The sequence below is a fragment of the Sinohyriopsis cumingii genome, chromosome 17, assembly GCF_028554795.1.
Source record: "Sinohyriopsis cumingii isolate HCF-2022 chromosome 17, ASM2855479v2, whole genome shotgun sequence".
NCBI lineage: Eukaryota > Metazoa > Mollusca > Bivalvia > Unionida > Unionidae > Sinohyriopsis > Sinohyriopsis cumingii.
The window spans coordinates 27,501,474-27,573,562 of NC_142977.1; the positions used below are offsets into that span (position 1 = coordinate 27,501,474).

Here is a 72,089-nt window from a genome sequence, read left to right on the forward strand (position 1 = left end):
ACATTGATGGTAATGAGTACAAAACTATATGGGAATTGTGAAAGTTCGAACTTACTGCCATTTATAAGAATTTATTTTATTTTGAAACGTAATAAGTCTGTGTTTTAGACCCAACATTATTTTGACAAGAATTTATTGAATTTTGTTTCAGTAACAATGTCGACCAGCTATAATTAGAAACCTCTCAAAATTGGGATCGGTTTCATCCTTCTTATAATTTATTAGTTTTGGGTCGAGAAAACGCTTTAACAAGTTGGCTACTGATTTGGCTAAGCGTTTAGTAAACTATGACAAAGCAATGACAAAAATGCAAGCAATAATTGTGAGTGTACATTAAAGTAATAGCGTTGTGTTAAACAGTTTTATATAGCTAGTTGCCATATGGAGTCTCTGGAGAGAATGAAAGCAGTTTTGTTTCTTTTACTTTTACTTTTTGTGCAAGCCAAGAGGATTCAATGTGACAATGAGGATCCCAATCTAGGTGTGTATTTGAAACAGCTGCGTCTTTTGTTCCACTACATTTAAGAGGTGACGTTGATATTTATGTTTTGGGCGTCATATCACTAAAACAAAACCAACATGTGCTATGTCTTACATTGTAGGACTATTGTTCCACTGTGAAAGTGTGATCTACTGAATAACCCGTGTCTAGGCTAGACACAGGTAGTTATTTTGCTTAAGTATATTTTCACATGTCACCTTTTCCTCTCGATTTTTATGTTTTAGGGCTCTCTCCATGAAAATTCATAAAATCATGCATAATTTGGTTCTATCAGAATGACTTTTTATGGATTCTTCCAGTCTCTCTCTCTCTCCATGAAAATAAAGACATAAATTAAAACCCATCGGGCAGGTAGTTTTGCGTCTATGTACTTGTGATTCCTCATTAAACTGAGGTGAAAAACCTGGTCTTTATCTTGATGCATTCATCAAGTGTAGGACCTTTGTGGCAGTACTAACGGTACTTATGCACTTAAATAATGTTAAGATTGGAATTCTTGCATATTATATGAAAATGGTGAGCAAAGTTCCTATTTTCAGTTTTTAGTACCAGGTGCAATAGGAAACACATATTCTTTGTGTGTGTGTGTGTGTGTGTGTGTGTGTGTGTATGCCTTAATGTAATTAAAATAATAAGAATGTAACTGTTAATTAGTCATACTGACTTCTTGCCTGTTCACTTAGGTCTGGCCTGTAGCTTTTCTACAGACTGGCCATGGCTGACCAGAATATGCAAAGGGGGAGCATCCTGGTGGTAAATGAGGTTCATCTTGGGGACATGCTACAAGGAGAAACTGTGCACCATTTGAGAATTTCTCATATATTTGAGGGAAAAGTTTGGGTTCCTGAGAGCCCTGATATTGTCTTTAAGGATTTGACAATAGCAGTATTCATTTTGAAGACAGTATGAAATAAATGTAAAAGTACACATACTTTTCATTTTATGATGAATGAATATTTCAACAGCAGAGTCCAAGGAATGAATTTTTTTCAGCTACATTTTCTTTTATTAGATCCATTTCAACAAAACTAGTATCATTCATGTAGTGTTTGAGCTATCAAACCAAATTAAGTGATTTTAATGAGATCAGGTTAGACAGACAAGAGATAAGGACACCTGTTAATTGGTTGTTGGCTCCTAATGATTTTTTTAAATACATGTGTATGATCTGACACTTTTTTGATAAACATTACTTGCAGAGTTTTAGTCAATCATATTTTTAAATCGTTACACAGCATTGGAAACACTTGCATTTTATCATTTATAGTGGATCCTATCATGAAAGACCATCACTTCTGGCAAAACATAATGATCTCTTATGACAGGTGGCCTCATAACAGGTGTATGTGTGTTTTGGATTGTTAACATAACTTAAACAATATTTCAGTCATATCACTACGATGTCTACAGTGTGTCAATTTAGAGTGATGTCTAGCACTGGGGCATTATGTCCCACCCAGTCACATTATCCTGACACCAGGCCAACCAGTTTTAACACGAACCTCATAATGCTGAGTGCAAGCGAGGCAGCTGTTAGTACCATTTTTATAAGTCTTTGTGATGACTCATAATAGGTCATAGCACTATATAATCTATAAATCTGTACATGGAGAACCTAGTCTCTCAGGACAGTGGTCTCTCATAGCAGTGGTCTCTTAAGACATGTTTAACATTACTGTATTTATAAAAATAGTGCGAAGATTTTGAGGCTTATTTTATTTGGGGAATACAAAAGTCTATGCTAAGCATCATAAAATATTGTTTTTTGGTGTCATATACAGATAGACTTTAATTTTCAAGTTTTTATCATACAGTCAAACCCACTTATCTCGACCTCGGTTATCTCGACAACCCGCTTATGTCGAGTGTTTTGGTCCGGTCCCGGAAAAATTCTTCTTTGTTATGCTATTTTTTACCCGCTTATCTCGACCTCTGTTAAGTCGATAACCCGGTTATGTCGGGCATAAGTTTCGGTCCGAAGTAACATGTGGACCCGCTTAATTCGACGAAATGCAACTTTTTAACGTCAATCTCACAGAAATTGTACAAGAAATAGTCAGCAAAAGCGATCGATTTTCAGGCACAATTTTGGTCCGTTACGGCAGTAGTCACATGTTTATTTCATATTCTTTCTATTTTTGGTTCGTAAGAGTAGCTTAATCGATTAGTTTATTAAGAATATATCATGTTCAATAAAATAACTTTGTATTTGATATCCTGCCGGTAAGTTCAAAGAATTAGTTTACTGCTCGCTACCGGATGTGTTTATTCACCACCCGCGCATCTATTTATTTGCCATCTAGAATCATAATTGATACAAACTCGCATTGATGCCTGCGGGGTAAGTAGTCTACTCAACATTAACTTGCTTTAATAAATACTCTTTGTAACCCATGCTAGCGAAAGGAGTGTCATTTGCACTCACAGTCAATGTACATGTACATGTATTTTCAAAAACATTTATTGATCTTTATCTGCGAGATACTGTCATATATTAACCTGGATATAATACAATCTTGGTTATTTTGCACCTAACACCGCGTTATGCGTGAATGGCGGGTGCCTGAAAGCAATCGGTGGATGTTTCTCTCTCACTCTCTCGTTTGTGATTTTCTTTGATCCATTTTTCAATCTGATAACATATTCAAACCTCTGAGTACAACCAAACATGATTTGTTTTTCAATATTCACATCAATTATAAAAATGCGTCGTGTGTTATCTGACATAAGTGATGCACACTACAGTAATGGATGCATACGCTACATGTGATATAAGGAGTTCATAGATATATTTTTTCTTTAATAAATTACTTATGATGATAAAAAAGGAATAAATGATAACAACACCAGGTTAGTTCATTTCATTTTATTATCAATTAAGCGTTTTGTTTATTTTATTATAACATGCAGTGGGAGGGGATTCCAGTAAACACCAGCAAGAGACAGGAGTAATGCTCAAGGACATTTTTAAAATTACCGGTTTTTATGAACCCGGATATCTCGGGACCCGGTTATGTCGACGATTTTTTTACACCCCCGACGTAATCGAGATAACCGGGTTTGACTGTATATGTCCTACAGTGAAGCCTCTCTTGAAAGACCACTGCTATGTGAGACCACCTGTCTAGTGAGACCATATTTTCAATGCACAATTTTATTGATTATGTAGCAATGTAACCTGTTATGAGAAACCACCTGTCTTGAGAGACCATACTTTTTTGGTAGAAAGGGTGGTCTTTCAAGGCACGTTCTGCTATATTCAAATGGCAACATTACATAATTTCTGTGGTGTCAAGTGCAGAGATGAAGATGAGCATGATTTTTTCTTGTGAGATTGGCTGACAGAAATTAGTACATGCTTCAGTTTTTGTAAAAGAATACAGAACACCAAACAGGCTGAGAAATTACATGGAATAGGACATTCCCATGTGACTAAAGATTACAGTCACTTTTTTGTAAACAAATTTTCACAAATTTCTCCACAGCTGGTTTAGGATCAAAATCCTTAAGTTCTTGACCTTTGTTTCATAGGTTGCCATTGTATTTTTTACTTTAGCATGCAGTCATGACACCATGCCATTGTATTTGTTTCTTAAGTAGGCAGTCATGACACCATGCCATTGTATTTTTTTCTTAAGTAGGCAGTCATGACACCATGCCATTGTATTTTTTTCTTAAGTAGGGAGTCATGACACCATGCCATTGTATTTTTTTCTTAAGTAGGCAGTCATAACACCATGCCATTGTATTTTTTACTTCAGCAGACAGTCATAACACCATGCATTGTATTTTTTACTTCAGCAGGCAGTCATAACACCATGCATTGTATTTTTTACTTCAGCAGGCAGTCATAACACCATGCATTGTATTTTTTACTTCAGCAGGCAGTCATGACACCATGCATTGTATTTTTTACTTCAGCAGGCAGTCATGACACCATGTCATTGTATTTTTTTTTATTTCAATCAGACAGTCGTGACAGCATGCCATTGTAATTGTTTACTTCATCAGGCAGTCATGCCACCATACCATTGTATTTTTTACTTCAACAGGCAGCCATGATACCATGTCATTGTAATTTCTTACTTCAGCAGGCAGTCATGATACCATGTCATATTTTTTTTTTTAGGAGGCAGTCATGATACCATGTTGTTGTATTTTCTTACTTCAGCAGGCAGTCATGATACCATGTTGTTGTATTTTCTTACTTCAGCAGGCAGTCAGGACATCATGCCATTATATTGTTTTCTTCAGCAGGCAGTCATGACACCATGCCATTGTATTTTCTTATTTCAGCATGCGGTCATGACACCATGGAGAAATTGGTTATAGTTTGTTTAAAAAAAAGGTGAATGTAGTATGCTCTGTTGCTTAGAAATGAAATGAAAAAAATGTGAATGGAATATGGTCATTTGTTTCTTTTTCCAGTGACTTGGAAAATGTATGGATTTGAAATGGAATGGAATTAAGCTAATTAAATAAATTAATATAGAAAGGAAAGTATAACTGATCTTTTCCTTGGTTATTTTTAGTTGCACACAAAATTAAAGAATGACAAGATAAAGGCATTGAGAATTGTTTTGGTTGTAACGTCACTATCATAATTATCACAGTTATCAACTGCCTTATTCTTCATTTATTTACTATACTAATAAACATTTCACAATGAATGAGCATTAGCAGTCTGATGACATATAATAATATTGGTGACACAATAGTACATACACAATGTTTTGAATTATTGCATGGAGCAAAATGATTGCTATTAGGCAAAAAATAAATGTATTTCTTGTCAGCTGACCATCTGTTTTTTGGTGCTCACCCTAGTACTCTTTTCCCTTAGGGTAAAGAGAAAGAATAAAAATAGAATTCCAAATTTGATCATTTGTGGATCGAGATGAGCTGGTTTAGCACAGTACTTGAAGCATGTTGTACATTATTTATACTAAACAGTATAATATATATATTGTTGTGTTGTTTTTGTTTTTTTAAAGAACCTACCTACCCCAATTTTAAAACCATTGCAACAGGAAACAAATATTTGTACGACTCTAGTTTTAGGGTTGGGACTGCAGCTTTTTCCAGATATGGAATCCTTAACTGCAACTTTCAAAATCCTACAAAAAAACTTAACATGTAGATGTAATTTATAAGAATATGATATTTACGTAAGTTTGTATCACTATATTTGTAGAAAAGTTTAGTGGGTAGATGTTTTCTATGAGAAGGATTTTATTCTTAAAACATCTTTTATGTCTATTAAACTAACATTTTTTCTATTTTTATTTTTTCTTACAGATCGCCTGGTTAAACTTCATCCACCAATGAATGTGACAGTTGCCTTTCACAGTTCAACAGAAGCATTTTTGTTTTGGTATCCACCATTAAATTATGAGAACCATGAACCATTAGAAAATGAAACAGAGTGGAACCTGCTATTTGTCACACGACCTCCACCATATTTAACTCCGAGTGGTTTACCAGCCAATAAAACATATGCCCACATCAATTCAACAGATGTTAAAACACAGTCAAATAAAACTTCAGAAAATCAGACTAGTTCCAGTAATACTTCCAATCACCCGGGAGTATCTTATAATATTTCTAATTCAGAGATGGGGAATCAGACTATTTTGCTGACAACAAAAGCTATGGATAAAAATTATACTGCGTCAGTTAAGCCATCATTACCTACGATGACAAGAGAGTTGGGAATGAATGATGATATGGTTCCATTTCACACAGCTAAATTGAAGGAGTACAGGGTTGTCTACAAGCCAATAGAATCAGGTAATTGTCTAAAATTATTAATAATATTGGTCAAATATTGGTTGCATCTTTATGAATATTGCCATTTCTGTTTTAGAAAAAAAATGCGACACATATTGATTCTAATTCTCATAGTATTGGCGGCTTGGTTAAATCAGTGTCAAAGTGTTTGCAAGTCCAGTGCTCTAGAACCAGATGTATTAATGTGATGAAACTTTGCTGCACTTAAAGTTGAGGAAGTGGTTATTTCTTTTCTTCATCAAAGTGAATACCAACCACACTGGGGACGTGTTTGATGGGTGTGGGATGTCCAAAGTTGCCTTCTATTTTCTTATACAATAGAAATCTTATGCACATTTGCTATGATGCATGTGTTTTCTATAGTTTTTTATTTGAAATTTTGCATTTTAAAAAACAAACATTGCCCCAGTGTCTGCTCTTATGCTATAGGCCCATCCCTTGGGTCATAACTTGGAAACGGCCCATCCCTTGGGTCATAACTTGCAAATGGCCCATCCCTTGGGTCATGACTTGGAAACCACTGAGATTCTCTTTATATGACCATATATACTCTTGACATGTGTATGTTATAATATGAATTTGTAATAGTGTGGTCTGCTGATACTATTTTGCCAATGCCCTCACCCTTATCAAAAATGATCTGTTGTTACCAAACACATCTGAAATATTGAACCATCATTGTCATTATGAAATCTCCATGATCCCTGTGAAAATACTTGAGTTGGTGCATATTACTTGTTATAGATCCGTGAGCCCTATGAAAATGCTTGAGTTGTTGCATATTACTTGTGATAGATCCGTGAGCCCTATGAAAATGCTTGAGTTGGTGCATATTACTTGTGATAGATTCATGGGCCCTATGCAGATGCTTGAGTTGGTGCATATTACTTGTTATAGATCCGTGAGTCCTATGAAAATGCTTGAGTTGGTGCCAGAGGTCTCACTAGGATTTTAAAACTAGGAGTCCAGGACACCCATTTTGGTAAAAATAGGAGTCCCACCATCAAAAGTTGCAGTACCTTCTTTCCTACAGAATCAACACAGACGTGAGTGCATCTATTTTTTGATGGAGAGGTTTTCGTAATGTAATCACTCACTTTAACATAGCTTAATTACAACAGTCCATTGACAGGATTGCAAATTTATGGTTTATTTATTTGTCTACGTCCTTGTCGTAATTTTAGGCAATGGTTAAATAAGTATCTTATTTGCTGTTTTTCCTGTATTTTTGCAAATACGTGTCAGGTCGGAAAACAGATTAGACCTTAAAACGTATCTCGCGAATTCCACAACATAGCATTGTCCCATACGTTTCTGACCTACATAATTTGTATTTTAAAGTTAAATCTTTAATAAAATAATACCTTGGCTTTACTTTCAATGATCTGTATATTTTTCTGAAAATATTTGCCCGATGATTTACGAAAACAGACAATCTAATAAACTGGTACATCCCAGACTTAGTGAAGTCCACCATTATTTCCTCTTAGGCCTACTGGTTCACTTAGTTTCAAACTAATTTTATGACGAAATAGTGTACAAGAGGCAGTTAATAATCACCGATTCTGATCTTAAAACACATGTTTGTATGTTTTATCATTAAAGGGTATCATGCAGGAAATTGATAGTTGCTACCATACTCAGAAAAGAGTTAATGGTCAATCAGCAATCAAATCATATGCTTGTGAATGGGCAAGAATTTGTTTGTCAACGTAATTGATATCAAAACTATGCCTCGCTACTGACATATTGATGAATACATTTTGCTACAACACTAGAAATAACTGGGCTAAGGCGAGCTGCATTTAAAAATAGTAGGGTCAATGTACCTCTTAAATAGCTCTTGTTTGTCCATCAGAGTGATACTGAATTTTGTCAGTCCAAGTCAGGACTTATTCCAAACACTAAGCTAGGCATCACACACTTTCTTACACTTAACTACTGTCCTATCCGAACTATCAATTCTAGCATCTTTAGCACTCTTCTGAATCTCGTTACAATCTTCGTATGTTTGCCGTTTAACCCCAAAATACTTATCCAAATTTACGAATGGCATATTGTCTAAGTCTCAACCTGTCTTGAGTCTCGTGTACTACTTATTCCAATACATTCGGAAATGAACACAATAACGAAAGCTAAAGTTGTATATTTGATGTACTTTTATAAATGACCACATGTACATCTCTGGGTCTTTCTGACACTGAATTCAGTCACTGTAAATATCAGTACATTTTCGCATCCAGCCGCCAGTCAAAGCCTTTGATATTGCTGCCCAGCTATTGCATCATGTTCTGTTTGATGTACTTTTATAATGGCAACAGGTATGTACATTAAGGGGTCTTTCAGTCACTGAATTCTGTCATTGTGAATATCAGCACAGCTAATTGATCAACACATTTTCCCACAAAGCAGGTGGCTGAAGCAGAACTGGCAAAAGTCTTTGAAATTTGTTGTACACCTATAACATGCATACGGAGGACTCCCACCTCGGAAATTTTTTGCATCCCAGATCAAAAATTGGTGTCCAGATATGCGTAATTAAGCGTTTCCGAGATTTCTGAGTGTATATTACTTGTAACATTATAGATTCATGGGCCCTATGAAAATGCTTGAGTTGGTGCATATTACTTGTTATAGATCCGTGAGCCCTATGCAGATGGTTGAGTTGGTGCATTTTACTTGTTATAGATTCATGGGCCCTATGAAAATGCTTGAGTTGGTGCATATTACTTGTTATAGATCCGTGAGCCCTATGCAGATGGTTGAGTTGGTGCAGTTTACTTGTTATAGATTCATGGGCCCTATGAAAATGCTTGAGTTGGTGCATTTTACTTGTTATAGATCCGTGAGCCCTATGCAGATGGTTCAGTTGGTGCATTTTACTTGTTATAGATTCATGGGCCCTATGAAAATGCTTGAGTTGGTGCATATTACTTGTTATAGATCCGTGAGCCCTATGCAAATGGTTGAGTTGGTGCATATTACTTGTTATAGATCCGTGAGCCCTATGCAGATGGTTGAGTTTGTGCATTTTACTTGTTATAGATTCATGGGCCCTATGAAAATGCTTGAGTTGGTGCATATTACTTGTTACAGATCCGTGAGCCCTATGCAGATGGTTGAGTTGGTGCATATTACTTGTTATAGAACCATGGGCCCTATGAAAATGCTTGAGTTGGTGCATATTTTTTGTTATAGATCCATGAGCCCTATGAAAATGCTTGAGTTGGTACATATTACTTGTTATAGATCCATGAGCCCTATGCAGATGGTTGAGTTGGTGCATTTTACTTGTTATAGATTCATGGGCCCTATGAAAATGCTTGAGTTGTTGCATATTACTTGTTATAGATCCGTGAGCCCTATGCAAATGGTTGAGTTGGTGCATATTACTTGTTATAGATCCGTGAGCCCTATGCAGATGGTTGAATTGGTGCATATTACTTGTTATAGATCCATGTGCCCTATGAAAATGCTTGAGTTGGTGCATATTTCTTGTTATAGATCCATGAGCCCTATGAAAATGCTTGAGTTGGTACATATTACTTGTTATAGATCCGTGAGCCCTATGCAGATGGTTGAGTTGGTGCATTTTACTTGTTATAGATTCATGGGCCCTATGAAAATGCTTGAGTTGTTGCATATTATTTGTTATAGATCCGTGAGCCCTATGCAAATGGTTGAGTTGGTGCATATTACTTGTTATAGATTCATGTGCCCTATGAAAATGCTTGAGTTGGTACATATTACTTGTTATAGATCCGTGAGCCCTATGCAGATGGTTGAGTTGGTGCATTTTACTTGTTATAGATTCATGGGCCCTATGAAAATGCTTGAGTTGTTGCATATTACTTGTTATAGATCCGTGAGCCCTATGCAGATGGTTGAGTCGGTGCATATTACTTGTTATAGATCCATGTGCCCTATGAAAATGCTTGAGTTGGTGCATATTTCTTGTTATAGATCCATGAGCCCTATGAAAATGCTTGAGTTGGTACATATTACTTGTTATAGATCTGTGAGCCCTATGCAGATGGTTGAGTTGGTGCATTTTACTTGTTATAGATTCATGGGCCCTATGAAAATGCTTGAGTTGTTGCATATTACTTGTTATAGATCCGTGAGCCCTATGCAAATGGTTGAGTTGGTGCATATTACTTGTTATAGATCCGTGAGCCCTATGCAGATGGTTGAGTTGGTGCATATTACTTGTTATAGATTCATGGGCCCTATGAAAATTCTTGAGTTGTTGCATATTACTTGTTATAGATCCGTGAGCCCTATGCAAATGGTTGAGTTGGTGCATATTACTTGTTATAGATCCGTGAGCCCTATGCATATGGTTGAGTTGGTGCATTTTACTTGTTATAGATCCGTGAGCCCTATGCAGATGGTTGAGTTGGTGCATTTTACTTGTTATAGATTCATGGGCCCTATGAAAATGCTTGAGTTGTTGCATATTACTTGTTATAGATCTGTGAGCCCTATGCAGATGGTTGAGTCGGTGCATATTACTTGTTATAGATCCATGTGCCCTATGAAAATGCTTGAGTTGGTGCATATTTCTTGTTATAGATCCATGAGCCCTATGAAAATGCTTGAGTTGGTACATATTACTTGTTATAGATCTGTGAGCCCTATGCAGATGGTTGAGTTGGTGCATTTTACTTGTTATAGATTCATGGGCCCTATGAAAATGCTTGAGTTGTTGCATATTACTTGTTATAGATCCGTGAGCCCTATGCAAATGGTTGAGTTGGTGCATATTACTTGTTATAGATCCGTGAGCCCTATGCAGATGGTTGAGTTGGTGCATATTACTTGTTATAGATTCATGGGCCCTATGAAAATTCTTGAGTTGTTGCATATTACTTGTTATAGATCCGTGAGCCCTATGCAAATGGTTGAGTTGGTGCATATTACTTGTTATAGATCCGTGAGCCCTATGCATATGGTTGAGTTGGTGCATTTTACTTGTTATAGAACCATGTGCCCTATGAAAATGCTTGAGTTGTTGCATATTACTTGTTATAGTTCCGTGAGCCCTATGAAAATGGTTGAGTTGGTGCATATTACTTATTATAGATCCGTGAGCCCTATGCATATGGTTGAGTTGGTGCATATTACTTGTTATAGATCCGTGAGCCCTATGCAAATGGTTGAGTTGGTGCATATTACTTGTTATAGAACCATGGGCCTTATGAAAATGCTTGAGTTGTTGCATATTACTTGTTATAGATCCGTGAGCCCTATGCAGATGGTTGAGTTGGTGCATATTACTTGTTATAGATCCGTGAGCCCTATGAAAATGGTTGAGTTGGTGCATATTTCTTGTTATAGATCCGTGAGCCCTATGAAAATGGTTGAGTTGGTGCATAGTACTTGTTATAGATCTGTGAGCCCTATGAAAATGGTTGAGTTGGTGCATATTACTTGGTATAGATCTGTGAGCCTTATGAAAATGCTTGAGTTGGTGCATATTACTTGTTATAGATCCATGAGCCCTATGAAAATGCTTGAGTTGGTGCATATTACTTGTTATAGATCCATGAGCCCAACTTGAGGATTGGTCAGTATTTCATGCATTGTCAGAATCATTTCTAATGCATAAAGATGGCAGTCACAAATACTTAGTTTTAAAAGCGTAGACAGCGTCTTTAACTACAGTGAAGCAGAGAGAGTACAGATCCATGAACATTCGCTCAGCCTTGATGTGTTTGTGCAGGATGACATTTTGTTCCATACCCAAAATATTGACATAGCCAATAAGTATGTGCTACCTTTCATAAAATCGAAAAATGTGGACAATTGATATTTCAAAACCACAGATTTCATGACAAAGTTTTGGCAAAAATCAAGTTAACTTTACTGTTTGGTGCATGACCACCAGTTCTAGCATCAGTGTTTGCAACCTGTTGCCTGCTGAAAGAGATGGCTAGCAGATTTGATTGGTTCCATGTATACTACCAAGTGAGAAGGATTCTTACTCATATGCAGTGTGAATGTCTGGGTCAAACCAATCACGCTTTGAGTGACATGCTTTTGGGCAAACATACTTGATAAAAACTGTTTTTATTGTGGGAGAAAAACTCTGATTGGCAGCAGAAATAAAATGAAAGCAGAGGATTGTGTACAGTGTGCAACTATAGGGTCAACAGTGGCTACCAGCCAGTCTGTGGTAGGGTAGGGGCCCTGGATGGCTAAGTGGTTTAAGGTGCTTGGATTTATAGGTCACTCACATTTCACCTCAGTTCACATAGGTTTGGGTATGTGAGACAGCTTGCCAATAGTTTCCCCATGTTTTAATGGTTCTTCTTTGGTCTTACCATGTTCTTCCTCCACCAGATATACTGGCTGATATGTATAGCTTATCATGAACTGAAAAATGACGTTAAACCAATAAAACCACAAACCATTGTGGTGTTTGGGTCTAACGTGAATGTGTTTGATAATTCAAGGAAGCAGAATGTTGACTTCTTCACATGGCAGAAAAGCTAACAGTTTTGTGTATATTTTTTTTGCTGGAGAGGTTGAAAGGTTTTACTCAAGCTGGGGTAGAGTATCTCCATGAAAGTGATCTGTTGTATCAGGGGTCACGCTACCAGGTGAAGCTGGTGCTTAAGTCACCTAAAAATGTACACTTCACCTTTTTCTGTCAGGAAAGCAAAAATGACTTGGTCCTGTGATTTTTTTTAAGAGGTACATTGACTGACCTTACTTTATGAGATACCCCCTTGCCTTAGCCGGGGTAGTTCTGGTGTTGTCTTGTAGCAAAATGTATTCATCAAGCCATCAGTAACTAGGCCTAGTTTTGATATCAATTACACCAACAAACAAACTTTTGCACATTTCACAGACATGTGTTTTGATCACTGATTGACCATTAACCCTTTCCCGAGTAAGTTAGCAGCTATCAGTGCCCGATTTCTGCAGGATATCCGTCGATGATAAAACATACAACTTGTGTTTCAGAGCTTTTACAATAGTACATAAATAGCAATTTGTGTTTTAAGATCAAATTGCCTCTTGTGCACTACATCATCATGAAATTAGTTTGAAACTGCAAGTGAACCATTAGCTGGGAAATAATGGTGGACATCGCTATGTCTGGATAGCACCAGTTTATTAGATTTTCTGTTTTCTTAAATAATGGGGCAAATAAATGCAGAAATTATATACAATTCATTGAAAACAAAGCCTAGGTATTATGCTATTTAAGATTTAACTTTAAAATGCAATTATGTGGGTCCAAAATGTTTGGTCAGTGCTATGTCATGGAATTCACGAGAACTGAGAAGCATTGTAAGGTCAAAGTTGTTTTCTGACTTCACTCATATTTGTGAAAATGCAGAAAAAAGTAGTTTGCAGATACTATTTAACAAATGCCTAAAATTACTAGAGGTATGTAGACAAATATATAAATCATAAATGTGCAATCCTATCAATGAACTGTTGCAATGAATCAAAGTCATTTATTACACATTACGAAAACCCCTCCTAAAAATAGATGCACCCACGTCTTGTGTTGATTTGGTTGGAAAGATATGTTATGTATTAACAGTTATGGTAGTGTTTTATCCACAACAAAGAAATGAGGAAGAACGGTATGATTTGAAGACACATCTGCTTTGGCCCACTTGTACATGGTACATGGATTGTTTCAAAGTGCCATTATTGAGAAAATATTTTTAAAAAAATAAAGAAAATTTAAGAAAATTAATTAAGGGTAGTTCATTAAGCATTTTTACTAACTTGCAATTACAATAATGTAATCTGGTTATTCAGTTAAATTTGTTACAATGTAGTTTGTATTATTCTCTTTTAGAGTCATGTGACCAAAATAACTTCAAGTCAAAATAATTTTTGACTTGAAAATTAAGTATTGCTTAAATCCAATGATAAATGCAGATAATCATACTGGGAAATAGAGGGTGTACTTCAAATAAGAGAACACACATTATTTATAAGGATCTTGGGCTGACTGAAAAAGAGATGACCAATGCGGCATACCAGGGCATCCGGAACACTTCATCATTGCTGCCACTCAGCCTGCCCTGTTTGGGAATTAGAATAGACTGTATTGATCCACAACCATAACATGGTTGTTGGCAGAAAGCATTGAAGCAATGGTAATGTTCTTTGCATGTATATTAGTAGAAAAATACTGTATTGGATTCTTGTACTGGCAGCTATACTTATATGTACAGTACATTAGTAGTCAGGTATGTTATTTCTGTTGATATTGTGAGTGTAGAAAAATACCATATTTGGACAGATCTGAGTATTTCGTATTTAGACAGATTGAAGTATTTCATATTTAGACAGACTGGAGTATTTCATATTTAGACAGATCTGAGTATGAGTATTTCATTTGCATTTGAATTCCAAACATACTGTTCCTTTCATCCAGGATAGTGTCTTTCAATTTACTGAACTTCACTATCTGTTGACAACAGAAAAGTTTACTTCATTACAAACTTGACCTAAGTCAGCATATTTTTTTCTTGTAGCCTTGGAGAATAATATAACATTGGATGAAAATGTGACCGAAGTCCATCTAAAGAATTTAACCCCAAATACCAACTACTCTATAACAGTTTCCGCAATCTACATGACACTCAAGGAAGTATTCAGTGAGCCAGTTTACATAAGGACGGAGAGAGACCCCGTGCCAGGTACAGCATTGGAAAATGCACTATTTGTATGATTACATCATACAGGAAAAAATACTTGCACCTTTTGAGAGTACAAAATATTGAATTTTAGTAAGGTTAATGTGTACCATGTATAATCAGATTTATCTGTGGCATATTCATTGACACATCGGTCCAGTAAACAAGTGGTTCCCCTATGATTTTTGCACTAAAACCTAGTCTCAGGGATTGACTACTGTATGTTTTAAATGTTAAGTGGACAAGTTGCAATCCCACTTTAAGCTTATTTCCAATGCAACAGAATGTGATTTGTGTTCTGTAATTATGGACAAGTTGTAAATTGGATGTTAATGAAGGCATTTAGGAGTTACTGCTTGAATCAGGTCAGCAAAATTAGATATTATTCATGGATTGACAAATACACTTGCCCCACTCTTGGGGCAAGTTCAGTTTTAGCTTTGGCAAGTGCAAGTTTCCAAAGTATTTGCCTGTGGGCAAGTGCAAAACACAGAGAGAATGAGGGAATAAAGGGTTGATGTTCTGTTCATAATGGTATATGTTCTGCAAGTTTCATACCTTGCTCCCTCACTACAGTTCATATACTAGCACATTTATTTAGCGTTTATGTTTACTGCATTCTTCTATTGCACAACTGGCTACAGATTTTTTCATCATTTGCACGTCATTTCCATCTTGTAGTCAATATCAAGGTTGGTCTTGCATTTTTATATGCAGATGTGATAATGTGAATCATTACTGTTGAAAGCATATTTTGTCAAATAAGGAATAAATATTTACATTTTAACTTCTGAGTTGCATTTTAATTCTTTTATGTGTATGTATATGGATTTCTTTGACTTTTAGGTCCAAAACTAGCCATAGGCCTGCAGGTGGCTAGCTTCCTGACTCAGAACGGTTGTGTAGTCTTATCTAAGATCATGATAATGCAGGTGTGTAGGTGTTAATTGATAATAATAGAATTGTGAGATTTGTTTGACAGATGTTATAATTGGCACTCAAATGATCAATGACCAGGAGCATGTCATTCAGAGTGCTATTGGTGTACCCAAAATCTAGTACTCACACATGATGTTTATGATTTATTGCTTATGTGAAAATTGCAACAAATTGATACAAATGTTGTTGTTGTTGTAGGGTTTAACGCCATTTTTCAGCACACGATAGGCTATACATGGCAGCCAGTATTAATGGTGGAGGAAGAACCCAGGAAAACCCCGGAAAGAACCACTGACCCTCGAGAAGCTACTGGCAAGCTTTCTCACATACCCACATTGGCCAAATCCGAGACTCGAGCCTATGCAGACAGAGGTGAGATGGCAGTGATCCGTAACGGAGAGCGCTTTAGACCACTCGGCCACTCGGGGCCCTGATACAAATGTACTTCATTGCAAACAATTGAATGGATAAAAACAAATATTCTGAATCAAGCTTGCTCAGTATTTTAATGCTTGTTGCCTATTTTGAGGTGAGAAGATGATAATTGTTAAGTAAATGGACAAAATGGGTGTTTGCAAATTCCTTCAATTTTCAGTTTTAAAAAAAACATTACAGGCAGCTGAGCTTTAGTTATTATTGCTGAAGATGATAAGATAAGCCTGCTGTCTTGCCTAGGCAAATGAAGGAAAATTTATAATGGGCAAACTGACTTCTGTAAAATTTGTAAATCCCTTGTATTATCAAATATACTTGCTGATAAGTTGAATTGAACTGCAGACTACACAGACCTAGATCTGCCATTGCATAATGTGTTGACTCAGCAGATCCGGTCTATGCAGTTTGTTAGGAGTTATCAGTAGAACAAACAACATAGACCCAGATCTGCCAACAAATTATGTGACAGTACAACAGGGTCTATATTATTTGCAGTTGGACTTAACTTATGAGTTTGTAAATAATTATGCTGTTCATAATGAAGAGACAGTTTTGGTTTTTATTACATAGTAAAATGATTCAGGAAAGCTAGTGTGATATTGCAAAGTGTATACTTATGGTATATGGTTATTGCAAAGAATTAAACACTGAAAAAAATAACACCAAAATGTACTGTTTCCGATAATATTTTTTGCAGGATATACTTTTTTAACAGGGGAAATCACATATTATTTATTAACATAATCTGGGTTTTAATCAGATAAATTCTTTTTTATAATAGAACATAAACATTTTGTCATTCCAGTTTAGCTAATTTATGCATATTGTCCTCCATAGATGCAGCATCTCTCATGTAGCCATAGCTAATCCTCTCTGACATTTAATGAATCCCTTCTTAAAAATCAGTGAGCACCTAAAAATTTCACACTACCCAGCTTGAAAATTGAAAATCCCCTCTGTTAAAAACATGCTATGGGGGAATTCCTACTCTGTGGTAAGATCTTGGAGAAGTCACAGATTATTTGGTTATATAACATTATGCTGAGGAGATGGGAATTAAGTCCCTTTTCCAAGGACACGTGAAGCTGCCAGTTCTGGCTGGCCTTAGCTGCCAGGTATCATACCAAAAACCATCATCATAAATCATCATTATATCAGCTGTTTTTATGTGTCATGTACAGATAAACTTTAGTTTTCATGTGATTATCATATTTATGCTCTGCTGATGGCAACTTCACATAACATCTTTGGTGCCAAGTACGAGCATGATTCGTGCAAGACTGGCTGACAGTAGATGCATCTAATTATGATAAAGAAAACAGAATGCAGAAGAGACTAAGAGATTCATGGAATATGAGAAAACAAAGGAATATTATTAGCTTTATGCACATGGTGTCATACTGGAAGGAAATAATGCATTGACAACCCAAGGCACTCAGTGCCCAGAACTTTATGATTTTGATCCTAAACCTGCAGTGGAGAAATATGTTTTTAAGAAAATGAAAGTATTGCTTGAAGATGAAATATAAGAAAAGAGTGAATGGGATGTTTTTATTCAGGGATTTACAAATTTTTATAAATGTCAACTTGACCATGGAAAGCTGACTTGAAAATTTAACTTGTCATTTGGAAATTTGAGTGTTCCAAAAACATAATATCCCAAAATGAGTTTAAAAAAAGATAAGCAAATATATTGGATATTTTAAAGAAATCACATATAATTTCAAGTTTTGTTTTTATTTTTGTTGACACCCTAAAACCATATGGCTGGTATTAAATTTATCCAAAAATATATATGTTAATAATACAGGTAGATAATTACATGTATATATATGACAAATAGTTAGAATTTAGATATAATTAAAAGAAAATAACAGTTAAATTTTCCAGTCAGTAATTTGCCCTGGGCAAGCTGATTATAGAACTTGTAAATCTCTGCGTTACAGCTAGTAATTTCATCAAGTTTCCTTTTTTTTCCCTAGGTAAGATAGCTGACTCATTAACTATGCCAATACTAGTGAAAGCTAGACTATGTGTAAACTCACAGTTGTAGGATTTGTGAACACTTATTTTTATCCATTTACTTAACAATTAACATTTTGTCACCTTTATATTGGTGACATACATACAAATATTTGAGGGGCCCCGAGTGGCCAAGTAGTCTAAAGCGCTTACCGTTCCGGATCACTGCCATCTCACCTCTGTCTGCGTGGGTTCGAGTCCAAGGCTCGGCTAGCGTGGGTACATGGGAAAGCCTGCCAGTAGCTTCTCGTGGGTCGGTGGTTCTTCCCTGGGTTTTCCAGGGTTCTTCCTCCACCAGTTATATTGGCCGCCATGTATAGCCTATCTAGTGCTGAAAAATGGCGTTAAACCCTACAACAACAACAACAACAAATATTTGACACTGACTTTTGAATTTGAGAACACTTTCTTTTATATCCATTTAATTATTTGCCAGGCAGTAAGTATATATCAGTTCCCTGTAATTATCATTTAAGCAACAGATCATAAATACTTTTTTTTTGGCAGATGCCATATTTTGGATACATCAGGACCTCCTGGTAGTTGATTGTTAGAGACAAATGACTTTTATTTATAAACACACTTGCCAAAAGTCTCACCTCAAAATCAGTGACATGCAGCAAAACTATCTTTGACAAGGCCATGTTTAAGAGTTGGCAATCTTGCAAGCTGCCAGAGCCTTGGTTATTACCTGCAAGTTGGCGAATCATGGATAGATACAAATATTGTGATTAAAATGTAACTATTAACTAAAGTCAAAGTATAGATCTTGCTTTAAATATTAATTATTCCCATTATCATGTCTTCACAAGAAAATGCAAGATTGATATGGATACAAAATGGAAATGGTGTGATAGATGAAAGAAGCAGGCCAGTTATTTCAGTAGAAAATGCGGTTCATATAAACAGTAAATAAAGATGCTAATATGTACTTAGTGAAATCATAAACTTGCAAGACATAAAGCATTACAAACAGAATGTTACCTCTTTCTTCAACTCTCAATATTTGTTTATTTGCCTATGGGCAGGTACTGTGGAGATTTGAGCTTGCCCGAGGTGAATTTGAGCTCCCAGGAGTAGGGCCAGTGGATTTATAAATCCCAGTGGTAATTTGTTTATTTCTTCTAGTGTCTTGGAAAAATTGATTTCAAATGGAATTAAGCTAATTAAATAAATTACAGTAATATAGTAAAGAAAGTATAGTCTCTTTCTTGATTCCTTAAGTTTTATCTGCACACAAATTTAAAGAATGGTAGAGTCATTGAGAATTGTTACAGCTGTAACATCCTAAACAATCAAAATTATCATGATTATCAACTGCCCCATATTTCATTCATTTATTATAATACTAAATATTTCACAAAGAGTGAACATTTGTAATCTAAGGACATGTATATTGGTGACAAAACATACACACATTAATATTCTGAATTATTGCATAGAAAAAGAAGAAAAAAACAAGTATCATTATTGGTACTCCTAGTTTTAGGACAGGGACTGCAGTTGAAAGTGCTAAAATAGTTGAAATTCAAACTACCAACCTATTTTGTCAGCATCCAGTAGACTTTATTAAGACCACCCCCAAAAACTAAGGCTGATTGTTATATGCGTGTCGTGAAGTAGATTGTTTACTATGTCTGTTGACCCTATTTCATTCTTGCACAACTCCAGTTTTCCACCTTCTACCAAACTTTGTAAACACCATTCTGAAAGCCAAGATTTACTGCTGCACGTTCATTTTTGTTTCTTTTTCAAAAATGGTGATCGTGTGATTTAGTGGGTCAGTAACCCATTTATGTTTTGCAAATATATAGTTGGTGTGTGTGTGTGTGATTAGGATTTTTAATGTAGCTTTAACAATTTTTCAGTCATTTCGCTACGATGTCTGCAGTGTTGCAGTTTATAGTGATGTCTAGCACTGGGGCATCATGTCGCAAACACTTAACATGATGTCCCACCCAGTGACATTATCCTGACACCAGGCCGACCAGTCCTAACACTACCCTCTTAATGCTGAGTGCCAAGCGAGGCAGCTGTTAGTACCATTTTTGTAAGTTTTTTTTATGACTCGGCCGGGGTTCAAACCCATGACCTCCTGCTTCCGAAGCGGACGCTCTAACCACTAGGCTACTGGAGTGATACAAAATATAGTTGGTGAAATCAGGAATGCTAGATGATGGTAATGGTTAGAGAAGCATGTATATGATGCCAAATGAAAGACTGCACTTGATGGAATATATCTTTCTTGTATCTTTTTATTTTAGTGGTGAGCATATGATTCTGTTGAAGAAAAAAGTAATATTTAGTTTATACTTGGTACTCCATTTATTCAGTTGAAACATGTTGCATACTTTCTACTTACAAGATTAAATTTACTATTAAATGTTCATTAGTGTCAGAAGATTTTCATTTATGTCCACTTCTTGTATCTTTTGGGGAAAATTGTATTGGAAACAATCAGGAAATTAAATTTCATTTAGTTTAGAATGATTAAAATTCAAGTTTTGGTATTGCAGCTTTGACTTTCTGGGTTCCCTCCTGGGGCATTGTCTCGGAAACCTGGTGGAATCAAAGGCACCCACCAGAGAACCAACCTACTTCCAGCACTTTTTACACTCACATAACTGATATAGAGTTTTGTGTCTAAAGGTCATAGATCAAGGACGTGATGAATCTAATGAAAAAATAATTGTTTCTGTGCATTTAGATCACATGCTCTCAACTGAAATCCATTTGTCAATAATCTCATCAGCGATGTAAAGATGCCAATGGGTAACCAGGTACTCGGGGGACCAGGCTGTTAATAATAACATGTGTACTAAAATGAAACATTCAGTACCCTTATATCATATACAAGTTTTTTGCCAGCACTTGTAAAGGCAGCATTGACTTTGTTTTCAGGTTGGCAGTCTTTTTTATTGAGCTGCAAATAGATATATTTTACAGTGCCAAACAGAGGTCATCCAGCAAATGGTTGACCATAACCCACAGCTTTTTTCCCATATGAAAACTCTTTGAGCCACATATGTGGTACAATTTTCTAAATGAATGCCTACATATGTTCAGCTGTCAGCATAACAATTACTACTACTTTATATACTGTCTCACTCTTTGTTCTACTGATTACTCCTAACAAACAGCATTGACCTAGATCTGCTGGTGCATTATGCAATAGCAGATCTGGATCTGTGCAGTTTACAGTTGGACTTGATGATAAAACAAGTATATTTGTTATGTAAGTTGTATTGTGTGTTTATTCTTTTTCTTCCAGCATGTATTTGTGACATGTTAGGCTCAGAAGGTGAAGGAGACAGAATGTGTAATATGTCCTTGACAAACCATCCGTGGTGCAAATGTAAGCCTGGGTATGCAGGCTTGTTTTGTGAATCATGTGCATTTGGATTCTACCGACTGAACCCTTTCATGCCATGTCATGCTTGTCCCTGTAAGATGACAGCATCGTCAGGGTCCTGTCATTTTGGTATGTATGAAAAGAAGCAGTCACAGTATGGTTTAAAAAATATTTAATCAAAGATGGATACTGAAATTAAAACATATTGACCTCCAACATTGCTAATATGGCAAACTATACCATGTCAGTGTCTATCTTTGATGACATCAGATACATTTCCAGTAATGGTAGTGATGCTTTTACCAGTATTAAAGTTTTACCAGTATTCATTATTATTTGCCATGCAGTTACTTTAAGGATATTGATTTCAGCATTGACCAAGGTGATCATCATCTTAAAATGACAAAACATAAAAACAAATTTAGCTATTGAAATTCAATATAAAATGTTTATGTTATAAAACACCTCAGTGGTAGAAAAATGTTCATAAATCATGGTTGCCTGCCAAATTATAAAACTAGACACATGGTTGTAAGACTCAAAACCCTCTTCTTAAACATACTTAAGATAAATCATTAATGTATGAACAGTTTGGGCTTTGATTTTGAATCAGTTGCTTGCAGTTCTTTGATTTTGTTGTCCCAGGCAATGTGTAATCTTTTTTTCTACCACTGATTGTAAAACGACTAATAACCAGTGTTTGTGCAATTGGTACAACATTTACAAAAAGATAAATAGATGCCAATAGTTTGTTACATTTTTATTTTATTTTTACTTGTGCTATTATATTTAAACTTGAATGAAAGGTCTGTAGGATGCACTTATTATTTACGCTAATTTGAGGAAACAACTAAAAGGATGGAAGAACAAGAAAAAGGGATTGATCGTTTACTCCTTTGGGTTGCATTTTCTTTATCATTGCAGGAGAGAAATTATGCTTGCTTTTCTAAATAAAACAATATAGTCCCTCATTTGCTGGAATGTTTTTCCCAAACGTGACTATCGATAAATGCCTGCATTGTACAGTAAAAATATTTTCTGTCCTTGATAAAGAACAAATAAAATACTCGAACTTGAAAAAAAATCCTGTGGAATTTGCATCTCCCTATTGTCTCACAAAAATGAAAGACAATACTTTTGTGTATTATGTCATTGGGCAGATATGTATGTATAAATATACACTGTTATTTTAGAACATTTGCATGTCAAGGTCAAAGGTCAATGCCACAGTGATTGAAAAAAAAAATGGTTTCTGCACAATAACTTGAGTTATATACAGTTAACAAACATTCTGGATAGCAGGTGCTTATGGTAAGGAAGAAGCATATTGATTTGTGGTCAGAGGTATATTGGCAAGGTCACTGTGTCTGAAAGAAGGGAAAAAAATTGTGCACAATAACATTTGTTCAACATCACAGACCTTGAAAATTCGTTGATGGCTTGCACTTACATCACAGTCTTAGAAACTTTGCGCATGGCTTGCACATGGCATGAGGAAAACATCAATTGATTTGGGGTCAAGTGGTCATAAGTGAAGGTCACTGTGACAATAAAGAAATATGTTCTGTTGTACCATTTTATTTACATTACAAACAGATCAAATTTTGTAGATGGCTTGCACTTGGGTTTGAAGAAAATGCTATTGATTTTGGGGTCAAAGGTCAAGTTCATTGACTGAAAGAAAATTAAAATCTGCACAGAGATGTCAGTTTCATCAAAGTTAGTGAATAACTTACACACTGAGTAAGAAAGAAACCTATTTATTTTGGGGTCAAAAGATCACTCACTGAAGTTCACTGTGACTGAGATAATATTTTTTGTGTGCATAATATGTTTTTTCTAGACCTCTTATCACGACCAAGGTTTGTGGAGAGCTTCCACTTGCAGTGATGAAGAGGCATGTTTATTTTGATATCAAACTGTTCAAAATAAAGCTCATTGTGCTAAATAATAAAATAATTTTGTTGTAGAGCAGGTTCCTTGACCTATCTTTGTGGATGGCTTGCACTTAGGGTACTAAAGAAACATGTAGAGTTTAGAGTCTTAAGTTCAGAAGTCATTTTCATGCTCAGTGTAATCAGAAAATAATTGAGAATACATTTTTTATCATATGATATTTTATATTTTTTGCAGTGGAGGGTTATTTACATTGCTCACACTGTAATCTTGGCTACACTGGAAATCTGTGTCACAAATGTGCGAATGGATACTACAGGCAACGCATTGAATATCCTACAATACCCCTTATTCCCGGTGACTGTATACCATGTGACTGTAATAACAACACAAACCTATTACTACCAGATATCTGCGATTATTCAGGTAATCTTTACCATTGATTAATCGATTGGAGTTTTACGGTGCACTAGCACTGTAATGCTATTTAGCGCAATAAAAAAGTTTGTAGTATAAACAATTTATATATCAAGATTGGTTCATGATCAGCTAGCAATAAATGACAAAAATAAAACATTTTTGAGATACTGAGGACAATATTTAAAGGTTCCTTATAGGCAGGTAATGTTTTTGTATGTATAGAGGATAATTAGATTGTAAAAAGATGTTAGGGTGGTTTACAGTACACATTGGTCAAAATACTAAAGGAAATAGGTTGGACATAAGCAATATTTTAGAATAAATGTTAACTTCCTTAAATAAATTTAAAATACAAGACACATTTACTGTGTATCATAAAGTTCCTAAATGTGCTGACCATTGCAGTATGATCACAAATAAGCTGAAGATTTAAACTATCAGAAAGTGCTTCAGCCTAAAGAGTTCTTTGCAAAAAACACACTCAGGTGGATCTTCACCCATTTATATATAGGTCACCCTTTAATATGTAGGAGTGGGTTAGAGAAGTATGACCAAGTACAAGTAAACTCACGATCATTTCAGTATTTTATTTAAAGATGCTACACCCCAAGAATGTTCAATATGTCAATCAGCCAAAACGATGTGTTAATGAAAACAAAAATCTCTTCATTTTTGTTTGATAGTAGTCATTAATTTAACAGAATAATAATTTGAAGCATTATTTGTACTAGCTAAATTTGTAAAAGGTCACTGTTCTAAAATTATTTAAGTTTCTAACTTTTTATCACTGTAGTAATGTGGCTATTGTATTGGTACAGATTAGGGAAAAATCAGTGCAAATCTCTGTATATTGTCTTAAAAATCTTTTTTTAAAAATGAATATTAGTAAATATTTTGCTTGTGAAGTGGTACAGTTTTGGATTGTCACTCATGGCTTCACCAGTCATAACATTACACTATTTTATTTCCCACTTGTATAACAATTCCTACCATCTACTAAAAAAACCCAGATATCCTCTTTGTATGCAGGTGGTTGTTGTAGAGTTGCTGAATATATGGTTATTGTGTAAATAATTGTGAACCCAGTTTGAGAAATTTTCCTTCAAAACAGTAAAATTTGGCATAAAATTACCTTTTACCTAAAGTTTAGAAACGGTACATAACATGAAAAATTTCCTGATTTGAAGTGATGTTAAAGTAAAATTCATATAGATCTATGTAGATATTTAAAATTCATATAGATCTATATGGATATTTTCTCAGATTTTGGCTAAGATTGGAAAGTTTCAATTTGGTCAGAGGGAAAAAGTGGAGGGTCAATCAGTGGAAAGTAGCCAGGCGAATATGACACATAGGAAATAAGTAAAGTAAAATACATTTCTTTTGTTTGATAAAAAGACCATTCATTAGTATTTAATCTTGTACATTTAAATATGTGGCATTCTAGAAAATAGATGTTCTGTTTTAGATATTTGTTCATGTAACATTAGGTGATATACCCATCATTTTCTGTTTTCATTTTTTATTACAGTATCCCTCATTCATTAATATTTTATCTTGTTTCTTTTATATAAATAACCACATTTGTCATTCTGTATGTCCAGGCTGCAAAACAAGAGGTCATGAGATTGAAACTTGCGATGGCTTCCCAATTTTTAAGAAAAAATATTTTTATGTTTATACCTTTATACTTTAAACTTGCTCATCCCAATATTTTTTAATTTTTATTTTATTCTCTTCCTAGGATGGAGAGTTAACCTAGTATTTAATAATTTGAAACTCCAGAATATGATTTTCTGTTCAAGATTTTGCACTCATTTAACATTAGGTAATATACCTGTCATTTTCTATTTCTTTATTTCCCAATTGCCAATTTGCTGTTTGTTTTTAGACTACATGTATTTAATATCTGCTGGCATGCTAGCTTATCCATTTGTGTTCATTGTTTATATTGAAACTGAATCCTATATCACATATATAATCTAAAGACAGTTACACTTATAGGCAGCAATGACTTTCCATGACAGTATGTACAAATCTGCTGATATTATTTTTGAACCAGGCTGGGTTGTTTTTCTTGTTCCACAAGATAATTTTGTTTTCTTCTCTAATATAACATATATAATTGTTTTTTGTTTTTTTAACCTTTAATAAATAAGAGCTAGAATATAATGTTTTCAAGGCGTTTGGGGGGCAAAAATTGTTTGACATTATACCCTGTTCTTACCTCTTCTGTTTAGAAAATGTAAATTTGAGTTTTTCATACTCTGTATAATTATCATTGATGATTTTAACCATTGCCAACAAGATTAAAAGTCTCTAAAATTATCCTCTGATATTAGCTACACAACTCTTGATGCAAGTGCATAATTATCCTTTCATTTGGAATACAATTTAAAGGACATTCATGGTGATTCCAGTGAACAGTTTCTTCACACTGATTTTTCATGATTATTTATCAGTCACTGGTTTCAGTAGAATCACTTGGTCAAAATATACCTGTTATTTTGTCAATGAAAATGAATTGTCCAAACCATGTCAGAGATCAACATGGTCATCAAAAAAGTCTACACACAAAGTCTTCCCAAGTGCTAATAATTGACTGATTACTCTTAATTAAGATATAATTTATTGACCTATGTAGCACCTATGGGAAGATATCTGATGTTGACGCAGTGGCAGTAATAGAAGTGGTAATTTTAGGTAATTTTAACAGCAGGTCACAATTAAATAGTGATCCATGAACTTGATGCAGTAACTATTGTGTAGGGAAATAATTGGAAAAGTGCCATTCATGGCGTAAATATTTTCTCTAGTTATCAGAAAAGTGCAATCATGGCATATATATTGAGTAGAGAGTCCTCATTAAAGTGCATTTTATGGCAGAATTATTGTGGAGTCAAGAGAAAAATGCTGTTCATGGCAAATATATTGAGTAGAGAGCCATCATAAATGTACAATTCATGGCATACATGTATATATTGAGTAGATAGTCCTCAGAAAAGTGCCACTAATGGCAGAGTTATCGTAGAGTCAAGAGAAAAATGCCATTCATGTCAGATATATTGAGTAGAGGGTCATCAGAAATGTGCCATTCAAGGAAGATATATAGAGTCATCAGAAAAATGCTGTTCATGGCATACATGTATATACTGAGTAGAGAGTAATGAGGAAAGTTTTATTTATGGCATATGTATTAATAAAGAGCCACCAGATAAGTGCTATTTATGGCATAAGCACTGTGTAAACCCTGCAAGTATGCAATAAATGAAAATAATATTGTTTGTACCTCATATACATATACACACACACACACACTATGCAATAAGATCTTATTTTGTAGTCCTTTTTGTCATCCTTTTTCATGTTTATTCTAGGAAAATGCTCTCTCTGTCTGTACAACACTACTGGAGACAATTGTGAGAAGTGCAAACCACAGTTTGTAGGTGACCCAATCAAAGCTAAGAACTGTACACACATATGTAAGTTTTCTTATTCCACACTTTGGCATTGGTTATATATAGTGTATTGATACCATCCAGCTATCTATGTATCCCTCACTCTATCCCTAACTACAGTATACACTCAATTGTATGTCAGATCCAGCTGTCCGTCACTCTGTCCCTAACTACAGGATATACTCACTTGTAAGTCAGATCTAGCTGTGTATCTGTCACTCTGTCCCTAACTACAGTATATACTCACTTGTTTGTCAGATCCAGTTGTCTGTGTATCTGTCACTCTGTCCCTAACTACAGTATATACTCACTTGTTTGTCAGATCCAGTTGTCTGTGTATCTGTCACTGTCCCTAACTACAGTATATACTCACTTGTTTGTCAGATCCAGTTGTCTGTGTATCTGTCACTCTGTCCCTAACTACAGTATATACTCACTTGTTTGTCAGATCCAGTTGTCTGTGTATCTGTCACTCTGTCCCTAACTACAGGATATACTCACTTGTTTGTCAGATCCAGTTGTCTGTGTATCTGTCACTCTGTCCCTAACTACAGGATATACTCACTTGTAAGTCAGATCTAGCTGTGTATCTGTCACTCTATCCCTAACTACAGGATATACTCTCTTGTAAGTCAGATCCTGCTGTCTGTGTATCTGTCACTCTGTCCCTAACTACAGGATATACTCACTTGTAAGTCAGATCCTGCTGTCTGTGTATCTGTCACTCTGTCCCTAACTACAGGATATATTCACTTGTATGTCAGATCCAACTTTGTATCTGTCACTCTGTCCCTAACTATTGTATATACTCACTTGTATGTCAGATCCGTCTGTATGTCTGTCACGGTACTCTATCTCTAACTACTGTATATACTCACTTGTATGTCAGATCCATCTGTATGTCTAACTGTCACTGTCCCTAACTACAGTATGTCCTGACTTGTATGTCAGATCCATCTGTATGTCTGTCTCTCTGTCCCTAACTACAGTATATACTCAATTGTATGTCAGATCCAACTTTGTATCTGTCACTCTATCTCCAACTACTGTATATACTCACTTGTATGTCAGATCCGTCTGTATGTCTTACTGTCACTCTGTCCCTGACTACTGTATATACTCACTTGTATGTCAGATCCGTCTATATGTCTAACTGTCACTTTGTCCTTAACTACTGCATATACTCACTTGTTTGTCAGATCCAGCTGTCTGTATGTCTAACTGTCACTGTCCCAAACTACTGTATATACTCACTTTAATGTCAGATCAGTATATATGTCTGTCACTCTGTCCCTAACTGCAACGCATCTCAGAGCATGATGTGCTGTCACAAAATGTAAAGGGAGATCAGTGTCTTTGTTGTTTGTTGTACTGATTGCTTCTAGCAAACTGCAGAGACCTAGATCTGCCAGTGCATTATGCAACAGCAGATCTGGATTTATGCAGTTTGCAGTTTAATCTGACTTATAAATGAGAATATATGGTATATTTCTCTTAGCTTGATGGAAATTCACATTTTTGTAAGTAGTTTGTTAGAGTGGTAAGCATTTGCATAGTGGGTATTTTTCCTGACTCATTCCACCCACCACCCACCCCAGTGTTCCTTGGAGTTGGTCAGTGGTCTTGTTTACAAAAATTTCAGCTGAAGTGTTTATTTTCAAACATTCATTTGACCAGATCAAATTTTTATTTGATCCATTAATGCAGGAGATGTATAGTATATGTACATTTATATTACATTGACTTTGAGGGGCCATGATTGCTCATTAGAGTGTTTGATTTGTATTTCAAGGGTCGCATGTTTGACACCTACCAAGGCCAGACAAGATAGGGTGTCTTATTGTGTGGTTGTGAAAGGCAGTTATGAAGCCATTTCTTCAGCATTGTTGTAGAGTCATTAATGTGTAAAAGGTGCTGTTAAAACCAAAAAGAACAAACTTTACTTTGCTGTTTCATTATATACATTTTCATGTAGTATGTATGGATGTTAATTTTCAAGGTTTCTTTTGATTGACATCAGTTATGATAATGTAGTGCCTTTTCCTGTCTGATTAGATGAAAATAATGTACTGATATTCTGACAAAGTTTTAACTTTGGTTCATTCATACAGTCACAGCAAGGATACAACAAATTATGTATTTAATAGATTTGGAGGTCTGAACTATAGGTCACTGTCCAGGAGCAGGATTTGGTTCTGTTGAACTTTGTGAGCCCCCCCCTCCTTTGCTGACCACCTTTTTAAACATGAGTGGCCTTAGATGAGAGGCTGTCCACTTGGTTACATGATGCATGTCAGGGAATTGTGTAATGCTCATTACTTCCTCCTGTGTCCTGGATGCACATAGCACATTACTTCCTGAACACTTGACTCTTGTTCCTTGAAAACTTAGAAGAAAAATAAAATAAAATAAACATGGACTTGTGCTTTTCATCTACAAAGAAAGGCTTAAAAGAACATTCATACTGTGTAGAAATGGCATATTATGTAAATGTTTCATTTTTTTAAAAAAGATACATGTTTCATAACTAGAAATGTGCAGCCAGAGCAGATGTTCCTTTGTGTTTCTTACTTTCACTTGCTTTCTCCAGTGGGATTGATAGAATATTTAAAATACTGGTGCTTTTATACCTCCTACAGGTATGTTCCAGAATTCATAGTCTGTACGTTAAATTTGTATGAAAAGTCAGTGAATATGAAACAAGAACAAAATATTCTTGGGTTTGTAGAAATATATAGACTCTCTCTTTACTTTCAAATAGGGATAATTCATCAACTTCATTTCAAAGAAGTATCTTTATAACTAATTTAGCCAGCATGCTTTTAATTTTGCAGTACACACTATTGGGCATGTGAGGCATTTCGAGCCACCAGCAATGGGTGTGATTGCAGGAGTCATTGTTGGAGTGTTACTATTGCTGTGTGTAATTGTCGGCTTCATAGTGTACAAGAGAATGAAGCACCCCAAACCCCAACAGCCCTTCTGGACTATAGAACTAAAGGATGATCACGAGGGAGTCAACTTTAGTACAGTACCAGAAGATGAATTACAGAACCATGAGGCACTCGAAGATATGAACTTTTATGAGGAGCATGGTGGAATAGTTCGCAATGGAACACAGAAGTATGCACCTTTACGAGAGACTGTGTAAAGGTCATAGAACTTCAGAAATAATGGAGAGCAGTTTTAATGTCGCGTTTCCTTGTTAGAATTTTTTTATTGCAAGATATTGCTTATAAATGAATAGCAAGAAATATACAGAGATTGTTTGATTTATAAAATTCATTTGTTTTATTGATTTAAAAAAAAAACATTTTTGAAAGTGTGATCTAATGGTGCATGCATGTGTACATGCTTTGTGTTGGCATGCCTGATATTTTATAACTTCTCATATAATCTCAAGTTGCTGATTCTGAACCTGATATTGATGGGTGGTGTCAGAGCCATTTGCCAATGGAAAAAATTGACATGTTACTACCCCAGACATGGGGGTGGCATTTTTTTAGCAGATATTTTGAATCCATGATTACATGCTGCATAATTAATAGGCATGGCATTACTCATATATTTTCATGATATACATATTCATAGTGACGTGTAATTAATTGGCATGACATTTCTCATGTGCTTTGGTGATATTTTTTCAAGGTCACTTCGGTTGTCCATTTGATTAATTTTGTGTCCAATTTACTATCATCATCTTCTTTCTAGTATCTTTAGCTCAACTGGTTAGGATCAAAAGGGCATATTTGATGGCCAGTAGTTTGCATGGATGATGTTATTAGTGTTTTCACTTAAAAATTCTTATCATATGTAATAATGAAAAAATGTGTGGCAGTTTGATGGCCATCATGGTCACTGTCTTGCCATCTTAAAAATATACTGCTGCTCCTAAACAGATTGTCATATGGCTTTGGATGTTTACATTAAAAGTCTTTTCTTGTGATGTCTGGTTAATCCTAAATGAATTTGGATGTTTGCGTTAAAAGTCTTTTCTTGTGATGTCTGGTCAATCCTAAATTAATTTGGATGTTTGCATTAAAAGTCTTTTCTTGTGATGTCTGGTTAATCCTAAATGAATTTGGATGTTTGCATTAAAAGTCTTTTTTTGTGATGTCTGATTAATCCTAAATGAATTTGGATGTTTGCATTAAAAGTCTTTTCTTGTGATGTCTGGTTAATCCTAAATGTGCCAATCTGACAGCTGAAAAGGCTGCCACAGTTCTGTCATGAAATTTGTTTTAAAGCAACATCTCGGGAATAAATGTGGTATCAAGATAGGGTTTAACTTTAAGACTTATTATATACATTTGGTCTTTAACGAAAACAGTTCTGATCTGATCCCCAACATAGTCATGTCAGCCATCTGGAAAATCTTGTCCCTGCATAGGGATGGTTGCATTTGTCATGGAGGTTTTCACTGAAAGGCTTTGCATGATGTTGTTGGCCCAGTATATATGGCTGGTATTAAATAAATGCGGTGCTAATCTGGTCTTCAAAATTGCAGCCATATTGATCATAGCAAAATCTTGTTATTGCTACTCTTTTCAAATGAAAAACTGAATAGCTAATTTAGTAGCTGGTAGAGTATCATACATGCAATCCAAGGTTCATAGGTTTGATACCCAACTATGCCAACACATGTCAGCTGCCTTAATGTATTATTGAGAAAAGCACTTAGATTCTGTTTCCTTGGCATGATACAGCCAAGAATGTGTACAGAGGTCTGTTAACTCATTAACCCCTGGAGGTTTTTTGTCGCTTTTGCCTGAAATGCAAGTAGGAAACACATTATGGGGATTTATTCCTGAATACATCCTTATAGATCAACTTTCAAGAGATTTCCCATTAACCTAATGCCTAGATGTGTTAGAAGCATCACTTTTCATTGGCTGTTTTGCTCCTGCATGAGTACAAAGGTAAAAATTGTACATCTTTAAAAAAAAAAATTGCTTATCAGACCCATCATTTTCATATTGAGACCACTCTTTATTCCAGATGCCCATCTTATCCTACTTTTTGCAGAGGTTCACCTGTCTGTGTGCAGTTGAGTCTGGTCTACCTTAGACATGAGGCCAAAAAGTCTAAACTCCAGAAGCAGCAGAGGGGGCGAATCCTACAAAGGTCTAGAGACCACCAAATGATAAAATAAGCCTTAAAAAAAAAGCTAATCCTACAACAAAACGAGACTTCCAAATGCTAAAATAAGCCTTCAGAAAGGGGGGGGGGGATTCTACAACAGCAACGAGACAAAAAAACGCGACCCCCCCCCCCCAACTTGTTGTCGCCGCCCGGGGGCTGCTCTCTTTGAGTTTCTCACGTTAACCATACAATGTATCAAGTCCGATACGGTATCGTGTCCGCGGGTCGTGTAAATTTATTGTCACAAATCCATGCGCGGTTCTTTGAGCGCGACTAAAGAAATTTTTGAATTTATTTATGTCCATATCACCGCTACACCATGTCTGATGAATGTTTCTCAGCGTGTGAACATCAACTCCATTAAACACCGCAAGAAGATTACAGTTGTCTCTAATTACTTTAGGAATTTGTGTATAACGCTGAGTAACATAAATCACATCAGTGTTTTTATGACGACCTCGTGAAAATATTCTTGCAGGATTTTTTTGCTTGTCCAGCATCACATCATCATACACTACTAGGTTATTTATTTCCCCGTTAAGGTCTTCCACGGACGGAGCTTCTTCAATATCAGTTATAAATTCAACAACATCCTCGCCGTCTTCACTCAGCGCTTTTGCACTCTCATTAAAATCTTTTATAACATCATAACAACGTTGATCATCCACAGACGGAGCTATCAAGTATAGTTTGTCCCATTTCATCCACTTCATTATCATGTTCAGTAGCAGTTGCGTTTTACCTGATCCTGACGGTCCTATGATGATCATTCTGATAGAATTTGGTAGCACGGAATTATGCTTGACTGGTTCTTTCCTTCGCGTCGCAGAAAAATCAGTGATCTCCATTTGTATATAAGGAATAATAATTATGGATCTATATTGTGTAAAGTGTAAGGCACGAACCCCTACAAACGACATAACAACCATTACAACAAAAAATAACAGACAAGCACTCTCTGGTAAGTGTGCGCGATGTGGCACAAAAAAATTTAGATTTCAAAAAAAAAGCCTGACAAAGTCAGCGGAGGTGACATCGCAGCAACCCTCGGACGACTTCCAGGTACCCCTTGGGCTAAATATCCCGGAGAAAAACATCTTCCGGGATACAATTACTGCGGTCCAGGGACACGACTAGATATCAGACTTGATGAACAATCTAAACCAAAACCGGGAGAGTATCCGATAAACGCTATCGACGCAGCGTGTCACATACATGATGTTGCTTATCGAAGTAAAGATCTACAAGACAGGCATATCGCGGATGTGAAATTAATTCATGCACTAAGCGCCATAAAAAATAAATCATTTAAGGAGTCACTCGCTAATTGGTTAGTAAGATCAGCGATGAAATCTAAATTAGCATTAGGCGCTGGATAATTAATAACAATGGAAGCATTTCCAATGCAAGCGATTTATTATTCCCCAATCGGATACTGGAGAGGTAACTCAGCAATTAATAAACTCGCCAACGCGGCATCAGTAACACGCGAGGTTGCCAAAAAATGGCTGTCAAAACAAGCAATATGGCAAATCTACTTACCACCACCTCGACAAATCAACTTTGCACATTTTGATGTTAGTACCCCCAATGAAGTTCATCAGGCTGACATACTATTCCTGCCTCATGATACTGTCCGTAGAAAAACATACAAATACGCGCTAACAGTAGTTGATGTTGCTAGTAGATACAAAGAAGCAGAACCGTTAGCGACTAAAACAGCCGCTGAAGTTGCCTCTGCGTTTAAACGAATTTATCAGCGAGGACCTCTAAACTGGCCACGATTATTACAAGTTGATCCTGGTAAAGAATTTCAGGGCGCGGTATCATCACTGACAAAGCAGCATAACGTTGTTATACGACGAGGGCATACTGAAATTCATTGGGATCAGGCAATTGTTGAGCGATTTAATAGAACACTCGCTGAGAGATTATTCGGATACCAGTACGCGAGGGAATTCATTTACGATACGAGATCTCGTGAATGGGTTGCAAGACTGCCAAACGTGATAGCCGCACTGAATAATGAAATTACCAGAACAACAAACATGAGACCTGTAAATGCAATCACAAAAAAATATATACCCGGCGTCGAACGTGGACATATTTCAACGCAGCCAGGGACGCTAGCGTCCCCGTTGCTGGGTAATGTCACCGTTAGGTATTTATACGAACCAGGCGAACTAGAAGGAGGAAAAAAGAGAGCAACCGATCCAACATGGAGTGTTACTACACATAAGATATCCAGCATAACCAGATCAACTGGGAGAAACGCAATCTACAGATTAGATTCAACTGCTCCTCAGCGTGGATTCACACGCGAGCAACTTCAGGTGATTCCCACGGATACACAATTACCACCTCGATCACTTAAATAACTGCAGCAGCACCTCTGCGTCGATTACACTCAAGACAGGTCAACATCACATTTTCACGCGTATGACCGCGATTACTATCTATTCTATCTACGGTAAATTGCCTTGGATTATTTTTCGAATACTGCCACAACAATAAACAATTACAACTTGCACAGTGATTATTCTGCTGTTGTTGTAATTGTATAATAAATTCAGCATCGAGATCAAACTCTCTACCATTTTTTTTGTCGCTCTGTTTGTAACCGGCTAATTTCTTTCTTATTGTATCATCGGCGATTGATCTGTTGATGCTGTCGTTGACAACATCATCTAATACAATTCTTCGTAACTGACCTATCCTTCTTACTCTGGACACGGCTAAATAGACTAAATTTGACCACTCGATGCGATCATCAACAATCCAAACTGTTGTATCTGAAATAGTTAGTCCCTGCGAACTGTGGATAGTCATAGCGTATCCTAGCGTCCACGGGGATTTGCTCATTTTCAGTGCCTGTTCAACAGCATCAACATCAACTGTGACAATATCATTTAATACTAAATTCTGTTTCTCCACCCCCGACGCAGTCCCGCGCGTTGGAATATCAACATCAATATTCTGCAATCGCGTATCAGCTGGTCTATAACACAACGGCACTGGCAACATGGGAAATTTCTTCTGATGTAACTGAAATAACCGCTGCTGAAGTGTGTCCCTGACTATCTTTCTACTTGCCACAATTAAATCACCTGGTTTCCACGTTTCCCAAAAGTCGCTCAGCTCCGTCTCTGGAATTATTTCACGCATTATCTCACACTGGACTTTATTGGTTTGTAGCCTGATCAACGCCTTAAACTCTTTCAGCGTTTCATCGAGTGCTCTAACATCGTTAGTTATTTCCTCATAATAATCTACAAAAGTTTTCAGCCACTCGTGTGGAGATTCACCTGTAAATGGGGGTGGTTGACCATGATCGCCGCACATCACCACTGCGGTATTTTTCTTTAGCAACCAATCCAGAAACTGTTTTAATATATCTAACGGCACAGTGTCTATCTCATCCCAGATTATTTTCTCGGGAATATATTTCGTTCCCATTCGTTCAGGTGTCCACGTGCCGCCGCTGTATTTGAAAAAACTGTGATACGTGCACGCGTTAACATCCCGTTGTCTCATCTCCCTGGCAAGTCTGTGTGTGGGAGTCAGCACGACCAAGTCAGAACCGCGAAATAATTCAATCGCCCGAGTTGTCTTACCAGAACCACCAGGTCCGTTCAGATAAACTGTTTTGTGTCTTGTAACAGGATCGTGCACCGGCGGCAGCAACGAAGTTGCCCCCGACGAAGATATTTCTGCGCTGCGATACTCATCCACGATTTCAACGTCAGCTGATTCACAATATCCGTGTAACATTTCATTCTTTATTCTCCACGAGCCCCACGATGGATCATCCGATATAACATTATTCAACACCGCTAAGTGTTTTTTACTAATATAAAATGAATCCGTTGCAACTCTTACTGCGTCAACGGGGAATCTATTAATCATCGACAACAAATTTATGGATACATAAGCTAGCATCGAAGATCTCAAATGTGTGTACTGAGATGATTCTCCGTCGATATAACTAAAAACAGTCCCTAGTTTTTCTCTGTTTGACAGAAACACATCTTCGCGTTTACAGAACATGTTGTTCGTGGCTGCATCAGCGACAACAAGATCCAATTCAGTCTTGTCCATGATTAATCGACTGTGATGTTGTTTATGATCATACGCTCCACCTTGAGTGAATTTTCCTATTATTTTTCGTCCTAGATCTTTTGCTGTGCTTGCATCATTTTTGATAATATCGTCGATAGAAGCTTCTGGATATTCTCGTGACCAATCTTCGATGACTTCTTGTGACGTAACCGGAGTTGGCAACCAAACTTCGGTTTGACGACAATAACATATAATCGCTTCGCTGACCGTCAGCGACAACAGTATTCGACTGTCAAGCATGTATCGCAATAACACTATCGGTGCCCATCGCTGTTCAACGAAATGTCTGCCAAACCAAACATAACACACAACATGTAAATCCTTAGCGAATTTAAACGACGACACACAAGCAAATCCGGTCAAGTCGAAATCAGGCAATGGTCCGTTTACAGCAACTCTTGTCATCGAGTTTGTAACGTGGCCAAACCGTTTAAAATATTCGCTGCATTCTCCACGCCCAAGGAAACTTCCTGGATAACACGCCGTCATGTCCACGGATATCATATCGCGGTAATCATACCGAGTATTCCACAAACCGCCGTGTCCGTATTCAACACAGCTCTGTTGGATATCCGCAAGAAAACTTTTCGGAGTTGGTCTCCATGAATTTCGTTCCCGGGCTACATGCGCGGCAACACCCGGGGCAGTAAAACAGTGTCGCAGTAACGTATCAGTGTCCGTCGCATGATATTTTTCTGCGAGTTTTTTCATTTCGTGCTGTAACGCCGCCGTTCTGTATATTTCCCCGTCGGGTCTCACAAACTGATTATATTCTCCATCTTCGCTCGAGAATAACCACACCGACACTGGATCGGTTTTACTTATCCGATGAATACAATCAAACATATTTCCCGAGTAATACTTCACAACACGGTCTCGCGGAAATATTCTAACCTGGTCAGTCCAAGCGTGACTGTTATGATCGATAATATTTATTGAAGCTCCATTGCGATTATATTTACACTCATACAATACCGTACCGGTTAACGATGAAACCGTTATAGGAAATCTCAGCGAGCGTTCCAACGCGGCAACATCATTTATTGACGCTCCTGTATCCGCTACTCGTTTAGCCCATTCTGTTATTTTATTTTTTCTGATCTCGGTTAGACCATTTCCACGTGGTGCATTTTTAAAATGTTCCATTACTCGCTCAGCAACACAATTCATCCTTGACTCTGTCAACGGCGACACCCTCATCGGGGCGAGTTTATCGACACTTGGTTTCTTTATCGGATAAATTCCATAAACGACCGCGGTCACAGGATACGCTCTGGCATAATACGGTTTATCAATCCCAACAAGTACTCCCGGGTTTGAGTCTTTGCTCAACAAAATGGTTTTTCCGCGCGGATCAAGAACAGGGTCTAGTTTGTCTCTGATAATCCACTTTCGGGTTCCCTCGTCGTCGACTCCAACAATAAATTTTATCTGCACGAAATATCTTCTATCGTCGAGATACTCAATTATATTACGCGCGATTGTATCGTTGATGGTACCATCAATGATGAAACTCAAGGAGTTTTCACGGGAAACTCTTCGATGAGCGATGCTAGCATCGTCGGGGATAATTTTATACGAAGACCACGTGTGTGCGGCACCATCACGACGAAACTCTTCTTTGGCATCCTTGATAACACCAATTACCGTTGCCAACTCTCTTCGTCGACGATCAGTGGTTAACCGGTCAAGATCGAATCGACCGCCTGCGGGTTTTATTCTGGATAGTCTTTCAAAACTCATTATTATAATTAAGACAAGTATTTAAATAGACAAATATATTATATGCACCAATGCAAGTGGATTAAACTAAATTCATCAGCGCCGTGTAGCAGACGTTGCAGAGGCGAATACTGTGGACAACATGCTCAACAGGTCCGCGGTGGGAGTCTAGGACCGATACCGTGTATCAGATGCGGCATTGGAGTACGAGGAAAAACGCAATTATGTTCAGCGTGTGGTGGAAAACGCTATCGAGAACTAAAACGGTATTATGATAAAAAAAATCCAGCCTCGAACACTCTCTCGGAGCGTGATTACATAAATAAGTTTTCAGGCAAATTATGAATTAGACAAATGATTTGCTTATAGTATAATGAATCAAGAATTCGTCCCCGAACAAGAATTTGTTCCACATCCAACTATTCCAAATTATGAGGCAAACCGAGATGGCATAGTACGACACTGCACGCGAAGACGACCAGTTGGTGGAGTTGATAATGCTGGTTATTTAAGATTTACTGTTGGGAAAGGGAGGTATTTATGTCATCGTTTCGTCTATGAATGTTTCTTTGGAGTGATCCCTAAGGGTTTTGTCATTGATCACATTAACGGTAACATACTTGATAACTCTATAAACAATCTTCGCGTGGTCACTCAGAGCAAGAACTGCCTACTGGGTAACACAGGGCGTTGTAAAACAGTTGCAAGAAGAGCTATTAAATCTATAAACGCAATTACAGGTGAAGAAATTGTATTCCAGTCAATAAACGCCGCCGGTAGGTATTTCGGTATTTGTCCACCTTCTGTACAGCATGTCGCAACCGGGATCCACAAAACAGCATTTTCAAAGAAGCTCAAACAGAAGATTTCATTCTGTTATATAACTCTTATCGCTGACACAAACGACGATAACTCCTCCGAGAGTGTGTAACGCTTTGCAGAGTTGTCGTTGGGTCAGAGGATTTGCTCCCCCTAAGAAAGCCACCTTGATAAAATATTTTATCGAGTTCATAACATGTAATCATTTATTTACCGTAGAATATATATTTTTTTACAAACAATATCCTCGTTTTACTGAATATATCCGACTGTTTTGCTCTTCTGTGCTTGTTATATGACCGCGCTTAAGAAAACATACAATTAAAATATTTTAAACAAGTCCCGCCCACTGCTAGAGCGAATTTCCAACTCGCAAGTAACAGTTGGGTTATATACGAAATCGCTCCCTAAGACCTTTGGGTCGATCGAAAGTCAGCAGCGCAAGCAAAACCATAAATTAAATCCGCCAATGGCGGGTGTCTTTTGTGCACCATCCAATGGTCGATTCAATGGATGGTTTTGCTCTGCTGCTGACCGTAGAAAATGACCCACCTGTGTATGTTTGTGTCGTCATAGGATAAGGTCTTAGGATAAGATTACATGTTCATTGTGCCTTTGCCTGCTATGACACTCGAATCAGAGGTTAAAGGTTGTTCTGTGTTGTATCGTCCCTCCCGAGCTTCTAGACCGTTATTTGACGATCTAGAAGTTCCTCATGGGGTGAGTGACCCCCAAAAATAAACAGATAGATGGATGCATAAAGCTCTACGTCACCTGGGTGCCCACCAATAGAAACATTCAGAAAGAGTGTTGGCCAAAAATAAACGGTAACATGAGGTGCCTAAGGGAAAAATCACAACACGAAGGTCTAATATAAGACCAAGAAAAAAAAATCCTAACAAAGGACTCATGAAAGAACCGTAGGCCGGTGAAGAGTACCCAGTAAGTGATAACCGCTCATCATCTATCTGTTTATTTTTGTTTTTGGTGATGCTAGCATCGCTCATGCAAAGCATTTTTCATGCATTTAAAAATATGAAAATATATAATAATATGAATCACGAAAACATAAATACCATACTTGTTGAAATTAAAGAATTACAACAGCGAGGTTTTAATATTTTACTAGACACTGAAACAATTATGTCAGATTTTGAATCCTTGAATGAGCTATCACAATCGGGGAAGAACAATCTCCCCGCCCGTTATAGGTTCATTAAGGGTTTGCAAGATCGCATTTACAGATCACTTGCCGGGATAACTGAAAATCAGGTATCTGAATTTATTCCACTGTGCCGTGCAGTTGAGAAGATTCGTCTTGGATTGTCACAAGAGTATGAGACTCGAAAATTAATTAGCACCAGGGTGAGACGGTTAAAAGGTTATATAAAGAATCTAGACACGGAAATGCCTTGCATTTCTGACGAAAATACTAGTATTTGTGACTACGAGGCCGACAAGGAAGTATAAACCGCATAGCGTGTGACTCACAGCACAAAGTGAAAGTAGAACCTGAGAAACGCTAGCCCCCCGCTTGGAGTGTAAAGCACATTTCCACGGTAAAAAAAAAGTGTATTATTTTTTTTGCCCTTGGAAACTCAAGCATTTCTCTGGAAGTCCAAGGACTTCTCAAGGGCGTTTTCAGATTTTGGAAATGTTTTACATGAGAAGTCCTTAGACTTCCAGGATTAACTCGAGCGTTTCAACATCAATACAACAATGAGAATAGTTCATAATCTGTTCTCGTTGACACCAAGCTGTGATCATATGATTTTGCTGTAACTGCGTCAATTGTGACGGAGTTAACAAGAAGTCTTCGTTGCCATACACGTCAACGATTATTTTAACGGGGAAATACTGTTCTGGGGGCTGACTCTTTGAGTTTCCAAATGCGGTTTTTATTGCCGTGTGAAGAATTTGCTTATCATGAATATGAACTCGTGCGTGGATGTATTCGTGTTCCATTATACACAACTGTTTTTTTTTAAATGCGTGAGAAGTCCCTTGGACTTCCAGAGAAACGCTATGCGTGGAAACTCTTCGAGTTTCAGGACTTCACCAGTAAGTTCACGGAGACAGTCTCGCCACGCAGGTCCAACAAATTTCCCCGTTGGTCGACGAGTTTGAAATTTATCGTTGACAACCACGGATTATTACACCGCAGATAGACCACATTGATTGGTTCTTGCACAATCAGAAAACCAGGGGGGTCTTTTGGTGTGAACGTATACAGGATAAACCCCTGTTGGGGTGTAGTATTATCTGATGCGCTGTAGCTACCGTCGATGACGTCACATACAAGATTGACCGCAATAACATCTGTGATATTTACGATCCCGGGTGAGATGTGTCTGCCATCGGATGCTGTACTGTTGTCGTGCTTGAGAATAACCGGCTGCGGTTTTGTTCGCGTGTACGCGGCGGAAATATCTTCGAAAGATTCATCGATGAGATCCTGGACTGATTTTCGTAGCGTGCGCGCGTTATATCCGGGAAGTGTAAATTCTGAAATCTTCTCCACGGGAATACCAAATTGGGATGCAAAATTCGATCTTTTTTCGTTTCCGTAATCGCCCTTGAGATTCAGTAGATGCTGAATTATTTTTTGATTTATAATTTCGATCGCGGATGCGAGTTTGTTTAGTTTTTCTATGACGGTGATAATTTTATCGCGAGAACTGCTTGTAGAAACGCTAGCGTTTCCAGTTCCCGAACTGCTTGCAGTTCCACTTGTTATATCAGAAATATAATCTTGAAAATATACTCGCAACAGTTCTAGCTGTTGTTTATGTGCTTGTTTGATCGGATTAAAAAAATGAGCTTCTATATCTTCTGGCCGGTATTGACGGTATTCCCCGCCCGTGAAAGCTGCCCCTATTATATCTACGGGAATTCTAGGTGATGTTGAAAACCAGGCTTCTCCGGATATTAATTTATCTACAAATAATAAATAATCCCCGACGAGGTCGTGTAGTACTTCTTTGTTGGTCATAAAATCCGATTTTGATGGTAGATGTGGATGCGGTTTAACCTCGGGTCGTTCTCGTGGCCATCCTAATACTGTTCGAAGAGAGCTGCTATAAATATCCACGGCGTATCCCGGTGTTGAGATTTCAATGACCGCAGACAGCGTTGGTTCGTGCGCGGTCACAGATATTTTGGCTTCCTTGCCGGTGATTCGTTTTATTTGGCGTTGTATCTCATTGTTGATTTCTTCGATCTGATAACTCCCAGTGGGTAGCGTAATTGTATCCCATTCAAGTTCACGTTGTTGTGGGTCCGCGCTGGGTCTCCCGAACACAAACGAATTATTCGGCTGCAAACCACCAAATGATGCCGACCTGATATTGGGCCAGCTGTGATACACACTGAGCTTCGACAACGCGATTTCGTTCACCCGAATTGGAGTTCGAAAATTAATGCTGAATTCTGGTGTCGTCGAGGACACTGAGATCATTGTGGTCCTTACCGGTGTTGTGTTTGTGACTATTTGCTGAAGCAGTTCCTGTGACATTATTTATTTGTTTAGTTTTCAAATAGTCATTGTACGCATCTGACATTAGTTTAAATTCAGAATCTGATATCGACGTAGCGTCGCTGGATTGCACGTCTAACGATGATGATATCAGCGATGATAATTTCTGATATGCGGTCGTGGCTGTATTTAATTTTGTCGTGTAATCGTGTAATTTTGTGTTAGCACACGAGGATATTTTTTTTGCTATGATGCCGAAAACTCCTGCCGCGGTAGTGGTCGTACAAACACAGATCGTGGCAGCGACTACTGCTGTTACCGGAGTGACCGCTGATAGTATTACTCCCGCGGATGCAACAACGGCGGATACTGAATAAACCATAACGTCTAACACTGTTATGCGTCTGCGGTATTTTTTTACTTTTTGACTGGTTACTTCGATGACAGTTTTTAACTCAGATTGCCACTCACGGACTTGATTGTATCGATATTGTTGAGCATCTGGCGTCGTTGACATTTATTTAAAAATCGCTGCCGATTTTCAATTACGCGGTAACCAATTGAGGCGTTGCAGCGACGAATTCCAAACAAAACCAGTAAGATGTTGCTGTTAAACTATCGTCCTCGGCTTCAAGCATAAATGTTTCCTCGGTTCCGCTGTTTAGTATTACAGTGCAAACCCCGGAATACTTATCGGTGGAATGTCTCCAAGGATATGTTGTGAAGATTTCAAATTTAGCGGCTGAAAACACAGACAACCTGTAAACACCGGTGGCTGTTGCTGTATATTTGATAGTGTTATTTTGTCGTGACCATGTTGCGAATCCCGATGATACCGTGAATACGATGTTGGTGATATGCCCGGGAGTAACTCCAGTGGGAACTTTAATCAGACTGGTTTTGTTAACGATCTCAGGAATTCCCGCTACGATATTCTGCTGTGTTTGTTTGATCGTGTTAATGTTATTTTCTATTATCTGAACTTGATCTGAAAAACTTTTTTCCGTTCTGACTACACCTAACCGGGTATTAATTTTGTTGATATCGTTGGCGTTATTAGTAAGATTTGGTATGATTTCAGAAAGTTTCGTGTCGACGACTGGAGGAGTCCCAAAGAACTTATCCACGACCTCATCAGTTTTTACGAAGTTTCTTTGGAGTCTTTTAAACCCGTTCACGTGAACATCATACTCTGACCGCAGCGTATTTAGTTTACCGTTGACGATGTCCACGTATTGTTTGTTTGACGCATCCTGGTCGGATTCGGGATTCGCTAACGCGGTTATTTTGTTGCCGTTCATGCTGAGTTCTCCGGTCATTACGTCGCCGGATTTTGTTACTTTATCGCTGACTAGGCCAGCAACGAGTTGGTACTGCGCGTCGACGTATTGTTTATTTGCGGCATCTTCGAGACCTTCCGGATTTTTTAGAACGGTTATTTTGTTGCCGCTCATGCTGAGTTCGCCGGTCATTGTGTCACCGGTTTTTTTCACACAATTTTTAATTTCATCGTTGATGTCTTTGATGATTTTGTTCGATATACTTGAATCCCTGATGCTACCACGGTCAGTAAAAACGAGAAAGTTACCAGGGACAGCTGTACGAACATTACGGATTAAATCATTCCACTTGATGTTGCTAGTTTTTAGTTTTCCTTGTTTGTCCTGAAAAACAGCAACCTCATCTGGGTCAACTCCGGCTAGATTCAAAAGATTATCGACTTCATCTCGGGTCGCATATTTTGAGAGATCAACATCCGTGCTAGGTTTGACTTTTCTTGTGAAAGGTCTTCCGTAAATATCCACCATTATTCTTATTGCTGTTTTTCAAATGCGAGCATGAAAATGCCTAGCATTGGAAACGCTAGCGTTTCTCGATGCGGTATATTCATGCACTACTCGATGCGGAGACGTTGCTGGATTTCTTGAGATTGCATCAAGAACATTTAAAACCTCGTTCCCACAAATGGGCGGATCAACTAATGTTTGTGTTGGTAACGTCGACTGCCACACTGGAACATTAAAAAATCTGCTGTTGAGAGTGCGAGGCACTCCGCGGACATACTTGAGAAACTCAACTGGCGGTGCTAAACCGTACGAATCAAAATAGATAATTCCACGTGGATCGATCGCGTAAGCAACCCAGTGAGTTCCCGGACCGTCTTTGTTGTCGAGATTGATAATGCCAGTTTCTGGATTATTTGGTCGTTGCGGTAATTGATCTCGCATGAATACACCTCTGAAATGTTTTATACGCAATTTTTTAACAGCATCTAATAAATCAAAATTGCTCATTGGAGACTGACGAAGCGTTTTTAAACCCGTTTTGGGTACCATGATGCCGGAGTTCCTGGTAGTCTTAGCCCTGATCCGCGAGCGGATCTCCCCTTTTTTTTCTTATACCCGTGTCCGGTTGCTTTCTTTAGTGCCATTCCAGCTGCGGTTCCAACTGCACCAAGTGCTGCTGCCTTTGCTACGGCTGGTGCTGCCGCGGCAATCAACGCCGGTATTGCTGCGAGAAGAGGAAATATTCCACCGGTTTTGGTCATGTCCTTGATAGCTGCAGCAGAGAAATTAAGTCGGACACCGGTTTTTGCTGTTAGTGCCTTATTAAAATGTTTAATCTGAGTATTAGTCAACGACAGCTTGTTTGGACCACCAACAAGTTGATCTCGTTTTAACGTTATTGATGTCCCGCACGTGCCTGCGTTCTTCGATTGCAATTTCTTCGTTTGACCGGAAGTCAAGGTGACATTAACGTGACTGTATGACATTATATCCTAAGTTTGATTTTAATTGCGTTACATATTCTCGATTGGAGCGTCGATGACCCTCATTCGTCCGCCAACACCTTCAAGCAGTATTGCTTTATCGGAGAGTATGACAGCAATCGCTCTATAACCACCAGCAGGAGCACCTACACGAGCTCGGAAATGTAGGTCGACAACAGATTGTTTAACCAGATCAAGATGTTCCAGCGAAAAGTAATAAATCGGATATAAACTCATAAAGTCTCGCTGTGATATTTGCAGGCCAGTGTCTACATTAAGGTCGCGCCCCATAAATGACATCAGACGATGATACGCGCGTGCGACACGATGATGTCCGAAATCTATTAATATATCCTCAGATGGCTCCTGATGCCCATTTATCCTCAACGAAACTTCAGAAACTCCAAGTGTATCAAATACCATTGGATTTCTTTCCTGATTATCTATTCTAGCACGGTATTGAAATGCAATGAAAATATGTCGTGGTGCTGATACTCCTTGTTGCGATGATATATGCCACGTAAACAACCCGCCGTGATCACTTTGAATAACGTCTGTGGTTGTTGTTTTCCAGGATAGCAGTGATTTACCGCCCGTGTTCATAAAAGACAACAGTCGTTCTTCTTCGGTGATTGACGGAGACAACACTGGCATCCACAACCACAGTTTAGTTAGTATTATTTGACCAGCGGCAACAGCAGCATCTCGCCAGATAGCGTCATTATCATCAGGTTTTCGCACAAGTACAACTGTGTGTTTGGCACCGAATATGACCTTGTGGACATCTCTGCAGAATCCAAAGATGTGAGACAATGGAATCACACCTGAGAACTCTTCATCTCCACTTAACATCGATCTACGTGTTGCAAAACCCAAATTAAAATTTTCGTTCATCGATGCAACTTCGGTACCACCAGCATTCATTGTTACATTCCTGTTCTCGGGGCTGTCGGTTATATCCTTTGCAAACATCATTGATGGTCCGGCTGATCTGGTGTAATCATCCGAGTATCTCGCCAACCCGAGAATTGTTGTGGCAACGTCGACGTTATCATGAATTGTTTCAATTTCTTTTCCATCTATCATATAAATAGCGGATTTAAATAACGCCATGATGCCGTTGTTAACAAATCCAACTCGGTCGCCGATTCCGTAGTTAGTGTTATCATTCTTTAAAAGCCTACCTTCAACTTCGATGAAGGCCTCAGCGGGCAAGAAGTATCTACTTGTATCCTGGACCTGTAGTTCAATTCTTCCCCGTTGGTTAGGATTACGTGCTTCATAAGAATAATATTGAAAATCACGTACAGAATCATCTTTAAGTACTGGTTTGGACATATCAAACGCGTCATTGGATTTTCGTGCAAACATTATTATTTGTGATGGTCTAATTAAAATGTTATCGTCACCGGAAACCACTACCAGCTATCAAATTAGCAGTTACACTATCTTGCAACGCTTTGGAGGTAATTCCCGCTGTTGCGATCTCAGCTAATTTCTGATTTACGGCCTTATTTACTACGCTACTAACATTTGCCGGCATAGCTTCAGTGGATGGTAGTTTTACTGGCGCCAACCTCTTGACTGGGGGTTTTTTTTGTATCAGCTGTGCTAGTCGATCCTTGATTGATTGAAATGCTTTTCCGGCAAGACTACCAACAGTGCCAATGGCTTTATCCTTGACAACATCAGCGGCTTTCATCGCGAATTGTTTTACTAACGGTCCAGCTTTCGGAGCGATTCTTGTGACTAAATCCCTAACAACATCACCGACTCCATCTCCGTAAACAACCTCGTATACTGGTAATCGTGAGTTTACTACTCTGACACTTCTTGGTCTGCGAAAAGAATCGTGTAGTATCATTTTATTTAATTATTGTTTCTCTAACTAAATTTACTAGTCGCTGTAGTAACCATCCGCGAGTTCATCAATGAGTCCCCGGTAGATGCCGATATCCATGATGCCACGCTGAAATAGTCTCTGACAGATATTTGCGGCTTCATTTATAATTTCCGGAGAGTTGTTTCCGGCACGTCTTCCTCCGATGAGAACTTCCAACCGTGATACGTCATTGACGATATTATCAGGGCAAGTAATGTGACCACCAAGACCACTACCTGTAGCTTCAAAGAGGCCAATATCTCCGAGAACATCACTGCCTTCATCTGGACGCTTCTCTGGTGGCGGTGAATAGGGAGGAGGAGATCCTTGTTGTCTACTTTTGTCAATTTTCTTCATTGCGCCTATAAGTGCTGAAAATTTTGAATCGTTAGATTTAACCGTTTTCTTGTCGTAGTATATACGATACACCCACTTAACAAAATTGTAATCAGCCGTGGACTTATATTTCTTGTTTAAAACTTTTTCTTTGTTGCGTAAACCCTCTAATATCAATTCAGGTAATTTTTCTTCTGGCGTATTTTTAAGGAATTTAATAAAACCCGGATCAAATCTCGCAGTTAGTTCAACAATTTCCTTTGCTGGTTGGGGTGTAGCAGCTTCGGAGACTTCAGCGACTTCAGCGACGGGTGGAGGCTGAGCTGCAGCGACGGGTGGAGGCTGAGCTGCAACTATGTCAGCCGGAAGATCTTGTAAAATCTTTTTTGTTTGCTTCGTTCTTTTTGCTATTTTTTGAGTCAACGGGATAATACCCAACTTTTCTCTCTCCTCCTCTTTAATATCGCCCCATATTGCCTTTTCAGCGGCTGTTGCGGCTTTTTGTGTAGCTGTTGTAACGGGTTTAAATAATTCTTCCGCGCCAGCTGCAAATTCGATTTTTGCTTCTTGTCTTGCTTGTAATTTTTCTCTGACACTATCACGGACAGGAATAAATTTTTTAATTGCTTCGAGTCGTTCTCGTGCTAGTCTAGATGCGCGAGATTCACCAATATTTGCCATTATTTATTTGTCCATGATTTAATTCCCCCGCATGGATTTGTGACAATAAATTTACACGACCCGCGGACACGATACCGTATCGGACTTGATACATTGTATGGTTAACGTGAGAAACTCGAAGAGAGCAGCCCCCGGGCGGCGACAACAAGTTGGGGGGGGGGGGTCGCGTTTTTTTGTCTCGTTGCTGTTGTAGAATCCCCCCCCCCTTTCTGAAGGCTTATTTTAGCATTTGGAAGTCTCGTTTTGTTGTAGGATTAGCTTTTTTTTTAAGGCTTATTTTATCATTTGGTGGTCTCTAGACCTTTGTAGGATTCGCCCCCTCTGCTGCTCCAGACACAAAATAGGATTCCGATCGTTGGCAAATTTCCAGTGGAAAAAAATGGGTTTTTCCCTATCTATTTTGTAGTGCAACTAGAACATCCAGATTATTTGGTATCATTGTAGAGCTACATCTGTCTGACTTTCTATAAAGCCACCAACTTTAGCATATTCTACATGACCTTGATGCTACAGAGCTCGGCAGTAGGCTACTACCTCCTGCCACATAAATGTGGTGCCAGGGGTTAATGAGTTAAAGGCAACAATAAATCCTCATATATGAATGGTGGGATTGGCATGTGATTTTCACTAAAATGCTTGATTGTTGGAGCCATTACTATTGATTGTTATACAGAATAAGTTTTGTTTACATGATATTATATTTTCATTTTTGTGTACTGAGTGTTACCTGTAGATATTCATTTATATTGCCATCATGGAATTTATCATAACTTTGTTCTGTTTATTCTTCTTGTAATCTGTAATTGATTTGAAGTGAAAATTGTATAGATATTGTCACCATCATGATCACACTATTGTGTTCTGAATTTGAAAACCAGACCTAATTGACATTTGGTAAAGCCATAGGTCACTGCAGGGGTTTTGTTCTTTACTGATCATTTGAACAAAGTAACTTGTAACATGTACAAATGAATTTTGATCAGACTTTGTTTTAAACAAGTTGATAATGTCTTGACTGGCATTTTTGTCAGTAATTGATTATGAGAATAAAATGGAAACAGGTATGAATGGATTTATATGACACCCTGTTTGTAGATATGTTAAGCATGATTGAATTATGCCAGTTCAATAATGTGTTCTCTTTCTTATGATAATATATTAAGTACAGACTTTACCAAACTGTATCTTGAGATGAAGTCACTGATCTTCTATCCTTGATATTTGGGTTATGGTCAAAGGTGACAACATATATTTTTATCAAGCTTTTATTTTGCAGACAAGTTAACTTAAACATATTTCAGAACAAGTTTCATGCCAAATTTAAACTGCTTGAGTTTGTAATAGTTAAACAGTTAAAAGAAGGAAGAAATTGACTCATTATGGGTTCCTTGAAAACCTTCCAATTGCACGATTGTCAATCCCTTTGAGGTTGTTTGAAAATAATACAGCTTGAAAGATGAAAAAATATAAATTGTACCCATTTAATAGAGTATTGATATTTTGTAAACATGATATGGCTGTACCACAAATTTTACTTAATTTTATGCAGGTTTGGGAATGTGGAGTGTATCACAATTGCTGCTTAATCTGATGCCTGCTTGGGACGTAGAGGAGATTACATCACAGTGTTTACTTAGTGTTATGCATTCTTGGGAATGTAGAGGAGATTGCATCACAATGTTTACTTAATGTTATGCAGGCTTGGGAATGTAGAATATATCACAATTGCTGCTTAATTTGATGCCTGCTTGGGATGTAGAGGAGATTGCATCACAGTGTTTACTTAATGTTATGCAGGCTTGGGAATGTAGAGGAGATTGCATCACAATGTTTACTTAATGTTATGCAGGCTTGGGAATGTAGAGTATATCACAATTGCTGCTTAATTTGATGCCTGCTTGGGATGTAGAGGAGATTGCATCACAGTGTTTGCTTAATTTGATGCAGGCTTTGGGATATACAGGAGATTGTATCATGATTTTCAGTTAATTTGATGCAGGCTTGGGGATAAACAGGAGACCCATTGTACCTTTCTGCATAATGTAAGAGGTGACTAATGTAGGCAGGAGCCACAGTGGCTCAAGGGTTATCATGCTGAAAATGAAACTCCAAGGGTGTGGGTTTGATCCTGCCTTCTGATCAGCCTGGTTCTGCAGTGTCCTTTGTCAAAGTACTTTACTTTAATTGCTGCAGCACTAAATATCATACTTATGTTCCTGTGCCATAAAACACCTTAATTTGATTTTATCAATACTATATTTGTACATTGACTTTTAAAAATCCTTTTCCCAAAGATATTTTGTTAAAATCCTTTTCTTGACCATTTTGTATTCTGCTCAGTCCAGCAGAGTTCATCAATTGCACATTTCTACTGCCGTAATAAATTCATCAGATCTTGTGTAAATATTGTGGTTAAAATCAAGATATGAATGTTTTTTTAGTATAAATGTCAACATTTATCCAAAATTGAAATGTATGTAAATATTTCATATTTTGAGTTAGATGTAAATTTTCTTTGTGAGTATGTATTACTGCGTATAATAGTTTTACTTTGTATTTTGGAGAAATTTTAAATCATAAACTTTGGTTGTGAATTACTTTTTTCCACTTTACTAACCTTCATTATAACATTACAAGTGAATTTTTTCGATCATTTTAATTACATTATCGTGTGTGACAGTGTACTGTCATGTGTCATATTGTACAGTACCGTGCATGGTGTTATCCAGTGCCATGTGTGGTATTGTACATTGCCATGCATGATATTGGAATGTGCCATATGTTGTATTGTACAGTATTATATGTGGTATTTGTACAGTGTTGTGTGGTATTGTACAGTATCGTGTGTGGTATTGTTCATTGCCATTTATGGTATTGGTGTCATATGTGTCATTGTACAGTGCCATGTGTGGTATTGTACAGTGGCAATTGAAACTCGATTATTTTGGTTTTTTCTTGACTAATAGTAGTCCTTAATAAATAGTATTTTTTAACAATAACTTTCATATTTGTGTATCATTGCACATGTCATTTATATATCTAATTAATATTTTTGTAGTCACTTGATATTGTCTTCATTTGCCTTTTTATCAGTATGTTTGTACTAATACAGATATACTTTATTTGTGTTGGTGGCAAATCAGAGTTAACAAAAGGCATTTTTTTATCAGTAGGTTTAAATATCTGCTAGTATTTGTGGTGGTGGTGGTGGTGGTTAGGGGCTGGGTAAAAGTGACTTGCTCTGCTTAGTCAGCTCCTCTACTTACTTGAGTCATCAGTGTTGTTTCCAGCCATTGTTCCATATTTTCGCTGTCACTGTTAATAACATTTTTGTTTCCTTTGATATACCTTTAATCTATGGAATGGAAAACTACTGATTAAATGAATTGAAAATTATTTTCCATTCTCACATCATGTGGAATTTCAGACAGTAGTAAATACACAACCAAGGTGATATGTTTTAATCTTATGTTTTTGCTTACCGGTGAAGAGCAAGACATAGGTACAATTTTTGCAGCAGTAGTGTGATATCAGCCATGTTATGGTGTGGTTGTAAATTTTTTGAAATTTGCATGTCTTATAAATGAATGGCTTTATTTATCAGCAACTTTGGTAGCTTATTACTCTCTGGCCAAAGTTGTTCTTGTTTATATTATGTTCCTTTCTAGCAAAGGCAAAGTATTTAAGCTATATACAGTTGAAACACCGAGATTCCCATATACAGGTTATACACTAAATCCCCATATACTCTGTAGTCGTAAGGGTATCCTACCAGTTCTCATTTGCAATGTAAACTTTATTTCCTTCATATTTCTGAATATTTTCATTAAAAAAAATATAGTATTCCTCTTTATTCATAGGAAAGAACAGAATAAATTGATCTATCACACATATCTTGCCATTTTAAATATAGATTCAATTGGAAAAGATGTCCTTACCTCAAGAAACAGTTTGTCTCATCCCCATTTATTGCTTGTAATATAATATTTATTTGTACAATTTGTTTTATTTCAGGGAGTGTATTCGCTTTTACATTATTATATTTGATTATCAAGGAGGAAGGGCTACAGTGGGTACAATATTTAGGATTTGAGTACTTGAAGTGGCTGACCTCACTCGGTTTCAGTTACTTAAAAGTATTATCATTGAACAACTGTATTTTAGGTCTGAGAATGTGCTTAACACGACACCCACACAACCCCTTTGCCAGACCTATTAAAAAAATTAAATTCCAGAATAATAAAACCATTGCTGTAGATAATAAATGCAACTTCTGGTTATACACCATAACCATAGTTGTTCAAACAGAAGCCCCTTGCCTTCTAATAACCCCCCCCCCTTTCTTTTCTCCCAGGAAAAGAAATTACAACCTTATCAAGCCTTATAGAGCCATATGTATCCAGTATGGTGTGTCCAGATAATTAAAACAGTACATGAATAATTCAGTGACAGTTAGAAAAATCAAAACAGCTTAATTTATGAACATTTTCAGTCAGACAGTGATGTATGGTATTCAGTCACCCCCCCCCCCCCCCCTTGGAAATTGCACACCCACAATGTGATCATTTGAATTCCTAAGGTATTTAGTATACACAACACTCAAAGCTTGGATAACATATAAGAAAAACTGCAAGATATTGTAATTGTTCTTCATTTCAATAGTCACAGAGCCACTCCAGCTCAGTCAGTATAACATCTGATTTGTAATCCAGGGTGTCATGGGTTCGATATCCAGCCCGCCAGCTGGGACGGTTGCCTTGGTATGTCTTTTTGAAGGGCAATCAGCTTTCATTTTATCTACATAATATAACCAGTAATATAACTGCTGTTAAAACCAGCCCACAGAAATATAAATTGGCCATTAGAAATTCTTAAGCATTACTACTTTTAAATCTCTTTGGTTTAAAAGTAGTAATGCTTAAGTATTCACTCATGTGTATCAAAAAATAGTATTGCGCATAAACCTGACATATACAAGATATGTAAGAAAGAATGAATTCCTACTCATTTCTGTAAGGCAGACATAGACAACTGCCTTCCTTGACATGGGGTACATAACAAATTTTAAAAGTCAAATTCTAGAATGTAAATTAATGGACAAAACTGTCATGTCCTAATTGTCAGTAGGAGTTGTCTCCTCCTTTTTTGATACAAAATCTAGATTTGGACTGCTATTTAATATGTACTCAACTTAGGATTGGGAACTTGAGCACTTGTTGCAGCTGGAAGTTGTAATTATGTAAAGACACAGTATTGATCTGCAAATGGCATTGCTTATATCAGTGCCAGTCACAAGTTTTCCAGACTTGTTCATTCAGAATAACTTGAGGTTAATGTTTGTTGATGGAATAAATGCATTTGCTAGATTTAATTTTTTGATAATTTAATTCTTAAATGCATAAATCTATTTAGCTGTCCACCACATGTACATGTAATGAAATAAGTATCATCTATTATTTACCCACACATATTGTATATTATGCTTACCTGTTTGATATAAAATACTGCTTTTTTTCTTACCTGTAACAGCACTGTGAAAATTAGGCATCACATTTACAGTGTCAATCAGTTTAATCCTTTATCCATCATGTAATATCCATCATCCATTTTCATCTTCTGGTCAAATGTTGGACTGATTCCAACCAAATTTGGCACAGGGCATTCTGGCATAAGTACTTCACAAATATTTTAAGTGATGCCATTCCTCTGTCAGAAATGGCCATAATTGCTCGAAACAAAAAAACTCATGAAACAATATATTTTCCAACACCATTCAAATTGAATTTGATGAAGTTGACAGAGTACAATAGCTTGAGGACCTACTGTGTTGAATAATACCTTTTAAAAATCTTATAAATGTCGTCTTCAAGTCTTCTGAACAGAATTTTACCAAAATTGACAAAAAGTATCTTGGCATGAAGACCAGTCTGGCATAAAACAAATGATGCCAGTCCATCATCAAATACAATTACAGTTATTAAAAATGGAGAGAAAAACCTTTATATTGATTTTTTCAACATGGATGAACAGAATGTGACCAAATTTGATGGAGCTGAAATACAGATCTCATAAGATTTGTATTGTGCATGAAAGTCTATAGGATTTTATTTATATGTCCTATCATTACCATAGCCACTAATTTCTCATGTAGGTCTAACTGTGGTGTTAATGATGCATAAATGAAGATAAAGTATCCTTTCCCTGTTGCATGCAGTATACCAACTCATTTAAATTATCAACATGGAATGTTAACCAAATCCAGAAGGGAACATGCAGTATGATATTGTGTAAGGATATCAATGGTAGAGGGTAAAAAGGTACAGATCACAACAATGCCTAAATTTGTATATAAATCTTTTGAAAATTGCAAAACCAGACTGCTCCCTACAGCTTTGTAGATAAAATTTATTTACTTGACACCAAATATTTGTCAATCATTGTCATTCCATTTGTTGTTTTTCATTTTTTATCAGTTACATTGTACTTTATAGATGTTTTCTACAATAGAATCAACTGAACTGATTCTGCATGCTCCCACTGGTGTTGATTTACCTTCCATCATTAATTACATGATTTAGTTTGCTGGGTATGATCTGAACTTCAAATGTAACAATCAGTATTTCTCTTCTAACATGTTTACTTTTTATTGTTTCATTTTTGTTTATGTATTCAAGTCCATTTTTTCATAGCTGATGCACAAGTGTTTTTATATAATAGGCAAAGGTTTATCTGCATGATAAAATGATGCTGGTATAACAAAATCAATGTAACTACACATATTATGTACTTGGTAAGTTAATCTTAAAGACATTCCAAGACAGAATTTAGTCAACCAAAATTAGGAGCATTCTTCTCCCAATGCGTTTCAACTCAGTTTGCCTTTGGAATAATGAAAGCATCGTAATGTTGGTGCATTTCTTTTAATTGCACTTCTTTATATACAGCTAGTCAACCCTGACCTTTGTACATGTTTAGAAAATTCAGTTGTGACAGAAAGATTTCATTTTGAAAAGATGTTATTTGTTGAATCTATTCCATCTGTTTTCACAGTAGAAATTATATAAAACACATTTCATTTGTATTTTAATACTAGAAAATTAAGGTGTCCTTTTAATGTTTTCTGGAAACTAGATTTTGTAAAACTGGACAGAATTTTAGATTCTTTACTTCATGCTTCACAATATCTATTACCTTGACAGATATTAGTCAATCTAACATTGACAGATAAAATAGATGACATCATTTAAAATACAAAACAAAACATAGAGACACAATGCATTATATATTTTCTTTCTTTGGGAGGGGGGCAGATTTCTTTTTGAGTTAAAGTATATTTTACATTGTGCCTTTTAGCAAAACAAGTATTCACAATATTTGAAAGAAAATTTTATTACTATATTTACTTTTTAAATCATTGTTTTATATTTATTTGTTTCAATCCTTTGTGAACATCTTATGTCAGTTGTATTATTTTCCGTTCACATTGTTGTATTGATATTCATGTTTTCTGAAATAATTGTGAATTCCATTGTGATATTTTGTAGAATTGTGTTGCTCAGCATAATATGGTTGTGTCACCACATGTGAATTAATGTTTATTCAAATACAGATATCCAGTTGTAATTCATCTTGAATTTTAATATTTAGGTTTCAGAAGATGTATTTCCTTGAAATTGCTGTTCTTCAATGTTTGGGTCATATTTCCATATTAAATGTATTGGGAAAAATATAGATTGTTTTAAATAGTCTTTATGCCTTGAAAAATAGTGTTTTTTATTAGATAGCAAGTGAATCTTAGCTCAGGTACTATTGATGTCAATTCATCCAGCCATCTGGCTTCACCACAGAGATTAAAGTTAGTGTCACACCATGTGGTATGGAAATGTTTCATAAGAAATACTATGGCTGTTAGTGATAATTGGGTCACTATGACTAATATTTCACTATTCATTTATGAGTTCTTACAATTGAGCTTCTCCAGTTTTCTCTCATACTGTTGCTTGCAATGCCAAGTAACTGGGCAAACAGATGCACGTTGAAGAGTCCTACAACTGTGAATTAAAAGTAGGTGATTGTGACCAATATTTCTCAAAGCATTACATTTGGTATTCAACTTAGATTTTCAGACAATATTGCAGCAGAGTAAAGTAATGTTACATGGCATGTAGATACTTTATTAGAAGTATTACATGACTCATTCAAAACTAAGTTCTTGTGAAATATATGCTCCAGTTATCTGCATTAACTTTTGCATTTAGCTTATTTTCCTACACACTGTTACTGTTAAGTCATATAACTTGATACACAGGATGCATCATTGACATTGAAACATAAATCTTTGCAACGTAACCATAACATCGTTTTTTATTCCTTTGCCCAAGAAGCTGGGAATGATATAGTACTTTGCCCATTCATTCTTGTGTTCATTCTACATACATTCTTGTGTTTATTCATTGTTTCTTATACAAACATTATTTTTCTCCATTTTAAAGTGGAATTCTGTTTTTCTCATGATTTGAATGAGATTTTTCTTGACATATTCCATTTTTATATGGTCTTAGATTCGTTTTTAAAAAATGATCTTTCCGGTCCCATTTTACAGTGACCCTTGTAAATTATTTGTTCCATATATATTAGTTAGCACACAACTCTAGTAAAGAGTATTCTGATTGGTCAAAAGTTTAAATTCATCCAATGAATCTTCATTTAATGGAAACTGATGGCAGTGGAAAGAAGAAGCATGCTTGCAAAACATGGCGTTCGGAGTTGTTGAGAGACAGAGTATGACAAGAAAAGATTAGATAAAGGTTTAAAAAAACATGGGAATGGCTGGAGTGAAAAGTTGACGGAATTTTTTGGTCTATTTATAAGAAAACTGAATGCTAGAGGACTGGCATTTTGTGACCTCTGCAAAAAAGATGGGAATTCCGGTAATCGCAGTTGGCAGAGTTTCACACATGACCTACAAAATAAGCTGTACAGGAAAAAATTGAAGCTCGGAAAGCATCTGGAAAAAGTGTACTTAATTTCCATAAGAAGAAAGATTTATTGCATGAGAGAACAGATGTCAGAATATGCACACTGCATGTCACCATTACAAGCACCAGCTTGAAAGGAAAAAGGCTCTTATTCAGAAGGAAAAGAAACGATTGCACATTGAGCCAAAAACGTCAGTGATGATAACAAGAAAGGCTAAAGAAATCTTTGCCAAACCCGCAAAAAGAGCTAGACTGGCATATCAACAAACTGTGTCCATTGGAGAAAAAGGCAAGTGAATGTATGGGATTATTTGTATATAGTTGATATACTTGGGTGTTTATTTTACAGATTTGTTATGAAAAGAGGGAAGTATCATATATTTGCTGCAAAAATTGACAAATTATTTTGACTTAATGATGTGAACACTGACATGCATATGAAATAACTCCAGCATCAATAGCATTGGAGAACATTTAACTCTAAATATTGTGAAATAATTGAAGTAAAGTTGAACATTTTTGGTAAGTTGATTAGGTTTTCAAATGATTATTTTGGTTTATTTTATGATCATAAGTTGCACCAGGAGCATTTTTTGTGAGTGTAAAATGCGTAAGTGTAAAATGTGTATTTGGATGGGGGTTTTAGTCCCCTGGACCCCCAGATCGGGGGTGCTGCCTCTCGAGACCCCATTGGGGCAGGACCCCCAAACCCCCTTTAAATTTTTTTCAGCTTTTTTTTATGGAAGACAAAAATTATCTCTGCTTATAGCCTTCAGATCTTGGATTTAATTTAACTTCTTGTTGTTTTGGGTTTAACACTATTTCTCAGCTCAAGATACATGTCGATCAGTATAACTATAACTGGTGGTGGAAGAACCCAGGAAAAACCCGGTAAGAACCACTGACCCATGGGAAATTACTGGCAAGCTTTCTTACCTACCTAGATTGGCCTAGCCTGAGACTGGAACCCAAGCAGACAGGTGAGATGGCAGTAATAAGTAAAGGTGAGCATTTTAGACCAGTCTGTCACCGAAGTCCCCACCAGTTTAACATATACCTTTGGAAGAATAACTGAGTTGTATTAAAATCTAGTTGAGTGTAACCTAATTTTGATGGTCAAGTGCCTTTCAAATTTTCATTTTTTTATTACCAGTTTCATTATTTTGAGCCCTCTTCACCAACTCATGAAAATTGGTATGAATACAACACAATAATAATAAATACACCATACTAAAAGGAGGTCACTGTGACCTAAATTAGTAGTTTTTTAATAGTAATTTTCATGTTTCTAGCCATTCTTTACAATGGCATTGTTTTGGACCTATTTCATCAACACTTATGAAAACTGGTATGTAGATGCATCTCACATGGATATACTTAAATGAGGTAATTAAGACCCAACTTTTTTGTTTGATCGACAATGTATTTTTAGCAATGTGTGCACTATATCCTTAATATCCTGGACATTATTTCACACATGCTTGTAAATATTGATATGTTGATTGCAACTTGGGAAGTGTAACTTGATCTTAGCTAAGTTACTGTGACCTAATTTGTATGCTTGAGTGGGTTGTTTTCATGTATTTGCTTATCACTGTGTCCTCCAGACCTTAGACTCTATTTAATATATGCATGAAAATTGGTATGTATGTGGATTCTGGGAAAGTAACCTGGTGATTGAAATTAGGTCATTGTTACCTAATTTGCACACATTAGTGACTTGTGTGTTCATACCATCAATATCTAGGACCCAATTTTACCTACACATATAAATCTAATATGTGAATATATCTTAGAGAGGTTAACTCGGCTAAACCTAAACTAGGTCAAAGTGACCTAATTTACACACTTGATTGACATTATTTCAGCTATTCATTTTCAACATCCTCAAAATATTGTACTTTATTTAAATTATACAAATGAACATTAGTATGTTGATGCATGCCTGGCAGAGTAACTCACAATACCAAAAGTAGGTCAGTGTGTCACAATGTTTTTTCTTGAGTTGCTTTTGTAGTTTCAACTGTTTGTTTGCTATAACCTCTGAAGCGCCAAGTATGTTAAGGTATCCTCAGAAAGGCATACAAAACGAAGCCGATAAAGGGTAAATTCCTTGACATGAACAGTCCAAGTTTTGCCTCTAGACTCAAAGAGCTTATGTAATGTCTCTAATTGATTAGATGAAGCCTGTGATCATTCCTTCTAAACTTCTAGGACAATTGCCGTGAAACTTTACACCCACATCCATGTAAATGTCTAGATGGTGATAAATGAAAATGGTGTCCCAGTTTAGCCACCATGGTATCTCTTGAAAATCCCGCTTTCACTATTCATCTTATAGGTCAACATGGAGTTTCCACTAAAAGACTGCATATGGTATCTACATGCATCTAGTAGTAGCATAATATTAGTTTGAGACTGCTTGTAAATCAGCTACCTGTGTTAAGTTGCTAATGCCCCAGTTCCTTGTCTTTGCACAGAGTTGCTGGTGGTTTTCCATTTAACCAGCACCATCCTGATCTTTATTTGTTTTATCCTGTAATATAGTCACTGAATACAGCTTTGTAATTGTATTGACACTGCTTTGTGTCACTGCAAGAAGTTCTGAATCGACACATATTCACATAGGGTAAACACAGCAAGATTATTTTGTCAACACTGCCTGTGATACAACTGCTTTTGATACACCTTCAGCAATAAATCCGATCCATTTTCTAACGATAGTTGCTGTAATCACAATTCCAGCAACACCAAGGCCAACAGTGTCTGTGGTGATGATTTCACAGATAGCATCTATGACCATACATAATTTGTATTTTGCCAGTTAAACAGTTGTCATCATTTCATCAAGCAGCTATTATTTCACTTCAGTTATTTTCTTGTGTCAATAACTTGTTTTCTTGGGGATGTAACTTATTTTCTTGTGTCAATATCACGGTTATTTTATTAATATTGTCACTGTGGAGACTAATTGCTCAACAGGCTGTTCAGGTGCAACACATGTACTTCCAACGTTGCATTTTTCTTCAATGTTTCAAATGCCATGCATACCATACATACCATTGTTTTGGAACCAAGTTATTTATAAACACTAAATTCGCCTATGCTTTGTGAACCTAACGATCACTTTTGTTCATGAACTGTTATGCAGACAAGTGAGTCTTTGTTGAATAACAGTTGAAACCTTTCTTTACTTAATTGTGTCTATGTTGGACTCGTATTTTGCGGAATGTAACCAGGGTGGACTAAGTGGTGAATTTCACTTCATTGTTGAAGAAACAGTATTTGGGTGAATTCATGCCTGACAGTGATGTCTCCTATATGTCTGATTTGTTTGCTGTGCAAAACCGGCTTGGTGTATAATTTTAAAAGTTCTACTGAGTGCGGCCACCACCATCACCAATTAACACAGAAGAAAGGAACAGTAAAACAAGAGCAAAGAAATAATACAATGAAGATGAAACGATTAGCAACCCGCCAAGCCGTGAACAAAGGAAGTGCACAGAACAAAGAAACTCAAACAATGGAACGATAGGAACACGTAATAGAAAACAAATGAACAAAGGAGAGACTTGGAGCGGAGAAGCAGATTGGGCGTTAGGACAAAAACAAAAGATAAGTGATCATTCAATGCTAGACGCAATTTAAGTAGAAGAATGCAAACTAGGTCCAAACCAATGGCTCTATTCAATCCAAACACGCAAACACACAAGCCGCCAAACAACCCTATCAACAAATCAGTGAAAATAATGGATGTATCACAACTCCAAACAACACCAATAAAGCATGTAAAACAAGCAAGATTAACGCAAGTTGTACCAACTACAGCAAACTCCAATTCAACCAACATCACGCTGGGACCCCAAATTCTGGTCACAAACACAGACCAAACAAACCACAAACCAGCAGACATAACTAACTCCCCACCAACAGAAACTACTAGAAATACAAAACTACACCCCAATGAACAATATAAATACAATGCCAATACTATCGCGAATCATCTTCAAGGAAGCGGAAAAAACCACACACAAATGAAGATATAAACACCATTATTCCAAACCTAACCAATGAATTTGACAGTAACCTACTTATCTTAAACTCCCCACAATTAGACCACATAACCATAACCAGCACCCCAAAATTCACCAAAAATGAAATAACCAATCTAGAAACATGCAAACAAACCAACAACAGGAAATCAAGCAAAACACAATAAATCAAAACATTAGGAAAGAAACTATACACTCAAGCCAAACTCCTGGACCATCTGTGATAATAACACCAAGGGAACTTCCAACCTATGGGAAAAAATCCAATGAATTAGACACTACCAAACTACCCAGCAGCATCACTAATAAGGCAACCCAAAAACCCAAAACACATACCTAGGTAAAGGCAAGGGCCCGCTAAAACCCCCAAACAACACCCACCCCCCACAAGTAAGGTTAACTCAAAACAGGAAATAAAACAACAGAACCCCTAAAACGAAGTTCACAATTATCATTCCATCGAACACACCATATACATAAGCAGTAGGTGCCACAGAATTACTAGTCTAAGTACCAATAGTATAATGACAGCACTGGCCAAAATTCACACTGGACAATTCAAACTGATAAGACCAAGGCGACACTACCTGATTGTCCAATGCAGCACAATTCAACAGGTGGAAAAATTCATCCAAATTGAAACTATAGGCCCAATAAAGATCAAATTAGAGAGACACCATAGCACTCAAAGGAAAACAGGAGCCACTTCGAACTTCAAACACAGTGAAACCACAACTAATCTGGCTGAACCCACTAAAACAACTATTTTAAAAAAACTAATAGCACTAAACGGATACAACAAGGACATAAGCAATGAACTCCTACTTCATAAACTCACAGCAAATGGAACACAGACCACCAAAATCTATCGTCTTAAAAATGACTGTCTTGGCACCCGTCCGTCTACGGGAGACTATGGCGTAGCTCCAAAGTAAGCTTTTGTCTATCCTTCTTTCTAGCTCTCTTTTCAGCTTGTTTTATTCTTCTCTCTTCCTCTGCGTTTTGAACTCCCTGCTGACAGCTAGGCGCCAGCTGGAACGGTTGTTTGCACAGCTCTCCCAGTCGTTGACACTCATGTTTGCCATCTTCATATCCTTCTTGCAAACATCTTTGTAGCGCAGATGTGGTCGTCCAGTTGGTCGTGCACCTTCTGCTAACTCCCCATATAACAGGTCCTTTGGAATGCGACCTGGTTCCATTCTTTTGACATGGCCAAGCCAGCGAAGGCGCCTCTCGCTGAGAATGGAGAACATGCTGTTCATGTTGGCGCGTTCTAGAACCTCTGTGTTGGGTACTTTATCCTGCCACTGGATGTGCAGAATGCGCCGCAGACATCTCAGGTGGAAGCTGTTGAGTTTTTTCTCGTGTCTTGCATAGGTGGTCCATGTTTCGCTGCTGTAGAGAAGTGAGCTGAGTACGCAGGCTTGGTAGACACGCAGTTTGGTCTTCTCTGTGAGGTTGGGGTTGTTCCAGACTCTCTGGTTAAGTCTGGCCATCACTGCTGCTGCCTTGGCAATCCTGCCGTTCATCTCAGAATCAATGGATAGTGAGCTGGAGATGTTAGACCCGAGGTATGTGAAGTTCTCGACAACTTCCAAGTTGTACCCATCGATGGTGACAGAGGGAGGGGAGTCTGCGTCCTGCGCCATGACTTTCGTTTTCTTCAAACTGATGGTCAGTCCAAATTCCTTACAAGCATGGGAGAGGCGGCATAACAGCTGCTGCAGTCCATCTTCCGTGTGTGATGTCAAGGCTGCATCGTCAGCGAAAAGCAATTCACGGATGAGTACCTCTGTGACTTTAGTCTTAGCACGGAGACGGGCGATGTTGAACAGCTTGCCGTCAGCCCTGGTATGGATGTACACTCCCTCGCTGAAGTCCTTGAATGCGTACTGGAGAGGCATGGAGAAGAAGATGGCAAAGAGCGTCGGCGCAAGGACACAGCCTTGTTTGACGCCGCTGATGACTGGGAATGCTGCAGATGTTGCGCCATTGAAGCACACTGTGCTGTGCATGTTCTCGTGGAACGACATGATGACAGCAAGCAGACGTGGGGGGGGGGCAGCCGATCTTCTGCAGGAGTCTGAAGAGTCCACTCCGACTAACCAGGTCAAACGCCTTCGTCAGGTCTATGAAGGCAATGTAGAGGGGCATCCGCTGCTCGCGACACTTCTTCTGCAGCTGACGTAGTGAGAAGATCATGTCTACAGTTGACCTGCCGGCTCGAAATCCACACTGGGACTCTGGGTAGACGCGGAAGGCTAGGATTTGCAAGCGCGCCAAGGCAACACGGGCGAAAGAGTTTTATTTGGTAAAATTTCCATCTATGTATAATAGATTTTGGTGTTTGTATGGATTTTTGGTTTTGATTTATAAGTTATTATTTTTAAAAATCACTAGGGACAAGAAACAAACAAAGCAGTTATGGAGGCTACCGAGCCAATACCCCCATTAATAAAACTAGGACAGTCAGGAGTGTACCATAAGCTGGAAAACTACATAAATAGGCCAAGATTTTGTACCAAATGCCTGCATTGGGGATAATATGCCCTCAGATGTAGATTCTTTTTTTCTTTACTTTTTTGGGGGCACCAGACAGACCCCCCCCACCGCCCCACCTAGCTGAAAAGTAGAAAGTGTTTTATGTATTCTTGAGTCCCCCAGATATGTTGCTATGTTTTTTTAAATTTAATAAAGAATTTCGATAAAAAATTTACAAGAATTTTTGAGGGGGTGTTTTATTCCTAGTGTTTTCTATAGGTTTGTTCTTCTCCCTCTCCTATTGTATTTTTTTTGACCTTGGCTAGAGGTCCCCAAAACCCCGTGTATGCTATTTGTGAGTATGCTATATGTTGGTTCGTGCTATAGTTGTACTTCCGTGTATTCTGTTTGTGAGTATACTATATGTTTGTTCGTGCTATAGTTGTATTCATGTTGGGATAGCCTTCTAAATTAAATTCGTGCCCCAGTTGTCCTCCGATCCTTATAAATGAATCTTGTTAATTAAAATTTTTTAAAATATTTTCAATTTGGAATTTTGTCGAAGTAACGGTGCGATACTTTTTTTGAAAGAAAAACCTATTGTTTTAGTGTATGCTATATGTGAGGCATTCTTCGCATTTCTATGTTTGGCTAAGGTCAGCAGTGTTCTTGAGGGCTCTGTATTTTCTTTATTTTTATATACATCACCCTTACGAAATTTGCTGACTTTTATATAATTAATTTATTTCCCCAAAACGGATGCCAAAATATTTTTTTTTCTCCAAACGGGGTATGTAGTACAGTCTAGCGCCTGTACAGGTGTTAGTATTTGTAGAGGGTGCCATCTATGTTTCTCTGATATGTACGTCTTGATAATCCCCATGTGGATATTTTTCGGACTCAACCTCGGCCTGTTCACTTCGCGTAACGCCGTGTGACATAGCCCCATGGCATCCTCATCTCGTACTTACCCCACATGTGGTCCCTATCCTTTTTAGTTTTCTCAAAGATAAAATGAAAAGATATTAGTATTAAAAAAATTTCTTTGTTTCTTTTCCCAATAACTATAACTTGGCCACAGGTCTTTATTGTAGTTACGATATAATTTGTAATCTCATACAGTTTTATTTGGTAAAATTTCCATCTATGTATAATAGATTTTGGTGTTTGTATGGATTTTTGGTTTTGATTTAAGTTATTATTTTTAACCTATTATTTTGTGATACTGGACATTGTGTTATAACATGGAATTTGGAAAATGGTCCTTTTTTGCACAGTGGACATTTCGGCGGTACTCTATTCCAATATATATGAATATTTTCATTTTCTACTTTACTTTTGAGGTTTTTGTTATTTCTTCTCTTATCCAGTTATAAGTTAATTTTTCGTCCCTATCCCATAGTTCTTTTTTATCTCTGTATTTTAATAATAGCTCTTTAAAATTTCTAAATTGTCTGGGAATTTCCAATTGTTTAGTTAATTTGTTATTTTTATATATATCATCTCTATTTTTTTAATGTGAATCCATAACGGTATATATAAATACCTTCCCATGGACTCTTTGGTTCTGCACTTATTCTTTTAAACCTATTTAAAGTATTTGAGGCTTTAAGTAGTATGGGGCTGGGGTATGCTCCCCCCTTAGCCTTATATAGTGTTTCTTTATTTACGTAAGGTAGTTTAAAATCCCAGGTATAATCTATTATGGTTTTATAAATTGTGTGTGCTTTGACCTTTTTTTAAAGTTAGATGTTGGAGTAACCCTGGGTGGTTTCCTCTCCAGTTTCCTATTTTAAGTATTTCAGTTTTTTCATGCTTAATTTGAGACCCTGATGCTTTTCCAAATTTCGTTAATATATTCAATAATGGTTTTAATACGAAGTATATAATTTTGTATATCCCTACCTTTTGGACCCCATGTTTGATTTATATTTATGATATTCCCCATTCCCTTTTTTATTCTTTCCGCTAGAATTTTACTTAGTATTTTATAGTCATTGTTTAGGAGGGAGATGGGCCTCCAGTATTTTATATCTTCTCTGTCTCCTTCCCTTTATTTAATTTTGTTATGATCCCTTCCCTCATACTTCCAGTCATTTTATCGTCTCTAAGTAAAATATTATCGAGAATAGCCATTCCAAAATGGACGACAACTTACAACAGAATTTCAAATAAAAATCTGTGGTGAGCCCATCTCCACCTGGGGATTTTCCTTTAGTAAGGCTTTGTATACTATTAACTATTTCATTTTGCGAGATGAAATCCTCTCATAAGTCTTTATGTTCTGCTAATATCATCTCGCACTGGATGTTTTTTAGGTAGTCCTCTATTTTGTAATTTTAAATTCCCTGTGATGTATACAGTTTGGTGTAGTATTTTTGTATATGTTGTAGGATTTCATGTTTATCACTTGTTCGTTTATTTTCATTTTTTTTAAAACTATCTATCCTTCCCCCCCCCTCCTAATTTCCTCTCGCTTATATAGCCCTTCAGCTTATTTGTGTTTATATATATATATATATATATATATATATATATATATATGTGTGTGTGTGTGTGTGTGTGTGTGTATTTTCCTGCTCTTATATGTCTGCCCATAGTTTTCTCTTCTATTATTTTACTAAGTTTATCATTTAGTTTTTTAAATTCATTTCTACTGTATTATTTCCCCTTAGTTGCAGTTCAATCTCTTCTTGTTCCAGTTTTAGTTTCTTGTTTTCGAAAATTTAATAGCTATATTTTTTTTAAATTTTAAATTTATCCTATTCCCTAATGATGTCCCTATTCCCTCCTTCCACAAATATTTTTATTTCATTTTTTATCTCGTTAATAAAATTTGAATCCTCTGGTAGTTTATTATTTAGTTTCCAATTACCCTTACCCCCGATTTTTTATAAATTTAAAATTTATTGTATTATATATGAGTTTATGGTCTAAGACCTTACAATCTATAATCCCTGCCTCTCTGTATGTTTCTTCGCTATATTTTGTACATAGAAATTTGTCAAGTCTACTTCCTTTATTTATTTTATGCTCATAAGTATATTCTTTCCTAAGTAAATTTAATCGTCTGTATACATCCGTACATTTAAGCCTATTAATACAATTTTCCATTTCTGACCTGCTCTTTATATCGTTGGTTGTTAACTCCCCTTCCCTATCTATATTTTCCCCCATCCAGTTATAGTCCCCTCCTAGTATAACATCTTCCATTGTATATCTTTCTAAGTATTTGGATAGTTTCTTGAGGAATTCATAAATAGCGACATCACAGTACATGAATGGGAGATAGCCATACGATCCAGAAACGAAATATCCCCTGGTAAGGATCAGCTAGGTTACATTATCTCTAAAAAAAAAATACGTATCAATATAACAATAGCTATAATCAAACTCTTTAATAGGACATCAAACTTGCTTTTAACGCACATAGGAAAACCGATCGCAACCTCATAGCGGTTTTATTAGACCTAGAAAAAGCGTTCGACCTAGTATGGACCAGTGGATTAATGGCCAAATTAAACCAATTTTGAATAACTGGACACTTGTTCAACTGGATTGGCGATTTCCTCACAGGCCGGAAAATTACGGCAAGAATAGGCAACACCCATTCGGAAGAATTTTCACTTGAAGATGGAACACCGCAAGGCAGTGTAATAAGTCCCCTACTATTTAACCTAATGGTAAACGATCTTGACCTCAATGCAGCCTCCACAAAAATAAACTTGTCACAATTTGCAGATGATAGTGGCATATGGAGGAATGGAAATCCTGCCAATAAAACAGTAGTTAAAGAAATCCAGCAGAGCCTAGACAACATAGGGAGATGGGCGGACAATTGGGGTTTCAAAATATCTCATGAAAAAACCGTGGCAATCATATTCACCCCCAAACGAAATAACAAACTAGTCTATCCAAACTTCTATATACAAAATCAATTAATCAAATATGTAACAGTAGTAAAATTCCTAGGAATGTTCTTTGACAACCACCTCAGATGGAAATAGCACATTAAACAACTCACCCAGAATTGTAACAAAGATCTCAATTTACTCAGGAACATCACGGGGACCTATCGGGGATCCAACCAGGAAACCCTCCTCACGATATATGAAACCCTAATTAGATCAAAACTGGATTACGGTTGCCAAGCATATAACTCGGCTAAGCAACCTGCACTACAAAAACTTGACACTATCCAGAGAAAAGCCTTACTATTATGCACAGGAACACTCCCCTCAACATCATTAGAAGAACTACAAACACTAACAGGAGAACTACCCTTAAAATTATGTAGGCAAGAACTGTTCCTCAGATACTCTATTCGATTAGATACCCACCCAGACAACCATCCCACCAAAATAGCTATAAACAATTGTAACGTTGTCTTCAAACCCAAAATCATAGCCACCACACCAAGTGGCAAAGTAATCCTTGAACTAAGAGAAAAGATACTTCTACTAAAAAAACAGGTAACAAACAATACAGACCAGAACAAATTACCATGGTTACAAAAACCACCAAGGATTAACATTGAAACTACCAAATTAGGCAATAAAGAAGGACAAGAAAACTTATAAAACCTGTACTGGTAAACGAAATCAACCAAAAATACCCGGACTATGTTAAAATATATACCGATGGATCAAAAACAAACAACCCACCAAGAACAGAAGCAGCAATAGTCATCCCTGAATTCAATATACAAACAGAATCAAGATTATCTGACTATTGCTCCATTTACACCACTTAATTCTGGGCTATACTTGAATCACTACAAAAGATCAAAGACAACCAAATACCTAAAGCAGTCATTATAAGCGATTCCATAAGCGTTATCAAATCGATCCAAAATCGCAATACACACTCAAGGGAACAATTCCTCGACAGGGCATGCCAATTAATCGACGATATCACCACAGCACATCAATTAGACGAGCTCATTTGGAATCTCTGGCAACGAAACAGCAGACAAAGTTGCAAAAACCAAACTAGAAGATCAAAACTCTATCAAGCTTAACTATAGCTCTACAGAAGCACTAAGATTCGCACAAACATATATAGACCAAAAATGGCAAGATTTTTGGAACTCTTCCTCAAAAGGTAAAAAGCACCATGAAACCCAAAAAACCGTAGATAGGAACATACAGCTATCTAAGGGTACCTATTTAGAACAGAAAACCATAAACAGGATAATAACTGGAAAAACTAAACTAGCAAACAGTTTTGGAAGGTTTATAGGACCCAAACCAGCAATCATTAACTGCTACACGACCGAAGATCTACACCACGTATTCAATATATGCCTAAAATATCAATCCGCTAGGAAAACATTTATCAAAAACCAAAAAAAGATTGGATCACCACACACATACCCAGAGTTACTTACGGACTGAAATAAAAATAAACAATCATCATATAAAATATAAATAAATTCATAGACTCAGCAGGACTTAGGAACACAATATAATTACTATCCCCACAAACCCAAAAGACTCATGCCAGTAACTAGATAAATAAATGTAGAAGCCGCCCCCCCCCCATAAAACCCCATAACATATCATTCAATTTTATAAAAAATATTAATAAATAATTCACTTACGAAGCACCTATAAATAAACTAAGGAAACCGCAAAATCGGGTATCCTAGATGTCCTTAACGAACTGTGTAATCGGCTAGGACTCCCGTCTCTTGCTAAATAAAGTATAAATAACATTCAATCTCTAAAAACCTTAATAAATAAATAACTTAAAGAGGCAATATCTAAAAAGTTATAAATAACATAACGTAGGAAGCACACCCTAAACACCTCTACTAGTAATACCATACTAATCTTGAAAATCTCTCTTCATATGTGCTTTCTACTAACAACCTTAATGAACAGCATAGAACCCCCCCTTTTTAAAAACATTTTGAAAAAATAAAAATAAAAAAGAAAGAAAAAATATAAAAAACAAAAAACAACAACAAAGAAATACCAGGCAAATGCAACAAGAAACCAGCGATGTGAAGCAAACAGGACCGTTTTCAAGCTCTCGTTCCCACTAATGAGAGCCAACCATTCAACTGTAAGGGACCTTTAAGGACCCACAGATTGAGGTCAAACTATCAGGGTTCCTTGAACCCATACAAGCCTGGGGGATGTGGTACCATTCCCTTCCCCAGGAACAACTAGCAGGCTGCGGTGCAGTCAGAAAAAGTGGCACATGCACAATGGTGCGCACGCCACTATAGTTAAACTCAGCAACAACAAAAAATCCTATTGATTGTGTGTTTTCTCTTGCTAATGCCAACTCCAGGCTGGCCTCGAGTGGGTAGTGGCAGATTAGACAGGTGTTGCCAATGATACTTCTTAAGTAAATATCCATTGACAAATGCAATATAATTGCTATCGATGTTAGCATCTGCTGTCAGCTTGCCCAACACCCTGTCAGCAAATTCTGTGACGTCATTATGTTCAAATCCATCATGTATATATATTAATAAATCTTAAACTCAAATGCCAAAGATTGTTAAGTACCCATCCAGATCGATGTTAAAGAATTCAAACTGAATTTCATCTTTTTGATGTTAATGCTACATAAGTAAAAAATTCATAAGGAGCAACATTTCCGCTTGATTCATTGATTGAGGATTTTATGGTCCACATGCCATGTAGCACTACAAGAAAGTTATATGAGAAAAGAAATACTAAAAAGTCTATTATACAAGAAATAAAAGTACATAAATGCAATGGCAACTGGCAACATAGTGGAAATATATCACGGTTCCCATTCAATGGGAAATGTAAAAAAAATTGTTGTAAATTGTGAAAAAAATATATTAGGGTGACTAACAGCACGAATTTTCCTTTAAAATATTACAAATATATAAGATTGCACACTGGTTAACTTTTTTTAAAATAAATGTTAACTTCCTTCAAGAAGTTTAAAATAGAATATATGTTTACCATATCAAGAAAGTTCTTTCATGTGTTGTAGTAATGATTATACGTAGGTTCACAATCAACACAATCCATCATAAAGTGTTTCACAGTAAAGTGATCATTGCAAGAAATGCACTCAGGTGGGTCTTTGCCTTTTAACATGTTGGAGTGGGTTATGTATGACAAATTCTGATTTTTGCAACGTCTATCTCATCCTACAGTTTGTCATGTATGACGGAGCCCATTCTCCTTGGGTTGGCTTGATTGCATGAAGTCTGGTATTCACTGCATCATTCCATTTATGTTATGACCTGTTCTAATTATTGCAAAGACTACCTCATCCCTAAGGATGGATCTGTACGATGGAGCTTCAAATTACCTAGGGTTGATTTGATCACATGGAGCTCGTTATTCACAGCATCATTCCATGATGCCTGTCATTTATAAGTAAAGACTTTTTTTGATGACTGGTTTAAAATTAGTGTTTAGTATTCTTAAAATTACATGGATGTTATGAGATAGGGCCATTTTAGCAGCACAGTATGTTGTAACCAACAGTATAATCTATCGAGAGGGCATATCTCGGTATGTTTGATGAGAATATTGGTCAGTAATGCGTTTTCCAACTTTCTTTTGTGCAGTGACTTAAGTACTGGTAGTGAATCAGAGAAAATGATAAGAGTTTAAAATATGTTGGATTTTGATATATTGCACTGCAAGAATTGCCCCGATTTCAGATGAAAATATCAATGCACCATCTGGCAAGCAAATTTTGGATTCCCACTAATGAAAACTTAGCCGGTCCAGCATTTTCCTCATCATTTGACACATGTGTAAACTGTTGTGTAGTTGTTAAATTTGGTTAGAAGTTCCTTTTAAGAGTTATAAAAATTGCAAACATCTGCCTGTGATTTGTTTCTATTGTGTTGCTTAAAAAAGTTTTGATTATTTAATTAGCCTGGAGGTATTTCAGAAAGAGATGTCTTTTGGAGTTTCGAATGGTAAATTTGTGTATTGTCATGGCTGGATTGTATTCTAATGCCAAAGGTATGCATTTGGTTTGCCTTGATATCATGTTTTATATATGGGTTGGGAACACATTTGTAAAAGCAAGATTCAAAGGGTTTGATCTTAATTTGATGGCATACTGTAAATACATCTCTTTAAGATGTGACATAGATGACGTCAGTCAAAAGGCTTTCACTTTCATATTGTGAAAT

General features: G+C 36.9%; 1 protein-coding gene across 1 annotated transcript; it reads left to right on the forward strand.

Moving 5' to 3' along the window:
* Positions 1–301: 301 nt before the first annotated feature.
* Positions 302–32,587, forward strand: LOC149778307 (uncharacterized). Its single transcript, XM_089939125.1, has 7 exons — positions 302–481; positions 5,801–6,292; positions 14,803–14,967; positions 21,632–21,841; positions 23,846–24,034; positions 27,406–27,510; positions 30,321–32,587. The coding sequence occupies exons 1-7, from the start codon at positions 382–384 to the stop codon at positions 30,635–30,637; spliced, it is 1,578 nt and encodes a 525-aa protein (XP_089795251.1). The 5' UTR covers positions 302–381; the 3' UTR covers positions 30,638–32,587.
* The last annotated feature ends 39,502 nt before the right edge of the window (positions 32,588–72,089 follow it).

Excerpts from the sequence above, each read along its gene's own strand:
- LOC149778307 (XM_089939125.1), top strand. The coding sequence starts at position 382 with ATGGAGTCTCTGGAGAGAATGAAAGCAGTTTTGTTTCTTTTACTTTTA. Across the intron at positions 6,293-14,802 it reads CTACAAGCCAATAGAATCAG|CCTTGGAGAATAATATAACA; the intron begins GTAATTGTCTAA and ends TTTTTCTTGTAG. Across the intron at positions 24,035-27,405 it reads AGATATCTGCGATTATTCAG|GAAAATGCTCTCTCTGTCTG; the intron begins GTAATCTTTACC and ends TGTTTATTCTAG.